The following is a 72,089-nucleotide window of genomic DNA, read 5'->3' on the forward strand; positions in this document are numbered from 1 at the left end:
GTAGGTGGTACGGTCTACCCAGAGTAGAGAGTTAATGCTTCTAAAAGACTGTGTCTCGGTCATCCGTTTCCATCATGCAGTGCGAGAATCAAGTGGAGGCGATCGAGTCTTGTGGGGAAAAGTGCACAAACCTCTGCAGAGTGTACAATCTAATCATGGTTAGCCGTGTCCCCGGTTATGGACAACTTGAGTATCTAGTACTTGGATTATCATGTGAATCTCATCACCATGTTACTTTAATTAATTTTGTTGGGTTAATGATGATAATTAATTGGGATTGAGTTGGAGGTACCTTCTCAATGTTTCACAACCACCATGATAGTTAACTAAATTTTTTATTCCTTTGCAGTAGGGAAAAATTGGCTTTTCGCAAAACTGTAACCATAGAGCTTTCCACCAGCCATATATGCATGTAGTCTAGCCTTATTATGTTCATTATTTCTCTATGTGTTACATTGCCAGCATATTCCATGTGCTGACCCGTTTTCGGGTTGCAACGTTTCATGTTGCAGACTTTTTAGACGACGAGTAAGTTGCCTTAGGTCGTGGTCTTATACTCAGTGATGCCGTTGGAGTTGATGGACTCACTTATCTTCGAAGCCTTCCGCTGTTATCGTATTTAGATGGCCTTAAGCCATATTTATCATACTTATTCTCTTTTGAGATATTCGTTGTAATAAGTGTGTGATTGCTACTCTGTTATAAATCCTCCATTTGTACTGTGCGTGTCAGCATTACTGATCCAGGGATGACACTGGTGCACAGCAGCACAAACTGTTTGAGGTCTGGTCGCTACATTCTTCGCTTAGGAATTTCCTCACCCTGAAATTCCTCACTGAAGAATTCATAAAAATCGCCTATCACCCCCCTCTAGTCGATATAACGCACTTTCAGAAATGTCACTCCAAACCGTATGGAGGGCATCATGCTGGAGATAGAACTGCTCATAAGGTATTGCATTCTGGATTTTATTGGCCTACTCTCTTCAAGGATGCTCGTAAGTATGTCTCATCTTGTGATGAATGCCAAAGAATAGGTAATATCGATAAGCGTCAAGAAATGCTGATGAATTATTCACTTGCTGTTGAACCATTTGATGTTTGGGGATTTGATTACATGGGCCCTTTTCCTTCCTCTAATGGGTATACACATATTTTGGTTGCTGTTGATTATGTTACTAAATGGGTAGAAGCTATTCCAACTAGTAGTGCTGATCACAACACCTCTATTAAAATGCTTAAGGAAGTTATTTTCCCAAGGTTTGGAGTTCCTAGATATTTAATGACTGTTGGTGGTTCACACTTTATTCATGGTGCTTTTCGTAAGATGCTTGCTAAGTATGATGTTAAGCATAGAATTGCATCAGCTTATCATCCTCAGTCTAGTGGTCAAGTTGAGCTTACCAATAGAGAAATAAAATTAATTTTGCAAAAGACTGTTAATAGGTCCAGGAAGAATTGGTCTAAGAAATTAGATGATGCACTTTGGGCTTATAGAATAGCTTATAAAAATCCTATGGGTATGTCTCCTTATAAAATGGTTTATGGAAAAGCTTGTCATTTACCTCTTGAGTTAGAACATAAAGCTTATTGGGCAGTTAAAGAACTCAACTATGATTTCAAACTTGCTGGTGAAAAGAGGTTATTTGATATAAGCTCATCAGATGAATGGAGAACCCAAGCATATGAAAATGCAAAGTTATTTAAAGAAAAAGTTAAAAGATGGCATGACAAAAGAATTCAAAAACGTGAGTTTAAAGTCGGAGAATATGTTCTTTTGTTCAACTCTCGTTTCAGATTCTTTGCAGGCAAACTCCTCTCAAAATGGGAAGGCCCCTATGTCATCGAGGAGGTTTACTGGTCTGGAGCCATCAAAATAAATAATTTTGAAGGAACTAACCCGAAGGTTGTCAACTGGCAACGAATAAAGCATTATATCTCAGGTACACCTATTAATGTTGAAAGCAATATTGTCCAAACTTTGACACCGGAAGAACACATAAAAGTGTCCTTCCAGAACACTCTTGAATCGTGAAAATAAGGAGGTACATGGTATGGTAAGTAAATAGACTCCGAAAAATCTACAAAAATATTTTTTGTCAGTTTTGGAATAATTTAGAATTTTGGGAATAAAGAAACTACCAGGAAGCGTACCCTGGTGGGCACAATACACCACAACCCACCTGGGACACCTTCTGGACTCCGTTTTTCTTCTATATATTTGTTCTGCAAGATAAAAATTCTATATATACTTCCCGAACCTGTTAACCACCGTATCGCAAAGAAAATCCTCTGTTCTCTTTTTCTTGCTGTTTCTAGGCAGATTTGTCAAGCTAGGCATCATGTCTTCCTGCTCCTCCAACAACATGGAAGAAGATGCTTGGCTGATGGAGATCGGGACAAAGAGGGAGGAGCAAGATCGCTTCATCACCACCATCACCTTCTTCACCATCAAAGGAGAACTGAGTATCGGGTATGGGCACTCCCCTTGGCTTCCGCCAAGCTTGGGGGAGGTGCCCCGGTATCGTATCATCCCACTATCTTTTTGCTTTTACTTATCTTAGTTCAATCTTTTGCTCAGATGAATAAAGTTTAGTTCGATCTTTTCTTCTTTAAGGTTTTCTTAGTGATCTACCATTGTTATCATGTGCAAGTTATATAATAAAGTTAGTTCGAGTTTTTACTTTCTTTACTTCCATGTTGCAGACAAAGAAAAGAAAAAGAAAAGGAAAACAAATGAAAGAAAGGAAATAAATCAATAAGATCATATACTAATCCTATGGTAGGTAATAGCACCACATAAGGAAAAGTATAAGTAAGAAAATTTTATTAGAGATTGACAAACACATCATTGGTTAGTGATGCAACTCATGAAAGAATTAATAAGGGAAGGGAAGATCCACATATAAATATACTATCCTAGAAATCTTTTGTGATTGTGAGCCCTCATCAAAATATTATATGCCAAAATTGTTGACGTTGGACAAGGAAGACAATGTAATGGTTTATGTATGTTTATATTCACAAAGAAGTCATATTCTCATAGATCCTTTAACATGTGATGCCGGCCCCCTATCTTTGCTAGCCAAAAATTCCGCACTAAGTAGAGATACTACTTGTGCATCCAAAAACCCTTAAACCCAAATCTTTTTCAAGTGTCCACCATACCTACCTAGGGATTGAACAAGATCCCTCAAGTAAGTTGCCATCGGTGCAAAAAGGCAATAAAAATTGCTTCTAAATATGTGAGATCTTTTAGTGTAAGAGAAAATTGAGCGTTGCACGAACTTGGATGACAAAGAATAAAAGTGACAGACTGCATAATAAACGCTGTCATCTTAAGGGGCAATGTAACATGACGTTCTTTTGCACTAAGGGGTTGAGCATGCAAACAAATAAGCGCATGGCAACCTCTGCTTCCCTCTGGGAAGGGCCTATATTTTACTTTTATGTATTTACTTTTATGCAAAGAGTCAAAGTTTTCCTTCTATTCCTTTTATTTTTCTCTTTTGGCAAGCATCCTGTGGTGAGGAAAGATCTAGACACATATGTCCAGTTGAATATATATAGCATGAGTTATTATTGTTGACCTCACCCTTGAGTTGAGTATGTTGGGAGGTGAAACTATAAGCCCCTATCTTTCTATGTGTCCGGTTGAAACGTTTTGCTCATGTGTACTCAGTGAGTGTCAGCAATCATAGAAGACTATATGATGGTTGAGTATGTGGACTTGCCTAAAGGCTCGACACGTGACCCTTCCTAAAAAGATGATGAATATTGTAGTTGCAAAGTTGACTGAGAACATAGTTTGTTGGTTTCTAATAGAGTTTTTGCTTTATACTTCGATTGTGTGATGAACTATTACTTATTCATGGGAAATGTATGATAGAAATATTATGATAAAAGTCTTATGTTTAATTTTGTTGTTGTTATAATAATCAACATGATGCTTCTATGTCTGTATTTTGTTTTTATCGACACCTCTCTCTCAAAGCATGTGGACATGTTTTTCGATTTCGATTTTCCCTTGAGGACAAGCGAGGTCTAAGCTTGGGGGAGTTGATACGTCCATTTTAGATCATGTTTTCTTACTGTTGTTTATAATGTTTTCATCCATAATAATGCCTTTTGGAGTAATTCTAATGCCTTTTCTCTCATAATTTGCAAGGTACACACAAGAGAGAGAATTCCGGCAGCTGGAAATCTGGACCGGAAAAGGCTATGTTAGGCCACCTATTCTGCACAACTCCAAATGAGCTGAAACTTTACGAGGATTTTTTATGGAATATTTAAGAAATACTGGAGCCAATAAACACCAGAGGGGGCCACCAGGTGGGCACAACCCACTTGGGCGCGCCAGCCCCCCTGGCGTGCCCTGGCGGGTTGTGGCCTCATTGGCCCACTCCGGTGCCCATCTTTTGGTATATAAGTCATTTTGGACCTAGAAAAAATAAGGAGAAGACTTTTGGGACGGAGCCCCGCTGTCTCGAGGCAGACCTTGGGCAGGAGAACTTTTGCCCTCCGGCGGAGCGATTCTGCCGGGGGATCTTCCTTCCCAGAGGGGGAAATCATCATCATCATCATCATCATCACCAACAACTCTCCCATCTTGGGGAGGGCAATATCCGTCAACATCTTCACCAACACCATCTCATCTCAAACCCTAGTCCATCTCTTGTATTCAATCTTGTTACCGGAACTATAGATTGTTGCTAGGAGGTGACTAGTAGTGTTGATTACATCTTGTAGTTGATTACTGTATGGTTTATTTGGTGGAAGATTATATGTTCAGATCCATTATGCATATTAATACCCCTCTGATCATGAGCATGTTTGTTGTTTGTGAGTAGTTACTTTTGTTCTTGAGGTCACGGGATAAATCATGTTGCAAGTAATCATGTGAATTTGATATGTGTTCGATATTTTGATGGTATGTATGTTGTGATTCCCTTAGTGGTGTCATGTGAATGTCGACTACATGACACTTCACCATATTTGGGCCTAATGGAATGCATTGTGGAGCAGTAAATAGATGGTGGGTTGCAGGAGTGACAGAAACTTAAACCCCATTATATGCACTATTCCGTAAGGGATCGATTGGATCCCAGAGTTTAATGCTATGGTTAGGATTTACCCTTAATACTTTTCTCGTAGTTGCGGATGCTTGCGGGAGGGTTAATCATAAGTAGGTGGTTTTTTTAAGTAAGATCAGCACCTAAGCACCGGTCCACCCACATATCAAATTATCAAAGTAGCAAACACAGATCAAACCAACATGATGAGAGTGACTAGATGAAATTCCCGTGTACCCTCAAGAACGCTTTGCTTATTATAAGATACTGCTTTGGCCTGTCCTTTGCCTCAAAAGGATTGGGATACCTTGCTGCATACTTGTTACAATTATCGTTACTTGCTCGTTATAAATTATCTTGCTATCAAACTACTCGCTACTTACAGTTTCAGCATTGCAGACATTACCTTACTGAAAACTACTTGTCATTTCCTTTTGCTCCTCGTTGGGTTCGACACTCTTACTTATCGAAAAGAGCTACAATTGATCTCCTATACTTGTGGGTCATCAGGAGTTCAGGAGGAATGTGCAGTCATCTTGGAGTAGTAGTATTTATAACCGAGTACTAATACGCTCCTAAGTGGGAAACCGTTTAGGTTTTGATCGGTGTGAACAGGTTTGCAATTTGGAATATGACGGGATGCAGGCTCAAAATTTATTGACGGTTCTATAATTTCTAAGTGCGACACTATTCCCAGATGGCGTAACGTGGGCACGCTTTCTCAGCCACGTACGTGGCATTTCTGTTCTGTTGCCTAATTGCAAACAGTTAATTCTTCTGAAGCGTATGCCCTCAATCACACATTGTCAAAAAGTACTGCGGTAGACCTTCTTTAACATGTGTCAAAAAACAAAAAAAATTCAAAACAAGGACCTTGAGATTAATTCCACTGAGGGGATGTATCTTAAATGTCCATTAAGGACATTTATGACACATCCCATCAGTGGGATTAACATCAAGACAACTTCCCATCCGGTCACCCATCTCATGCCTACTCCGGCCTGAGCACAGTTAACTTGAGAGTTCTCTTAGATGAGCTATTGGTGGAATAGCTAGTCCTTGCTGATATAGGATGCCCTCTTCGCATCCTTATGGCGTACCCGGATGACCGCCCGTCGCCCAATGGCCAATAGATGTTGTGTTGACACAACATATCACATACATCTTACTAGAATCAATCATCTATGTTATTATCGGTCTTCGCACACATTTCTGATTATAGACATGTTTGCCGCGTATCACACACATCTTGATATATTGAACCGTTTCTGTTCTCTTGTCTCAACGCAAACAGTTCATCCGAGTGAACCGCATGCCGTATATTGCAGACACCTTGATCTGGCTGACTGTTTCTTTTGTGTTGCCTAATCAAAAATAGTTCATCCGAGTGAACCGTCAGCCGTATATCACACACACCTTCATCTAGCTACCCGTTTCTTTTGTATTGCCACATCGCAAACAGTTAATTGAACTGAACCGTATGCCCAGCATCGCACACGCAACTATAATCTGAACCGTGTTTGATGCATCCTCCATCGCAAATGTTTTGCGCCTTTTTTGACGGTTTTTTATACCATCGTTTGCGATTAATGCATCGCACACAGTTTCGTCGAAGGGTCTTTGATTGTAGTGTCACATTGGCAGCAACCTGCAGTAGTGCTTGTATCTTCACGACCCATCAGTCCGGCCCATATCACACAGCCCAGACATCCGAGGACCCCCTAATCCAGGACTCCCTCAGTAGCCCCTAAACCAGTCCTCAATGACGATATGTTCGTCACGCAGATTGTCTTCGGCATTGCAAGGCGGGTTCCTCCTCCCGAATACTTCAAAGCAATCTTCTAAATAAAAGAACTGTATCCGGCTCTACATGACAGTCACAACCCTCAACCACGAAGGCAAAATATTTAATCAAAATAATGTCTGTCAACTGACAACTTTTTTGGCGAAACGCCACGTCTGGCCTCTTTAACATTTTGAACCGTTTTTTTGGCCTCCCGCTTCGCGTTTCGAGGCACGGCCTCTATTGACACGCCTTGTCAAAACTGATATCGTGTCCGCTTATCACGGGATCCTCATCATACGGGTTTGGGTAATCCAACCGTGTCATTCGCACGACCCCTTGGGAATAAGCGAGATTTAAGGCTTGAGGGGGGGTGCTTGATATTCATTACCTATATAAGTGGATAAAGATCCCTCTTTTCTCCCCACGCCTTGTTCCTTCTCATGTTTCCCCATCCTCAAGCTCCAGCGCCCAAGCTTCAATCTTTCCCACCGCCACCAACCTCTCCGGCCATGTCCGGATCTGGCTCGAAGGGCAAGTGGGAGGCCTCCTCCATCATGGAGAAGGACGTAAAGGAGCTCCGGGAGGCGGGGTATCTGTCTGCGGACATCGCACACAGGCTCCCTGCCAAGGAGCAAGTTATCCCCACCCCGGAGCCCGGCGAAAGGGTTGTGTTCATCCCTCACTTCCTCCACGGGCTAGGGTTTCCCCTTCACCCCATTGTCCGAGGCCTCATGTTCTACTACGAGCTATATTTCCATGATCTAGCCCCAAATTCTTTGCTCCATATCTTAGTGTTTATCATCGTGTGCGGGGTGCTACTCCGCATCCCCCCACACTTCGGCCTATGGCTAAAAGTCTTCAATGTGAAGCCGAAGGTGGTCGACAGGTAGCATGCGGACTGCGGCGGCGCCATGGTGAGCAAGCTCCCCAACACCACTTGGCCTAAAGGGGCCTTCGTGGAGACCGTCAAGGTGTGGCAACAGGAGTGGTTCTATATCACCGAACCCCGCGGCGCCAGGTGGGCGGCCACTCCTAAGCTCAGATCCGGGCCCCTTATGTGGCTCACGTCGTGGACCAATAAGGGTCTGAACTGGGGATCGACCGCGGAAGTGCTGATGCTGCAAAAGTGCATCACAAACATGATAAGCAAAAATAGCAGTCTCACTAATGTGATTCAGGTGATGCTCTTCCGCCGGACCCCCCCTACCAACTCTGGCCCCTGCACATGTGGGAGTTCAATCCGGAAGGTCCACGGACCCTGCGGCGCTTCTTCGGCACAATGCACGAAGAGATCTGGAAGCTGCTCTTCAAGGCCTAGAAAACGTGGCCGAAGAAGACCGAAGACATCGGCCTCGACAGCGAAAATCCGGCCACCCCGGTAAGTGTGTTATTCCCGAACACACACTTGGTCCATAAATTCTTAGGCATAACGAGTTTTCCGTCCCTCTCATAGGGTTGGATAGCGAAGGCGGAGCGGATCAAGTGTCTGGCATCGCTGCCTAAAGATCCGGCCACACCCCAGCTCACAAAGATGCTGGTTCCGGCGCCCTATCAGGCACCGGAGAAGAAGGCCAAGAAGAAGAGCAAGGAGGCCAAGGGCGGCCTCCGCCGTAAGGGTATTTTGGACGCAGTGTCCGGAGAGACCGAAGCCTCCTCCTCCTCCCATGAGGGAGATGAAGACGAAGAGGAGGAGGAGGAGGTGGAAAGTGACTCTCGCCTCAAGGGGAGAAAAAAGAAAAGGGCAACCTCCATAGACCCGGAGGAGGGGGTGTCCAAGAGGGGGAAGATAACCCTCTCGGATGGTTCGGATTCTGATGCCGAAGACATCCCCAAGAGGCTCCCTAGGTCGAAGCCCCTGGCCGCATTGTAAGTACCAAAGGATACTTTACAAATATTCAGTCCTTTATGTTTTCAATATAACATATTATGTTGTGTGTATTTCAGTCCTGCCCGCGACCTCCCCCATCCATCGCTATTTGTGGGGAGTTCTCTGGCACCAGAGATGGTGGAGAGCAAGACGCCTCCGTGAGCCTCTCCGCCAACCACCGCGGATGACACCGAGGTGTTGTTCCGAAGGGCCTCTCCAGGTCATGGAGAGGTGAGGGAGGTTGCCAATACGGCACCTGAGGGTGAGGCCTCGGCTGCCGAGAACATGGGGGTGCAACCACCATGGAGATCGATAGCGGGGGCCCTGACTAGTCCGGCCCCTAGCCGAACACTATTCCGAAGACCTATATGGCTCCGGGATCGAGCGAGCAACCCCCTTCGAAGGAGGGGGGAGCGTCAACCCCGGCGACGACCTCCACTAATCCGGAGGCGCTGATCGCTTTGGTGGAGGCACTACGACGTGCTTCCATCATGGAGGAGCACTGCACCCTGATGGGTGTGGTGGTTGAGAAGGTTTAGTCCGCCAAGAGCGGGCTGAACGAAGCCTTCACCAGCCTACTAACGGGCTTCGAGATATGCGACATAATACTCTCAGACGCTTTTCATATGAAGGAAATATGCCTGTATATAGATAGTAGCCCCTGAGACTGTGTTCGATTTTGAAAAAAGCCGAACAGAGGATCACATAGTATTCGGAAGAGGTGACATACTTTTCTATTTTATAACAGGCTTCCCTGTTGGCGGCAACCGCCCAAGCCGCTGAAGTTTCCAAACTCAATCGGAAGCTGAAGTTGGCCGATGATGAGATCGACCGCATTAACAAGCGGTTCGATGAGGCGCAAGGTATGTTCAAAAGAGATTTCTTTTATATATATATATATATATATATATATATATATATATCTAATGTGATATGCAAATTCAGAGTTTTAGCTCATGCCCTGCGATGATTATGATTGTAGGTAGCACGGCCGAGGTTGAGACCCTCAAGAGCGCCCTTGCGCAAGCCAAGGAGCAGGTGAAGGCGAGCAAAGCGGTCGTTGACAAAGCGGCTGCGGATTTAAAGACCGAACAGGTCGCCCGCCGCCATCACGAGGATAGGGTGGCCGAGGTGAAGCAAGAGCTGAAGGATGCCATCGGCAAGTGCGAGGCCTTGGAGGAGAAGAGTATGACCCAAGCGGCCGATCTCGCCAAGGCCCTCAATGAGGCCAAGGAGGCACGGACTGCGTCCCGGAGTGCTCGTGAAGAGATCTGGCAGGCCGAACAGATAGCGGTCTCTTGCAGAGTATATTTGGGGGTCAAAGATATGCCTTGCTTACTCGACTCTGGAGTTCTCCAGACGCCTTTGCGGATCTTCCGAGGAGTGCCGCCGACGCCTGATACGTCTCCAACGTATCTATAATTTTTGATTGTTCCATGCTATTATATTATCTGTTTTGGATGGTTAATGGGCTTTAATGTACCTTTTTATATTATTTTTGGGAGTAACCTATTAACCGAAGGCCGAGTGCAAATTGCTATTTTTTTGCCTATTTCAGTGTTTCACGGAAAAGGAATATCAAACGGAATCCAAACGGAATGAAACCTTCGCGAGGATCATTTTTGTAACAAACGCAATCCAGGAGACTTAGAGTGGACGTCAAGGAAGCAACGAGGCGTCCACGAGATAGGGAGGCGCGCCCAGGGGGTAGGCACGCCCCCCACCCTCGTGGCTCCACCGACCTACTTCTTTCGCCTATATATACTCTTATACCCTGAAAACATCCAGGAGCACCACGAAACACTTTTTCCAATGCCGCAACCTTCTGTACTCGTGAGATCCCATCTTGGGGCCTTTTCCGGCGCTCCGTCGGAGGGGGAATCGATCACGGAGGGCTTCTACATCGACACCATAGCCTCTCCGATGATGTGTGAGTAGTTTACCACAGACCTTCGGGTCCATAGTTATTAGCTAGATGGCTTCTTCTCTCTCTTTGGATCTCAATACAAAGTTCTCCTCGATCTTCTTGGAGATCTATTCGATGTAATACTTTTTGCGGTGTGTTTGTCGAGATCCGATGAATTGTGGGTTTATGATCAAGATTATCTATGAACAATATTTGATTCTTTTCTGAATTCTTATATGCATGATTTGATATCTTTGCAAGTCTCTTCGAATTATCGGTTTAGTTTGGCCTACTAGATTGATCTTTCTTGCAATGGGAGAAGTGCTTAGCTTCGGGTTCAATCTTGCGGTGTCCTTTCCCAGTGACAGCAGGGGCAGCAAGGCACGTATTGCATTGTTTCCATCGAGGATAAAAAGATGGGGTTTATATCATATTGCTTGAGTTTATCCCTCTACATCATGTCATCTTGCCTAATGCGTTACTCTGTTCTTATGAACTTAATACTCTAGATGCATGGTGGATAGCGGTCGATGTGTGGAGTAATAGTAGTAGATGCATAATCGTTTCGGTCTACTTGTCACGCACGTGATGCCTATGTTCATGATCATGCCTAGATATTCTCATAACTATGCGCTTTTCTATCAATTGCTCGACAGTAATTTGTTCACCCAAGGTAGAATTTGCTATCTTGAGAGAAGCCACTAGTGAAACCTATGGCCCCCGGGTCTATTTTCCATCATATTAAGCTTCCGCCAACGTGCTATTTCTGTCACCGTTTAGTTTGCAATCTTTACTTTTCAATCTATACAACAAAAATACCAAAAATATTTATCTTATTATCTTTATCAGATCTCACTTTTGCAAGTGGCCGTGAAGGGATTGACAACCCCTTTATCGCGTTGGTTGCAAGGTTCTTAATTGTTTGTGCAGGTACGAGGGATTTGCGTGTAGTCTCCTACTAGATTGATACCTTGGTTCTCAAAAACTGAGGGAAATACTTACGCTACTTTGTTGCATCACCCTTTCCTCTTCAAGGGAAAACCAATGCATGCTCAAGAGGTAGCAAGAAGGACTTCTGGCGCCGTTGCCGGGGAGATTTGCACCAAGTCAAGTCGAGATTTGATCTCCTGTCAACAAGCCATTTCTGGCGCCGTTGCCGGGGAGATCTATGCACAAGTCAAGACATACCAAGTACCCATCACAAACTCTTATCCCTCGCATTACATTATTTGCCATTTGCCTCTCGTTTTCCTCTCCCCCACTTCACCTTTGCCATTTTATTCGCCCTCTTCCGTTTGCTTCTTTTTGTTTGCTTCTTGTGTGTCTGTGTGTTAGATCGTTTATTTTGCCACTATGGCCACTCCTTCTATCATTGTCAGTACTCCCGATCATGAAGTTCTTAATTTTAAACAAAGGGAGGGAGAAAATTTAAAAGATCCTTGGTATAGAATTTGCAATGCTCAGAATAGATCCACTAGGAAGCAATCCACTTCCGTTCTTCTTCGCAATTTTATGTAGGCATCACTCCTGGGAATAGATATATTCTTGATACCATTACCGGAGGGAATTTCTTGGGTAGCCATACTTTTTATTCTTATAATGCTATGATAGATTTGTTTGGCCCACCGCCTCTTTTTGTTAATGGAGCTATTTTAACTTTGGAACACATGATGCAGAGGCTTGAAATTATTGAAAATAAAGTTGCCACTGTAGAGTTGATTGAGAATTTGGATAAAAAGATCCACAACCAAATTACCCAATATGGATCTAAAGTAGGAGTTACTCTAAATTTTTTTAAAGAAAAAGAACCCATAGTTAATGAAAAGATAGATCAAGATTCCATTAGAATTGATAAACTTGAGGATATTATTACCAACTTAGGGTCTGCCTTTTTTGCCATGAGAAATACTTCCAATTCTCCTACTACCAAAGTTGCCAAATTTATGTACGTTCCTAAAAATAAGGGTGAATCTTCTAGTAAGGAAACTGCGGATCTCAAATCAATAAGTGTTCACCCCAACTTTTTTACTATCATTAAGGAACCTCTTGCTACAAATGAATTTCTTGATTTCTTGCCTAGGAGTGTGATCATTAATAAAAAGAAGGAAACTCCTGAGGGTTATAAGTGTTCAATTGAAGAATTGCCTACCAAAGATGACAATACCTAGGTCTATTCTTGTTTTTATGCCTAGCTAGGGGCGTTAAACGATAGCGCTTGTTGGGAGGCAACCCAATTTTATTTTTGTTCCTTGATTTTTGTTCCTGTTTAGTAATAAATAATTCATCTAGCCTCTGCTTAGATGTGATTTTATGTTTTAATTAGTGTTTGTACCAAGTAAAACCTATAGGATCTTCTTGGGTGATAATTATTTGATCTTGCTGAAAAAGTCAGAAACTTTCTGCTCACGAAAACAATTGTTAAAAATCACCAGAAGGTGATAAAATACTGATTCCAATTGCAGTAGATCAATAATCAAATTATCTAGGACTTCCTATTTTGGTAGATTTTTATGAGTTACAGAAGTTTGCGTTTGATACAGATTACTACAGACTGTTCTGTTTTTGACAGATTCTGTTTTTCGTGTGTTGTTTGCTTATTTTGATGAATCTATGGCTAGTATCGGGGGGGGGTTTGAACCATATAGAAGTTGGAATACAGTAGGTTTAACAACAATATAAATAAATAATGAGTTCATTACAGTACCTTAAAGTGGTGGTTTGTTTTATTTTACTAAAGGAGCTCATGAGATTTTCTGTTGAGTTTTGTGTTGTGAAGTTTTCAAGTTTTTGGGTAAAGATTTGATGGATTTTGGAACAAGGAGTGGAAAGAGCCTAAGCTTGGGGATTCCCAAGGCACCCCAAGGTAAAATTCAAGGACAACCAAAAGCCTAAGCTTGGGGATGCCCCGGAAGGCATCCCCTCTTTCGTCTTCGTCTATCGGTAACTCTACTTGAGGCTATATTTTTATTCACCACATGATATGTGTTTTGCTTGGAGCGTCTTGTATGATTTGAGCCTTTATTTTTTAGTTTACCACATTCATACTTGCTGTACACACCTTTTGGAGAGACACACATGAATCGGAATTTATTAGAATACTCTATGTGCTTCACTTATATCTTTTGAGCTATATAATTTTGCTCTAGTGCTTCGCTTATATCTTTTTAGAGCATGGTGGTGGTTTTATTTTGTAGAAATTATTGATCTCTCATGCTTCACTTATATTATTTTGAGAGTCTTATATAACAGCATGGTAATTTGCTTTGGCTATAAAATTAGTCCTAACATGATGAGCATCCAAGATGGGTATAATAAAAACTATCATATAGAGTGCATTGAATACTATGAGAAGTTTGATTCTTTATGATTGTTTTGAGATATGAAGATGGTGATATTAGAGTCATGCTAGTGAGTAGTTGTGGATTTGAGAAATACTTGTGCTAAAGTTTGTGATTCCCGTAGCATGCACATATGGTGAACCGTTATGTGATGAAGTCGGAGCATGATTTATTTATTGATTGTCTTCCTTATGAGTGGCTGTCGGGGACGAGCGATGGTCTTTTCCTACCAATCTATCCCCCTAGGAGCATGCGCATAGTACTTCGTTTCGATAACTAATAGATTTTTGCAATAAGTATGTGAGTTCTTTATGACTAATGTTGAGTCCATGGATTATACGCACTCTCACCCTTCCACCATTGCTAGCCTCTCTAATATTGCGCACCTTTCGCCGGTATCATACACCCACCATATACCTTCCTCAAAACAGCCACCATACCTACCTATTATGGCATTTCGATAGCTATTCCGAGATATATTGCCATGTAACTTACCACCGTTCCGTATATTATGACACACTTCATCATTGTCATATTGCTTTGCATGATCATGTAGTTGACATCGTATTTGTGGCAAAGCCACCTTTATAATTCTTTCATACATGTCACTCTTGATTCATTGCATATCCCGGTACACCACCGGAGGCATTCCCATAGAGTCATATTTTGTTCTAAGTATTGAGTTGTAAGTAAAAAGAAGTGTGATGATTTTCATTATTAGAGCATTGTCCCAGTGAGGAAAGGATGACGGAGACTATGATTCCCCCACAAGTCGGGATGAGACTCTGGACTAAAACTAATAGTAAAAAAATAAAAAAAGAGGCCAAAGAAGTCCAAAAGAAAAAAAGAGAAAAGAAAAAATTGAGAGAAAAAGAGAGAAGGGACAATGTTACTATCCTTTTTCCACACTTGTGCTTCAAAGTAGCACCGTGATCTTCATGATAGAGAGTCTCTTATTTTGTCACTTTCATATACTAGTGGGAATTTTACATTATAGAACATGGATTGTATATTCCAATGATGGGCTTCCTCAAAATGCCCTAGGTCTTCGTGAGCAAGCGAGTTGGATGCACACCCACTTAGTTTCTTTTGTTGAGCTTTCATACACTTATAGCTCTAGTGCATCCGTTGCATGGCAATCCCTACTCACTCACATTGATATCTATTGATGGGCATCTCCATAGTCCGTTGATATGCCTAGTTGATGTGAGACTATCTTCTCCATTTTGTCTTGTCCACAACCACCTTCTATTCCACATATAGTGCTATGTCCATGGCTCATGCTCATGTATTGCGTGAAGATTGAAAAAGTTTGAGAACATCAAACGTATGAAACAATTGCTTGGCTTGTCATCGAGGTTGTGCATGATTTAAATATTTTGTGTGATGAAGATAGAGCAAAGCCAGACTATATGATTTTGTAGGGATAGCTTTCTATGGCCATGTTATTTTGAGAAGACATGATTGCTTTGTTAGTATGCTTGAAGTATTATTATTTTTATATCAATATTAAACTTTTATCTTGAATCTTTCAGATCTGAACATTCATGCCACAATAAAGGAAATTACATTGAAAATTATGCTAGGTAGCATTCCACATCAAAAATTCTGTTTTTATCATTTACATACTCGAGGACGAGCATGAATTAATCTTGGGGATGCTTGATACGTCTCCAACGTATCTATATTTTTTGATTGTTCCATGCTATTATATTATCTGTTTTGGATGTTTAATGGGCTTTAATATACATTTTTATATTATTTTTGGGACTAACCTATTAACCGAAGGCCAGTGCAAATTGCTGTCTTTTTGCCTATTTCAGTGTTTCGCAGAAAAGGAATATCAAACGGAATCCAAATGGAATGAAACCTTCGCGAGGATCGTTTTTGGAACGAACGCAATCCTGGAGACTTGGAGTGGACGTCAAGGAAGCAACAAGGCGTCCACGAGATAGGGAGGCACGCCCAGGGGGTAGGCGTGCCCCCACCCTCGTGGGCCCCTCGTGGCTCCACTGACCTACTTCTTTTGCCTATATATACTCTTATACCCTGAAAACATCCAGGAGCACCACGAAACACTTTTTCCAATGCCGCAACCTTCTGTACCCATGAGATCCCATCTTAGGGCCTTTTCCGGTGCTCCGCCGGAGGGGGAATCGATCATGGAGGGCTTCTACATCAACACCATAGCCTCTCCGATGATGTGTGGGTAGTTTAACAGACCTTCGGGTCCGTAGTTATTAGCTAGATGGCTTCTTCTCTCTCTTTGGATCTCAATACAAAGTTCTCCTCGATCTTCTTGGAGATCTATTCAATGTAATACTTTTTGCGGTGTGTTTGTCGAGATCCAATGAATTGTGGGTTTATGATCAAGATTCTCTATGAACAATATTTGATTCTTCTCTGAATTCTTATATGCATGATTTGATATCTTTGCAAGTTTCTTCGAATTATCGGTTTAGTTTGGCCTACTAGATTGATCTTTCTTGCAATGGGAGAAGTGCTTAGCTTTGGGTCCAATCTTGCGGTGTCCTTTCCCAGTGACAACAGGGGCAGCAAGGCACGTATTGTATTGTTGGCATCGAGGATAAAAATATGGGGTTTATATCTTATTGCTTGAGTTTATCCCTCTACATCATGTCATCTTGCCTAATGCGTTACTCTATTCTTATGAACTTAATACTCTAGATGCATGCTGGATAGCGGTCGATGTGTGGAGTAATAGTAGTAGATGCAGAATCGTTTTGGTCTACTTGTCATGCACGTGATGCCTATGTTCATGATCATGCCTAGATATTCTCATAACTATGCGCTTTTCTATCAGTTGCTCGACAGTAATTTGTTCACCCACGTAGAATTTGCTATCTTGAGAGAAGCCACTAGTGAAACTTATGGCCCCCCGGTCTATTTTCTATCATATTAATCTTCCGCCAACGTGCTATTTCTGTCACCGTTTATTTTGCAATCTTTACTTTTCAATCTATACAACAAAAATACCAAAAATATGTATCTTATTATCTTTATCAGATCTCGCTTTTGCAAGTGGCCGTGAAGGGATCGACAACCCCTTTATCGCGTTGGTTGCAAGGTTCTTAATTGTTTGTGCAGGTACGAGGGATTTGCGTGTAGTCTCCTACTGGATTGATACCATGGTTCTCAAAAACTGAGGGAAATACTTACGCTACTTTGCTGCATCACCTTTTCCTCTTCAAGGGAAAACCAACGCATGCTCAAGAGGTAGCAACGCCGCGCAGTTCTTCCGAGCCCAGGAGGGGAACACGACAGAGAAGCTATTCTGGTCACAGTTCCTAGCGCCAGAGCGTCCGGCGCTGTTGAACAACCAGATGATGCAAATGTCGGAGATGCATAGTATGTTTGGTCTGGCCATGAAGGACATCATAGTCCGTATTTGGCCAGTCGAACCCATTCCTAGCAGCTACTTCGGCCTGGTGAGGCGACTCGCCAATGCACTGCCCCGAGTTGAAGCTATGAAGCACTCGGCGTGCATAGAGGGTGCACGGATGGCCTTTGCCCATGTCAAGATGCACTAGGCGAAGATGAAGGCCACCGTCGTGGCAACCGAAGGCCCACCCCAAGGCAAGGACCATCGCAAGCCAGAGCGGTACTGTGATGATGTCCTGGCGGGGTGCCCGAATAGTAGAGGGCCAATGCTCCAAGGATATCATGTTTGAATGAATGTATGATGGTTATCCGGACTTTGTTTTTATGAACTAGGGCTTGTAATATATTCATGCCTTTATCTGAAATTCTATTCCTCCTGTGCGACAGTTTTAATTCTGAAAGTTTTCTAGTCGTTGGCTTTAGCCCCACGTAGATGCTACGGTGGTGTTCGGCATAGCGCGCGACCACACTTGACCCAACGTCTTGGTCCGTAAAGGAGGTGTCTGTGCACCGAACCAGGCAATCAGACTATCACTACAAAAAACAGACACATCCGTGACATTATGGGCCAAACGAAAAAAAATCTGTCATGCTTATGACACTTCTATGACGATAATTGTGACAAAACCCAGTATCATCATAGATGTGGTGGGCTCCTACTTCTATGACAAAAAATCATGACAGAAAATGGGCTTTTCATCCTGGGCGGGCTGGAGACGCAGCTGCATGACATTCTTTGGGCCGTCCATGACGGAAAAAACCATGGTAGAAGCAAGGGCGAGGAAAATATCGGGGAGTTCCCGGTTACGGTTGGTGGGCGGGGCCGAGCGATGCACGGAGGTTTGCGCATTTCTCTCATACACGTATGCGTGTGTGTGCGAGGCGTTGCGCTCTAACTGAACCCGAGCGAGGCATTGGGCTCTAACTAAACCCGAGCGATTGCACTAGTTACGTTACTGAACCCCGATCGATCCCTTGTTGTTAACCGAACCTGAGTGATTCCTTCGCTACTGCTGCTAACTGAAGCCGATCAATGCTGCCTCTTGATGAACAGTGAGTGTTGTTGGGGGGGGGGTTGGATGAATAGTTCTCGGTGGGGGGTGGTGGATGAACAGGACCCCGTGGTAGTAGAGGCCGTTGCCGCTGGATGAACAGGACCCCAATCGATCGAGCCGGTTGGGGGTGGATGAACAGGACCCCGTGGAGGGCTGGATGAATAGGACGACCCCGTGGAGGGCTGGTTAAGCAGTAGCCAGTGGAGGGCTGGATGAACAGTAACCCATGGAGGGGTGGTTGAACAGGACCCCGTGGAGAGGGCTGGTTGAACAGTAGCCGGTGGAGGAGCGGTGGAGGCTAGATGAACAGGAGCCCGTGGATGAACAGTGGCTTGTGGAGGCAGGAGGGGAGACGCCGTGGATGAACAGTCGTAGGTGGAGGCTGGAGGAGGTCGATAGTGGATGAACAGTAGCCCGTGGAGGCTGGAGGAGGTCGACGGTGGAGATGAACAGTAGCCCGTGGAGTCCCATTTTGTGGTACGCCACACCCCTCTTGATGAACAGGACCCCCGTTTCAACCGTAGCGCTCCAACACAAATTCGTTTCCTCCGTTTTGCGGTACTCCACACCCCTCCCGACCAACATGACCCTGTTTCGTCCGTAGGAGGTCCAAGAGAAGTCCGTTTCCTCCATTTTGCGGTATGCCAGACCCCTCCCGATGAACAGGATCCCGTTTCGATCGTGGCCGGTCGAACACAAGGCCGTTTCCTCCGTTCTGCGGTACGCCAGGCCTCGTTTTGATCGGCTATTCCGTCCAAGCCGGTTGGCTTCCGATGAACACGACGCAGTTTCTCTGTTCCGACCCAGCCTTGTACACGAGCCCTGGCCGTACGTATGCGCGAGTAGGCGTTCGAGACCCCGCCCGTATGTACGTACGTGGCCGTATTTACTTTCTTGCACCCTGGCTGTGCGTACATGTACATGCTACGTCCGCGCCTCTACTACGACACATGCCCTTCCTTACACGACCACGGTTCATCGCTGCAGCCTGCAGACAGACCGATCGACCAGTATGTACGTACACATTTGCGACCAGAATGACAACGCTACGTACGCTTCGACCAGGTGGGTCCTGACTGTCACACACTTCCTTGCATGTGAAGATGTAGCTGGTGGGTCCGAGGAGTCAAGGGGGAAACATTTTTTTCCGTGAAATATGGTGGCCCGTCCGGTGGGTCCCTGGTATCAGGTGGAGGAATCATTATTTTGCGCGTAATATGGAGGCACTTCCTTGCTGCGGCCGTGGACCCAGCTGTCAGCCTCTCCACGTACAGTGCTCTTTCGATGGAAGTCATTCCTTGACCATGTTGACCACGCCGCGCCGAGAGCACCAGGGCAGTGGACGACAGCGAGTCCAAGGAAGGGGACGACACGGAGCCGGGGAAGACGCGGCAGTGGAAGCCCACGCGGAGAGGAGTACGAGGGTTCACTGGTTCGGCTGCGGTGTGAGGCTGCCATCACCGCAGAATAACATGGGGTGTGGGTGAGTTGAGGGATGGCCTGGCCAGCAGTGGGAGTAGTAGGGGCGGTGAGGCCTCCGCGGCATCACAGCCGGCCACAGGAGGCAGGAGCACACGACACGACCGGCACTGGTTTGGGCGGGTGGAGCAAGAAGACCAGAGGTTGAAGAAGCACTACGATCGTTGGATGGACATCGTACAGTCACTGGAGCTAGAATCGTTCATATTGACTAAGTTGACAAAGCCCTCCTTCCCCGTCAACTTAGTAGGCCCACAAGTCAGCTCCCACTATGGTGGGTCCCAGCTAGCAGGGGGTATTCATTTTTTTGTGCGTAATAAGGAGGCACTTCCTTGCGTGCGAAGATATAGCTGGTGGGTCCAACCTGTCAGCGGGGGGAACATTTTTTTCGTGAAATACAGAGGCCCTTCCGATGGGCCCTAGCTGTCAGGTGGAGGAATCATTATTTTGTGCGTAATAAGGAGGCATTTCCTTGCGTGCGGTCATGGACCCAGCTGTCAGCCTCTCCATGTACAGTCCACTTCCGATGGATGTCGTTCGTTGACCATGTTGACCACATCGTGCCGAGAGCACCAGGGTTGTGGACGATGGCGAGGCCTAGGAAGGGAACGACACGGATCCAGGGAAGACTCGGTAGTTGTTTCCCACGCGGAGGGGAGTACGAGGGTTTACTGGTTCGTCTGCTGTCGCCAGAGAATAACAGCAGGTGTGGGTGAGTGGGAGTACAGTGGGGCGGTGAGGCCTACGCGGCAGCACAGCCGACCGCGGGAGGAGGGAGCAGGCAGTCCTGTCGGCGCTTGTTTGAGCGGCTGGAGAAGGAAGAGGAGAGACTGAAGAAGCACGACGGCTGTTGGATGGACATCCAACACTCACTGCTCTCGTGTGTTGACTAAGTTGACACGATTTTGGGTCCCTGCTGTCAGCCGCTCATTGTGTAATTCTCTTGTTTATTGACTACATTGACAATGGCGTGAGCCGCAGATGTCCAACCATTAGGAGGAACCATTTTTTTGGGCTTGTAATAACGAGGCACTTGCTTGCGTACTGCCATGACGCTGGTGGGTCCCTACTGTCATCCTCTCCACATATAGTAATCTCCTTGTTCCTCTCGGTTGTTGACGACGTTGACACTGCAAGAGGGCGGCGCACCGCGCACGGTGAGCGAACCAAGGCAGAGGACGACGGCGTGGCCTCAGACGAAACGAACAGGAGCCGTGGAAGATGCGCCGGTCTAATTGCATGCGGAGGGGAGTACGAGGGTTGACTGGTTCGGGTGCAGGTGCGTGTTGGGGCTGACGTCGCCGGAGAATAACAAGACGTGTGGGGAATAGAGGGAGGGACTGGCCAACGCTGGAGGCGCAACCAGCTATCGGAGGCGCAGCCAGCTATCGGAGGCGGGAGCAGGCGGGGTGGTTTGGTTTGGGCGGCTGGAGGAAGAAGACAAGAGATAGAAGATACACGACAGATGTTGGATGTCAATCCAATGGCTGTAGGCAGAATCGTTTGTTGACTAGCTAGTAAGTCGACACCACCTTGGATAGGATATTTCCTCGTGGGTCCCAAATGGCAGAATCCAAATCTGTCACGGTCATGCAACCTTTCCTATGAAAATTTACAGCCCATTTGGTGTGCTAGTTCAAAATAAGTTTGTGGGTGCTGATGGGGGCTAATCACTCGGCTTCTGTAATGCATAGTGAGCTCAAGCAGCCGACGAGAGTGATGTTATTTACCTTGGTTGGGATTTGTTACAATATTTTACTCCAAATTAAACGAATGGCAAGCCATTTGCCTTGTTTCAAAGAAAATATGACAGTCACAGCTGAGTTGAAAAGGGCAAGAACATCTAACTCCAGCTTACAAACTGTACAAAAGCACGAGGGTTAATTGTTCATCAGGTTTAGACAAAACCCATGTTGAAAAGGGCAACAACATCTAACTCCAGCACTATTTTCGGCAGTCACAGTCAAATGGACCGGTCAGGTCCATAGAATGAACATCCTGGGTCATAAATTTACAGGATTATGACCACAGTATGTTGTAAATAGAAGCCCAACACGTCCAAATAAAGTCGCCTAACCTTTGAAGTGAAGGGGCATCTTGGATGACGAGCTGCCTTCCGTCAAAAGAAATTCCAATTCTTACAAGGTTAGGAGACTTTATTTGGAGAAAACCGATTCTAACTGTGAAAACAAGCACCAAGCACTCTAGGGGCAGGGCAACTGGACTGGATGATGCTGTGCAATGAGGCCTCCGATATACGAACCCACATAAGTGAATGTTTCTTGAGAAATGTGAGTCGAAGGTTTAGTACCAGCTTGTCTGGTAGGTAGGACAGGGCAAAGGTGGCGGTGTGGAGAGAGGAGGAAAACCGCGAGATGGACATCGGTGCTGAGGGCACAAGTACATGGCGTTCGGTATCTGGTAGGTGATTTCCAGGCGATAGTAGAACTCAAGCAACTGTAGTTCTGTGAATTCAGGGGATTTCAGCCAGGCGTCCACCGTGCAGGGCATGGTATGCTTGCTCAGGTAGCATGATGGGATGTAGAGGCTTTGAACGGATCCCTGGTGGGAGGAGATGATGGCTTTGGGGATTTCAAAATCATTGAAGAGAGATAGCTGACGACAATCGAGATTAAGGGGCATGGTGCGCCATAGAGGGCGCAACCGAATTGAGAGGACTTGGGTGCGACAACAATCCTTGGTGGGGAGAAGCGAGATGATCTCCCCAAGGACGGCGTCCGGGAGATCGCTGATGTGGTCCACCCGAGATACTACGGGTTCCTGGGATCCGGTGGGGGCGGGGTCACCACTTCTCCCTGCGCTGCCGGGTGTGGGATCTACAACAGGCGTCGCCGCTGGCGGGAGCCTCATCTTCTTGGCGCTGGGGTCAGCCAACTCCATTTTCCTCGAGGGCGTCGCATCGCGCTCACGGATTGGAGCAGAGTAATGAATGACGAGCCTAGTTGTAGTGCGAGTGAAGAAGAAGGGGAGCTGGGGGTTTTCTATAGTAGTGAGGAAGAAGGGGAGCTGGGGTTCTCTGTAGGAGTGAGGTGAGGAATTTGGGGGTACGAGTGGAGCGAGCTAACATGAGGTGGGTGGGAGTGAGGAGGAAGAAAAGTACCCAGGTTTTTTTGGGGGGCAGTGTGCTGGGTGTGGGTAGCGCCTCTCATTAATTAAATATATGGGCTTTTGAATTGATTTTATTATTTACTAGGGTGGATGGGCTGTTTTGTCTTGGGCCCAGAGAAACAATTACTACTGGTACAGTGGAGACACTCTACAGCTACCCAGAAAAACAATTACTACTAGTACAGTGGATACACTATCGCTTATGGCTCCTCCTAGGTCATCGAAACGTCTCTCTCTACTGAATGCCGTTTTACTTTTGTTCACCAACATGCGGGCCATGCAGCGCGCGGGCCCAAACGCCATCCACCAAATTAGAAGGCAGTATGCAAGCGGAGAGTCACCCCGGTCGTAGCACAGCAGTAACGAGCCGTCGTATCACAAAACCCCACCTCCCCGCAGTCTAAGTTTGACGGACGAGTCAACCATCATTTCACTCTGCTGAATCCCCTTCTCCCTCACCGTCTTCAAGAAAGCCAACACTCGCATCTGCCACTGTTCTTATCTCCCAACGAAGGGAAGGTAAGCGGACCCGTGATGTTGGCATATTTTCATTCAGAGAAAAAAAGAACTTTTGCAAAGCAGTAACCGATCCTCACTCTCTTTTTTGTTTCATTGTCATTGCAATTCTGTTTTCCTTTCAGTGGTCTCCTAGTATTCATCAGTTTCATGATGGACCAAGGAAAACCAGGCAAAGATCTACCGATATTGGATTAGACACGGGAGGCTGATCCCCACGAGACAGAGAGCTCCAAGAACATGGAGGCAGCCACCGAGCCGACCCTAGATACGCTCACGGCCACTACTGAGATGGTCACTACCTCGTTTGTGGTTATAGCCCTCGTGGCCCTATAGGAGCAGTTTTCCCCCTTCAAGGATGTGTCCCCCCCGCTGAGCTACCCAAGGTGATTTTCTTCTTTGCCGATCTCGATTGTGGTTTTTCATCTAAGTATGTAGTGATGAATAATGCAAAATTCTATTAGCTTCGATGCCATGCTATAAATAGTGGTTTAAATAACTTGTGTTTCTTATACTAGAAAGTAATTCAGAATTTGTTTCTGTTTCAATTAGAGCCCTGATGCAGACAAGGATTGTGTGGTCGTACATGTCACTCGCTATGAGGCAGATGACCTGAATATACGCACTGGGAAAACAGACTTCTTAGGCTGTTGGATCCGGGAAGCCGTTTGCGCTTATACCGATGTCGAGTTGTATTCCAGCCTCACTGTTGTCAGGCGTGTTGTCCAGGGTGTACTAAAGCACAAGAAGTTCAAAGCTACTCCTTCGTTTGTGAGGCATACTGTTCTTGTCAAGCTTACGCAGGAAGATGACGTCACATGCCTCCACAAACAAGTTTATGAGTGGCAAGTCCACAAGGTTATCTTCATGAAGGTTCACAGGATTGAGCTGCTGCCGGACGTCCTCGATGATGTTCGTGGCAAGGTCCGTCTTGTGTCCAACCCAAATTAGATCGAGGCATGAAATAGTTGCCCCAGCTAGTGTTTAATAGTAGTTTGGATTGTGTCTAATTATCCGAACCTTGCCTATTATCGAGCCCTCTGGGGCTAGTACTCTGTTTGAATCCGTCTATGGGAACTGCTGCTACTTTTGTGTGCCCGTGAATCATGTGAGAACCATCGTAATTGTTGCCGAAACAGATGTGTCTTCACTAGTTTTTTCATGAATATGGCATGGTAAGAATAAGTTGTCACGGTTTATCATATGAGCTGTGTGTGTTTGATGAAATAGAGTACTCGTTCGAGAACTGTGCGCTGACGTATACATAAGTACTTGTAAACACTGTTGGTGCTACCCCACTTGTAAGCAGTTGTGCAAAACACGACACATTGGCTCAGCTCGCTTCAACACTAGGCTGTCGACCAGCTAACAATCAATAATCTGCTATCTCACATATAAGCAACTATGTATCTTGTCACGGTGGTTCATGCAGTTAACTGAGGCCACAATGTAAATTCCAAACATTCACACGCTAGTCCAGCGTTCATGTGGAACACTCACATTAAACTCGGCTTCATAAAAAACTTGAAAAGCATAAGTTAAGGAATTTTATACATCTCAATGATTCATAGAACATAACAAACATATACTAGTTCACAGCAAAAGACAAAGTTGTGAGAAGGTTTACAAATGAGGAAAAATCAAGCAAGGCTTCTCTAAGCAAAGGGCCTCCCGGCAGGCTTAAATTTCCTGGAGTTCACTCTGGTTTTTTCTTGTTGCCACCATCCAGGGCTAGGTTCTCTCATTCCAGAATAACCAATTATAATTGTGTTGTTAGCTGGAAATGCTGAACTGAACCATGTACTGTACTGACCAGCTGAAATTCTTGTGCATTCCACTAAATTTAAGCACCACTATTTGCAGAAATAAGCAGACCACAATGCCTCTTGTCCGCACACCTGTCCCAAAAACCTCCATGCAGTCGTGCCAGCTACTCCTCGATCCATGGATGAACTGGTAGAAAGTGCATTCCAGACTAGGATGCAGTTGTTTTCGCTCGCCCCTGCACTGCAATCAGGAAGTAAAACACATCTTCTTTTAGATTGCGTTGGTCATTCTGCCTAGTTACTACCAATCTAGGAATACCTGGAACACTGGTGGTTAGAGGATGACAGCTAGGAATAGCCATCTCATTTTGTGCAGTTGTACTAAAACTGAGGTGTGTACTTTTGATTGCACAGATAGAAACGATATGGAGACAAACATCCATGTTTGCGCAAATACGAAATACAGTTATTTAAACAGTGACAGATATTTGCAGTGGCGTATGATTAACAACAGCATCTATTGTGTTATAATTTGCACTAGATTGACAGTATGAAAGTGCCCTCAAGTAAGTAGCATCACATCACATCAACACTGCCACTAGATTAACATGCATAACAATAGCATTAGTATTACTGTCATGAGAGTAGCACATGGTCAGTAAATGTGCAATCAAATTTGTGCAGTTCCACTGGGATGAAGCAATGTTAGCGGTGTGAGATTTAACTGTAACTGCAAAAACACAATTCATGGGAAATAAAGAAAGACGGAAGCACTTCATAAAATGGTGGTGGCATTGCTTCAACTTATCGACGGCACTAGACCATTACTTATAGTGACATTAGGTAGCATTGCTTAATGCTTCATGTCATTTTACATTAACGGTAGCGATATGGGCGTAGGGACGGCAGGGGCATAAAGTGGTGAGGCAGATGTGGTCGGCGAGAGCGGCAAACACTCAGGCAGCATGTCTGCATTTGTCCCATTTTTTATCTACTCGGCAACATTTTCCTATGTGAGCAGAGGTAATCTAGACCTGCTCATTCTCATTTGCATTGTCCCCCAACACCCCTCAGTTTCTTTCCTTTTTCGACCAAGAGACAGGTCCACTTCCCCCCACCCTTTTCCATCCACCATGCTTTCTTCGCCTTTTCAAGCAAGAGACTAGTTGGGTAGCCAGTATCTACTACTTTCCCCCATTTCCTCTTAGAACCAATGCAAGTCCTAGATTCATGCTACAGCCTTCCCACTTTCTTCCCTGTTTGAACCAACTCTTAGATTCGACTGTATGAACTAGCTTTACCTCTAATAATAGTAAAAGTCTAGGTGGCTTTGGAACAGCCGACAGAAGTAGAAAAAGATCCACACACAGCCACGTGGGGAGCTAGGGCAGTAGAGCAAGGCAGGTTTCGAAGGAATATATACCTGAGGGTCGTCGGCATGTGGCAAAGATGGCGTCAGGAGGCCGCATCTTGGCCACAATGCCGCAAGGAGGAAGAAGGGGTCGGAGGCCCTCCCGAGCTGGCGCTCTCTTGGAGAGAACGGCACGGCCGCCGATTGGGATGCGCGGGCAGCCATTGGTCTGCTCCCTCGCCGCCGAGGACAACGTGAATGATGCACCTACACCCCTGCCCCGGTCAAGGTGGCCCGTCCGGATTTGTGACCAGCCGTGAGCAGAGAGAGAGTGTGGCCACCTATGTCTTGCTTAGATCTGAAGAGCATGAGAGAGTGAAAGAGAGGAACCCTAGTAAAGCAAGCGCTAAGGCTCCTGCTTATATATATAGTGGAGTGATTTTGTTGTACCAGCTTCAAAAAAATGTGCTCCTACGTGTACCGATGAGTGGGTGTGAGAGAACTAGTGCGTGCGTGCACCGCTTCTCTTCGTGAGAGTACAATATACTATGCCCAAAGAATGTTCACCACAAGAGTAATAGTATAAGTGTGTGACGTGTGAGCTAAAATAAAAGGTGCGCGACGTCTTTTGTTTTTTAGAAGTTCTGAGGGTAGGGTGTGAAGAGCACATATGCGTGTGACGTCTACCTGCAGATAGACGGTGGGTGCGAGAGGACTCGAGAGAGTCATGACTCGTGAGGGTGCGTGTGTGCATGAGAGAGAGGGGCACGTATCAATGCAATGCATGTGCTCGTAAATCATTATCCGACAAACATTCGCCACAAGCCATTTCCTGACAAACGCCACAAGAACCGTTAGATCGGCATCCAATAGTGTCAGTTTTGCCATGTGATTTAACAGAACAGCCACTCCTCCTTCACACAAATCTTCGCCATGAGTGTTAGCAACTGCCGTATGCTCCTCCCTCCATTCCAAAATGCAGTGCATATAGCTTTATTGAAAATTCGAACCTCGCAAACTTTTACCGAGTTTTCGTGTACCAAAATGCACATATAGAATACCCAGTATATATCATTTCATTCATCTTCGAGAGGTAACTATAAAGATAGGGGAGGAGTCTACAAAGAAAGACCGTCGTATCACCTGCAGCAATTTCAACCATCCTTTGGTGTGGAGGAATATCATAGGAACTCTATATGATATGATTTTTCTAGGATTTTTCCTTTAGAGCCAATTGGTTCATAGGAATAGATTCATATACTCCACATTTCAAAGGAAATAAACATGATATCATTTTTATAGCTTTAGAGCCACTTGGTTCATATGAATGGATTCCTATACTCCCATAATTTCAAAAGAAAATAAACATTAGCGTATATTCAATAGAAAAGTTCCTATGATGTGAACCAAATGACATCTCTTTTCTAATCCCTCCACATAGGAATTGAGATACATGTCATCTCTAGATTCAATAGAAAAGTTCCCATGATGTGAACCAAATGACATCTCTTTTCCAATCCCTACTCATAGGAATTGAGATACATGTCATCTCTTTCCCTATAACTTCCATGTATACATCTTCTATTCCTAAATAGCTAGTACAACCCACTAGTAGCTTTTTTCCTAGACATGCAACTATGGCACAAGAACAGGTCATGCATGCAAGTCATAAATCACATTGCTTTTGTACTCTCACTACAAAAAAATACACTTCCGTGATGATACGTGTTTGTCACAGTAGGTCATGTTTTCTGTCATGCATGTACATCCATGACAATTTTATGACAGAATCAAGATAGTCATACCTGTGCTGTCGTAGAAGTGTTCCATGACATTACCAAACTTATCATCATGGAAGTGTCCACTTCCATGACGATAAATCGCGCGTCACAGAAGTGCTTTCATCAAGGGTGACCGAAACGGGGCATCCACCGTAACGGAACACCGTTAAGCTATCGGGTCCGGTTTTGGATCCGATAACCCGTTAACAGCCCCGACCAATGGGGATTTTCCACGTGTAAAATCATCATTGGCTGGAGGAAACACGTGTCGGTTCACCGTCGGGACAGATGTCATCCACTCATTGGACCCAAAGCGCCTATGATACGTCGACATGTGGCACGGCCCAACAGAGGCCCATTCCTGTGAAAAGGCCGGCCCGTTTGACTTGGTCAAAAGGTGGCGGGCCGGCCCACGGCAAGCCTGTTAACGGCCTGGTCGCATATAGCCCATTTACAGCCCGCTAACCTAGGGCCCGTTTACGGCCTATCCGAATTAGGCCCAGTAGCGTCATCTGGGCCGTCCAATATAATTCCAGCCCGTTTTAACTTCCGGCCCATGTATGGCCCATGACGTCTTTTGGCCCATATGAGGCTCTTAGTAACCCTCGGCCCATTAACGGCCCGTGGTAAAACTGGCCCGTAATGAACAGTGTATCATTTTATACCCATTAACGACCCATTATTCCGTTGGGCCGTTTCCAGCATGTTATCTTTCGGCCTTTTCAGGGTCCATTTATTCTTGGGCTCATTTCCAGCATTCGTTTACTTTTGGCCTGTTACTGTCATTTTCTGCTTGTGGGCCAAATACAGCCCGTGGTTTCAGTCGGCCCGTTTGTGGCCCGTTAATACGTTGGGCCGTTTTCATAGCGTCATCAAATACGGCCTATTAACGATGGCCCGTTATGGTCGGCCCATGAATGGACGATTTGAACTCTAGCCCATTTACGGCCATAATGTGGTCTGTTATTGGCCCATGTTTGGCCAACCGATCATACGGCCCGTAGAAGGCCCATTGATGATACAGCCCGTAGAAGACCCATTATGTCTACGCCCCATAGAAGGCCCATTGTTTCTACGGCCCTTAGAAGGCCCATTATCTCTACGACCCGTAGGAGGCCCATTTTAACTACAGTAAATATGTAGCCCATTGTTAATGTGGCCTACTTTTAAAAAATAGGTTATTCCGGCCACTAGCAAACCGCGAAAAAAGAACTGGACTAACTACAAGAAAACAAATAAACAAGACAATGGAAATAAATAAGCAAGCAACTTACACTAGGCTATCACGGCTATTACACATATTACATCCACTGGGCATCAAAGTTCGCCACAAGTGCAAATATAGGGAACAAAGCAACATATAAACGCCGCAGCAAAACAAGTCCAGAACTAAACCACTTCAGAAGAGCTCAAGAAACAATATCCTGGGTACCCATAATGCTGGCAAGATTCTTAGCAAGCTTATTAACTTTCTCTTGTTTGGCGCTTAAATCCTCCAGCACTTGCTGTTGCACCAGAAAGTATGCATCTGGATTCTGCAGGGACTTCCTCAGTCCTTCGGCTTCCTGTGGCATAACATCTGATCCATGTCTTTCAACTTGAAGTTGAGACTCAAGAAGCCGAACTGATTCAGGCAGCGATTTTGAAGAGCTGGTGCCAGCAGTAGTAGCCATTAACTCGAACACTACATCAAGACAGGACTTTGGGGTTGTCTCAGTGTCTTCAATATAGTTTTTATCAGCTTTCTTGGAGAACAACAGGGATGTCTCACTCTCTTGAACCTGATCTGCATTACTTCCTTTACCATTGCATAATGGGGTACTCGTCTCCAATATTTTATCCGCGTTCTAAAGGAGAAACAAACAAACAGATCACAGGTTTACAATGTAGTATATGAAACTCATTTTGGTAAACCAGTTCAGTAGTAAGGTGGACAGGATAACATCATGAAACAAACATATATCTATGTAGTATGGTCACTGTATGGTCTATATCATTCTAGTTTATGTTGCCAAATCAAGATAGATACAGTTCGAATCATATCTATTTAAGACAGAGCAGCATAGACAGAATATAAGTGTGGGAAACTACACAGCAATAACAACACTTGTAATGTGCATGGCATGAGAACATAACTGTTTATTCAATTGAAACTAAAATCAACATAGAGAAAGTTACAACAGCAAACACGTTAAAGAAACAGGTTTAAAACATACCTGTTGCGCCATTGGAGTTTCAATTGCATCCTTCAAATTTGAAATTAGTTGGTATGAGTAAATACAGTGATGCAAGAGCAAAGTAGTATGAACCATAGCTACGGAACCTGACCTGAGAACAATTCTTCTTCTGCTTTAAGCGTTGACTTGGGGTTCGGAGTGGTGGTCGTCGTGCTTTGGGCACTGCAGTTGCCTTACTAACTACTCGTGTTTGGGTGCTCTGTGGTGGAGACGATGCTGTGTCAATGGGAACTGGGTTACTATCTGCTGGGGTTGGGGTTAGAAGGGGTGTAGCTGGTTCTCTGTCCAACTGGGTAGGGGTACAATCTGCGTGAGTCTGGGTTATGTGTGGTGGGGCTGGTTCTTGGTCAAGTACAACCGTGGTTCTATCTCCATCGACAGATACCATGATCTTTTCTGAAGACCGTGTTTTTTCTCCCACAGATACTGCCATCACCCCCTCCAATTGAAATGGCTGATAAACAAGAAAAGTAATTGAATGTACAGACACTGTAAGATAGACAGGTGCAATGGATAGTAGGGAAGAAAACAGGGCATGAAATAATTCACATTTATGTTGTCTAACCAAACAGAATAGCTGGACATAATTTCAAATATATGATGGCTAATTAAATAGGATAGCATGACACAATTTCACATGTATGATGGCTAACTAAACATGATAGAATGACATACTTCAAAATATGATGACTATGTAAACAGGATGACATGATATAACTATACGATGTGTCTATTAAAGTGGTTGGCATGACATAAATCACAAACATGCCGTTGATGGAAACATGATGGCATGATGTAATTCATGGATAGAATGACATAATTCAAAATATGATGACTATGTGAACAGGATGGGATGATATAACTATATTATGTCTTTAGAGAATGGGTTGGCATGCCATAATTCAGATACATGTTGTCTATGTAAACATCATGGCATGATATAATTCAAATATATGATTTATATACTAAGGAAGTGAGCAGAGGGCAATCGCATATATGATGTGTCAACTAAGGAGATGACATTCAATATCGTGTATATGATGTAAAAACTAAGCATTGCAATACAACATATGCATGATATGAGTAATATAACCCTGCCAAGTTTGAGCATACACCTCAGGGGGATAATAGGACTAGTCATCTGCCTCTGAATCCTCCTCTAAAGAGCTATCTGTAACCAGCAACATATTTGCTTCACTAGGTAGCATTGTCTGCTCTGAAGACCTTGTTTTCACTCCAGATTTCTCCATCACCAATTCAAATGGCTGATGCACAGGAAGAGCAATTGAATATACAAACATTGTCGACAAAAGCAATGAGAAATACAAAAAAGGAAGGCATGATATAATTCACATATATGACGCTTGGCTAAACAGCATGGCATTGCATAGTTCACATATATAATGCCTTGCAACAAGATAGCATTGGATAATTCACATATATAATGTCTTGCAAAAAGATGGCATTGCATAATTCACATATATGGTAATTAGACACTAAACAAGTGGCATTCACACAAATCATGTCTAAACTAAGCAAATGACATAGCAATGCAAGATACCATACTCACGATATGAGCAACATAACCCTGCCAACTTAGAGCATGCACCTCGGGGGGGGGGGAATAGGACTGGTCATCTGTCTCCAAATCCTCCTCTGAGGAGCTATCTATAACCAGCAAGACATGCGCTTCGTCACATAGCATTGTCTGCTCTGAAGACCTTGTTTCCACTCCAGATTTTTCCATGACCGTGCCGAATGGCTGATGCATAGGAAGAGTAATTGAATGTACTAAAATTGTTGACAAATTTAACACGTAATAAAAAATGATGTCATGATATAATTAACATATAAGATGACTGGCTAACCAGGGTGGCATTGCAAAATTCACATATATGATGCCTGGCTAAACAAGATGGCATTGCATGATTCACATATATGATAAAGAAACTAAACAGATGGCATTGACACAAAGCATGTCTAAACTAAGCAGATGACATCTTTGATGTATACAGTAAGCAATGCAAGGCACCATATGCATGATATTACCAACATCAGCATGCCAAGTTAGAGCGAAGACCTCATGGGGTAAATAGGAGTGGTCTTCTGCTTCTGAATCCCCCTCAGAACAGTTATCTTCCTCTTGATTATGATCCGAAATGGGTGGAGGGGGGGCTGCCTTTGCGCCCACCATGGAGCGACGTCTGCATGAAATTTTATTGCCACGCAAGGCTTGTCTCTTTTGCTCTACATGTTCAGTTCCATTGTGTACAATAACTGACATGCATAGGAATAAAACATAGTGAGATTATGTAAGGAGTGCATGCACAAATCCAGAGTGAAGGTAGCAAACTGTGGATAGACCCAAAACCAATGATAGCAGGCAGATAATAGCTTTAGTTAAAAAATACAGATAATGGCTCCTTTAATGTTTGTTTGCACCCAACATGAAACTCATAGTAGACACTCGAGATTAACCAGATAGTATTAATTGCTGCCCCAATATGTACCCCACAACGATTTAAAAACTCAAGTTTCAGCATAAGTTTGGACCTGAGTCGGAGTCTAATAGGTGAACACGACGATAAAGTAGCATGTCGTCATATTAAGCGATGCATAACGTAAGCAGACACGGAAGAGTGCAACCTCTCTTGCGGACCCGTGTAGTCCTCAAGGTCATCTGCTTAGTTGATGATGGTAATGCATTTGTCGTGGCTGCCGACGGTGGGGAAGAAGATCTGAGGCGGCGAAAGACAGTCTGGAGAGCGATCCCTACTGTGGCGAACCCTTCCGTCGTTGGAGCAGCTGAGCTGGGGTGGAACACAGCACCGCAGGAGCAGGACAAACCACAAAAGGTTTTCTTTGACACATATCTGTAACAGAAGTAATTGTGTAAGGGCTTGTTTGAATTTGAGGATTCTAACAATGCAGGGATAGGAAATTTACAGGAATAGGATATGAATGCACGTGCAATACAAAGAATTTAAAAGAACAGGATTTCTGCGAATCTGGGTGTTTGGTTCACAAGAATTGGAAGATCACAGGATGCAAAGAAGCATGGTGAGATTAAGTCAAACCACATGAAGTGTACAACCTCTTTGGCGAAGCCATTTCGATCTCAGCGTGATTGGGTTGGACGGTGAGGATGCTCGGGCTGACTTGGCTGTCAGAGGAGGGGAAGAAGATCTTAGGCTGCTGGAGATGGAGCCCGAGGTACTGCTCCGCTGTGATGGAGGGTTTCGTTGTTGGAGCAGCTCCGGTGAGTTGTACGACGCCGAGGCTGAAGCAGGACAAGAGAGACAACGTTAACCTGAGTAGAATCCTAATAGCATCTCCAATAGATGACATAAAATACATAACCAGAAAGTGCTACATGTATACATCTGCAGCTCATCTCTGAACTTAACTGTCGAAACTGAATTTAATTGTCGAAATTGAACTTAACTGTCAAACCTGAATTTTGCTATCGAAACTGAATTTTACTGTCGAAACTGAATGCACTAGAGGTGAGGCTACAAGTCAGCCGACTGACTTTTTCATCTCTGCTCAGTCGATTTTGCAGCCGTTGGATACGAAATCAAGGGCCTGCAGTTCATCTTCAACCTCCACCCCCCCTGAGATGCCAGCCACCACCGGCCAAACAGCCACCCGCAGCCGGCGGTGCGCTGCCCCGCCCGCCCCGAAAACACTCCACACCGCCGGTCTGCCGCCACCCCGGCCATCCCTGTAGGCCCCCCGTGCCGAGCTTTTTATCCGGCGATCCCCACGCCACTGCCCCACCACCGCCGGCGACCACTGCCCCCACCCTGAACCCAGAGATAGATAGTGGGGTACCTCTCCGGCGAGCCCCCTCCCCGCTGCGGCTGGTTCTTCCTTAACTCCGGCGAGCCCCCCACCCCCTGAAAATCGACTGGCCCAAAAGTCTATTCAGTCGACTGAAGTGTAGCTAAATCGGAGCAGCATCGCAAGCAAGAGCAAGAGAGAGAGTAGCAGCGCGAGCAAGAGCAAGAGCAGACCAGGCAGGGGACCGAGAGCAAGAGCAGAGCAGCAGCGCGAGCGAGAGCTAAAGCAGCAACAGCTCCTACTGATGTGGACGTCGCCACCGAGGGAGCGACGCCATGGAGGAAGTGGCCGGCGACGCTGCCGTGGATGGAGCCGCGCCGTGTCGGCTCGGGACCGAGCACCGGTAGCATCGTGAGATCGAATCAAGAAGAAAATGCGGCGATTAGTCTACAACCTCTTTGGTGGCGCCGATTAGACCGCAGCTTCGTCCGAGGAAACGGTGATGATGATGCTCTTCCGGTGGTGCAGGTGAAGACGGCGGTGTGGGAATGGAGGTGGCGCGAAAGATGAGGGGAACGACGGGGCAGCTCCTTGGAGGTGGAGGACGGGGTGGCTGAACCGGCGGGACGACCAGATCGACGACGCATCCTCATCCGGTACAGTGGATGAGGGATGTCGACGTGTTGCTATGGACGACGTCGTCGGGGAAGAGGCTCCGGCTGGGTGGCGGACGGAGGAGGGTGTGGGGCTTCGCGGGTTTTACCGGCCTCGGTGTACGAATGGGTGGGCGGATGGGATGGGAGTGGGGAACCATGGCTTAGGGACGTGCTTGTCCGAAATGTGGGGTAAGTTACGAAAGTACCCCCACCGATTTGAGGCGGTTCTTTCGGTTCAGGGGTATCACGGGCATTTCGCGTGTTGGGATTTCACAGGAGGTGGGAGTTTTCGCGCGCGTTGTAATTTTGGAATAGCAAGGCACGGCTTGAGATGGAGGGAGTTGTCGGAGCACAACGAGACAAAGATATATCTTAAATATTTCAGGCTAACAAGGCATGGGTTGAAATTTCCGGACAAGCCTAAAGTGTATAATGCATGCAACCTAGTACTCAAATGAACGTTTTAGTGCATTCCAAACGTATATACTACCACTTCAATATGAACTAAATTTGAATTCGTTTCTCTATTTGAATAAGATCTACAATAATGATTGTTGTGAAGTCAAAGCATTTGAATTCGTTTCTTTGTTTTAATAAGATCTACAATCGTCATTATTGTCAAGTTAAACCATCGTTTGTGTATTATCTTCACAGCACACCACATGATTAGTCTCGAGTTACATATGAACTATGTGTACTATATGAACTCAAACTCGATTATTTGAATCCACTTTATGTTGATTTCAAATCATAGTACATTTCAAGCTCTAGCTAGATCTTCACAAACTAAACCATGTCTCATATGTATAATGTGTTTATCAAATTATGTATGGTGCCCCGCCCCCTACGCCTACAAGTATTTAGATGTGAGTTGCAAACACCAGACATTACCACAAATTCAAATAAAATGTGAGAATGTTCGATATATAGTATTGTTTAGATTGTTTGATATTTAGGTGTAAGCTACAAACGCCACACATTATCACAAATTCAAATAAAATGTGAGATTGTTTGATGTATAGTATGGTTTAGATTGTTCGACATTTAGCTGTGAGATGCAAACGCCATGCATTATCACATTATGGTATAACATGTGCAAAACCACAACACGCGTATCACCGCTATATTAATGCATGCATATGTTTAAAACACTATGATATCCTATTCAAATATATGAATCCACTTTCATATCAAATTATGATCTTTGTTAGTCTCTTACACCCACACAATCCTCTAACCTTTGTAGCTACCACTAACTTTCTCTCGTGCATGCACACGCCCTCCTCGCCCTCCCCCTCCCTCAGCATTCTATCCATCGCAAACATTCATTTTTTTTCTTTAGGTCGTTCTCCCACAGTCTCCACAACTCCTTTCCGACACACACCGATCGATAAACCTGTCCAGCGATGTCTGCCTACAACATACACACGCACCTTCAATCTCCTCCTTTATGTGTCCTTGCCTCGTGTCTCTCATACGGTCCCACACACGTGTAAACTCTCGCCCCTCTTTTTATCGATCTCACAACCGCACACTCCTCCCCCTATCTAGCTAGTAGCTGGGCCTCTCCCACCACCTCCTAGCTCCATTCTCTCTGTCTATCCGTCTCGCCGGGCCTTATTTGCCTCTAACAAATGGACGTACACTGACCGATCTCCCGCTATACATATAGCTAGCTAGGTCCTTATAACTCAATTTTCCCCACGCGTCGATCGATCTACCTCATTAGTTATGTCTCTCCCTTCCTCTGACAAACAACAATTGATCTACCGATCTAGTTAGGTTTGCTTACCAAACACATGGTTCCCCTTCATCATCCATGGATGTGTCCCGACAGATCTATCACGCACAGGCACACACAGAAACATATCCCCACTCTTCTTGATAATATTGCAGTTCCACCCTCAGTTTGTCTAGTAGGCCTCTCCCACCATCTTCAAGAAGCAACTCCATCACCCATCCAGCACTCTACCCCTCTCCCTCCCTCTCTCTGTCCCATCCTATTTCCCATCCTTCAGTTATGTATGGATGTCGACCGATCTCCCTCAAGACATAGTTGGGTCTCTCCTTCTCAACACATATACGAGTCATTCTACCTCTATAGTTAGGCCTCTGCCTACCCCTCCCCCCACCCCCTCCCCCACACACACACCGATACATTGAGCGCTCTAGTCATGTCTCCCTACCACACACAAACTTGACCTATGACCTCTGACGTTCCGGTAGCTAGGTCAGTCACCCTATATCTTTGACTTGCACACACACACACACACAATTTTGATGGCTCTCTTCATCGATCTCGCACCCACCCACTTGATCCTCTCTTCGACTCTATCGATATCTATGACCCCTCCCTCTCTTCTCGTGGAGGCCCGACCCTCTATATATGATATGGATAGGCCTCCATTTCACACACATTGCATGCAAAATTTTGTTTGAGATGTCATCGACACATACTCCCACAAATACATTCACGAAATCAACCTCCCCCCAAAACAAAAAACACTCACGAAGGCACAAGCCATTTGTCTAGGTTTGTATCTCTCACACACACCCACGTAGGTGGGGGACGTGCACGAAGAGAAGAGGTGCACGCACGGCGCACGTACTCCCGTCTCTTTCCCAACCACACCTGCGCGGGTGAGGGAGTCCTGGACTAAGGGGTCCTCGGGCGTCCGGCCTGTTATCCATGGGCCGGACTGATGGGCTGTGAAGACATGATGGCCGAAGACTATACTCGTGTCCGGATAGGACTCTCCTTGGCATGGGAAGCAAGCTTGGCGATGAACTATGAAGATTCCTTCTTATGTAACCGACTCTATGTAACCCTAGATCCCTCCCGTGTCTATATAAACCGGAGGGTGTAGTCCGGAAAGGATATACTCATTACCACAGTCATAACAGGCCAGGCTTCTAGGGTTTAGCCATTACGATCTCGTGGTAGATCAACTCTTGTAATACTCATATTCATCAAGATCAATCAAGCAGGAAGTAGGGTATTACCTCCATAGAGAGGGCCCGAACCTGGGTAAACATCGTGTCCCCTGTCTCCTGTAACCATCGACCTTAGACGCACAGTTCGGGACCCCCTAGCCGAGATTCGCCGGTTTTGACACCGACATTGGTGCTTTCATTGAGAGTTCCACTGTGACGTCGACGAAAGGTTCGATGGCTCACCTTGTCCTTAAAGACAACATCACCTCCGGGGGAGTCCTGGCCCCAGGCCAAACCCTCCGGTTGGGCGGCTTCACCATGATCGCCCGTTCAGCCGTTGAGCCGACGATGACCTCTCGGGCCATCGAAAACCCCCTTCGCATCAACTCCGAACACTCCAAGCAGATGGATCCGGCAGAGTTTTCGTCCTTGAACGAGCTCCTAGATCGCATCGCCGCTTTGGGAATCGCAATAGATTACGATCGGATTGGGCCTAAAACTGATCAAGGAGAAATCAAAACTCCACCGGTCACCCACCAGATGGCGGTAGTCGAGGAGCAGGACGGCGAGTCTTCTTCTATATTGAAGATGGACTATGTCTGGATCGCCGATCAGGAGGAACCGGATACCCACCAGCGAAAGGATGCGACCTGCCCTCCGAACATAGAATCGGACGGCAGTCCTAAACAACCAGAAGATACTCCGGAGTCCGGACTGTTAATTCCACCCACCCACCCGGACATAGACGCTCTCATGAGCATAAAACAGCAGTCTCAGGAAACGGTCCACCACTTCTGGGCCAGATTCCTCCTTGTCAAAGACAAGGTAAAAGATTGTCGCGACGAGGACGCGATATCAGCGTTCTGCAACAATTGCATGGACGAAGGAATCCTCAATGCCATCAATCGCCGCCGCATACTGAAGTTCGCTGACTTAGCAACTATCATACAAAAGTACAACGCGATGGAAAGCGCCTGGAAAACTCAGGCAGCTTGCTGGGAACCGTCGGTCCCAACTCAACTCCTCCTACAGGCGAAGAGGGCGCACCCCCGTGGCACGCCCAGTCCAACAGTCAAGAAACATAAACCCATTACGCGGCACGACACCATTCTGGAGGGATGGCTCGATGGCCAGACACCAGATACCGTGGCAACCCTCAGCCTTAGAGCATGTTGGATACTCCGGCAGGTAGCCAAGAGCGGCGAGGACATCCTTATCAAGGACACCCCAGAACAGCACCCTCCAGAAAACGATGACACAAGAGTATTGACGGTCTTCGAGACATTCGCTTCAAACAACAAGTGCAAAAGGGCACTTCGCGACCTCGCCGAAGTCTGCCAAATCGCTGCATACTCCCATAATTTCAAAGGAAAATAAACATTAGCGTATATTCAATAGAAAGGTTCCTATGATGTGAACCAAATTACATCTCTTTTCTACTCCCTCCTCATAGGAATTGAGATACATGTCATCTCTAGATTCAATAGAGAAGTTCCTATGATGTGAACCAAATGACATCTCTTTTCCAATCCCTACTCATGGGAATTGAGATACATGTCATCTCTTTCCCTACAACTTCCATGTATACATCTTCTATTCCTACATAGCTAGTACAACCCACTAGTAGCTTTTTTCCTAGACATGCAACTATGGCACAAGAACACGTCATGCATGCAAGTTATAAATCACATTGTTTTTTCTACTCTATGCATGCAAGCACCACATCATCAATTCATGCATGTTATTCATAAGTTATTTCTTGCATTGACAACGTATGTGCTGGTCACGTGCACACATATGTAGTTCACATTCACTTTTTTTGTTAGAAATGCCATTCTTTTAACTGCAATTCATTTTTTATCTTTGTACTCCCTCTGTCTAGGTGTGTAAGTCATCTTCCGAAAACCAAATAATCCCAAAATACTTTGGCACGGTACATTAACTCCCTCCTCGTTTCTTGTTTTGTGACATATCAACCAATAAGAGATGTGGGCCGTGCATGCTTTCCCAAAACACAAGCACTTCTCCTTTGTTCTAGAATCTTCCGTATCAAAAATGCCCAAACTTTTTTTAAAATGAATTGCCATAATTTGTTTTTTTACTTTATGCTTTACAATGCACAATCCCATGAATCTTAACCTTTTTATAAAACTAATTTATTTTGAATGAGATTAACTATAAGAACTAAAGGAACATCTACATCATGCATATATGACTCAAAGCTTTACATGCATATATGATTCATAATTTGGTTTCCAAATCTCATGCGTTCAATGCATGTACCCTACTAGTTTTGAGTAGAGTAGCAAATTTCACGCGGCCGCGGGTATATCAAAATGCAGGGCCCATGCATCATTGCCTTTCGGTCGAACCTACATCCACAATTTTTGTACGTATATCTCCACTGGTCCCCAAACCCAAAACGCTTCCTCATTCCTGTAGAACCAAGCGGCCCACACATATTAAGGCGTCGAATCGAACTAATCCCTCTCCCGTTTACTATGACATGGCCCTGCACGCCGTAGTACTCGTACAAACCCTACCGTCGCACGCATCATCGGTTTTCTTCAAGAGGACGAGGGAGAAGTGGATGTGTAGTGGAGGCGCTTTCAAAAAAAAGGATTTGTAGTGGAGGCCCCTACCCTAGGGTGCCCTAGGTAGCTGCTGTACACATCATTGGTTTTCTCTTTTCGTTATGCTCTTGCGCCCTAGAGTGAAATGATGGTTGCTTCGTCCGTCCAGCTTAATGCGGGAAAGGTGGGGCTTTGTGATTTGACCCCTCATCGCTCATTTACTACTACTGCGGCGCTACGACCGGGGTGCCTCCAAGTCCAACCGCTGTTCCGAACTATAATTTGGTGCATCGCACGTGGAACAAGACGGTGGATGATCCACATGTAGGCCAAAGGGGTCCTGTTAAGTGTGTCACCATTTCGTGTGCGGACTGACCCTGCTTGAGTTGCTACGCCAACACGACAGGAGCAGCCTACCACTTGGTTTTCCTCCTCGGTGAATCCCGACTATATTGATCTAAAAAGATACATACTGTACTACCCTCTCCGTCTCGGTTTATAGGGCGCGCACGTAGTTCTCGGTCATCCATTTGACTAACTAAATATGAGTTACTATGTCACAAAAAGTATATCATTCGATTCTTAAGCGGATGTAGTTTCTAAACATATACCGTTCATCACATATATAGCTAGTTAAATTCTCAACCAAGAACGACGTGCATGCCCTGTAAACCGATACAGAGGAAGTAGTAAAAATGAGGTGATTTTACCGAGAGATGGGCGGGAGCATGGCCTGTCATGCGGTCCCACATGTCATGATGTACCAAGGCGATGCACGTGTCCCTCTTGAGGCAGAACAATGGCAGAAGCAATACTATGTGGTTTTCTTGAAGGAGATGATGGCGCAACAAAGTGTGAAATAATGGTTGCTTCGTCCATCCGGGAAGGTGCGGCATTGTGATTTAACGTCTCATTGCTCATTACTACTACTGGGGCGGTACGACTGGGGTGCGTCCCCCCTGCTGTTCTGCACTGTTAGTTGGTGCATGACATGTCGACCCGGTTGCTATATGTCCCACATGTCGGTGATAGGAAGTACATAATTCATGAAAGCGAGCGTCGACGGAGGAGTACAAGACATGGCTTGGTTTTTGCTGCTTCGCGCGATCCATCGATACAAACCTGGACTAAAAAAATGCAAGGGCGGGTCTTTTCCCGCGTGGCAGGCAGGGGAGTTTGGCATAGTCTGTTCGAGGCAACGAGGTAGGGAGGGAAACAAGCAAATAAAGGTTGAGCGACTTAGTTTTGGGAAAATATGATTTTACGGAGTACGTACCCACTATGGAGGTAGTATACTACTAACCACTCCCTCCTTTCCGGTTTATAGGGCTCCTCTAAAAAAATTCATTTTCCGTTTTATAAGTCTCAATTCTACTCGTAGTAGTAGTACCATCACATGTTGGATTTTGAGGTGCGTTAAATCACCCGATGCAAGCATTGTCAAGAGAAAATTCACCAATGCATGTAGAAGTTCATGGAAATTTAGTGGTCATGCATGCATTCGTTCTAATTAATGCCTCCGTAAACATAACTTCTTAGAGAAAAATGAGCGTACATTAGAGCAAGTATAATAAGGTTATATAAGCAGGCTGTAAGGATTCAAATATTGTTTTTCTGCTGACGTGGAGGGAAGAGAAGAGGAGAGAGAAGATGAGCCGGCTACAGAATAAGAGCTAGCTGCAGCACGTGCTCATAGGCACTATGTGAGAGTGAGAGGTGGGCCATGTATTAATGAAGTAGCACGTCTTTGTATCTTACTATTATACTTGAAGGCTACAAGGTTGGCTATAGATGATATGACAATATCATATAGCCATCAGCTGGCTGTACTATTAACCATGCTCTTACTTATGCAAACTACGAAATTAATTGCACCACTCACCGTCTACCTTGGTTGGAGAGATTTTGAAATTGAGCCATAAACTGGAAAGGAGGGAGTACTAGTAACATAGCCTAGGGTAGCTTGCTGCACCACAGACTCCAAGGAAATTGCTGTAGTAGTACTACTCCTATATACTACTCCAAGGAAATTGAGCCATAAACTGGAAAGGAGGGAGTGCTACTAAAGACATATATTCCAAACAATATGATAATCTCTCTAACCAAGGTAGGGACGAGGAGTAAACGGAGGGTGTAGTAAAATTTTCTCGTCGTTCTGCGAGCCACTGCGCGCGTGGGCGAGGGAGCGGGCGTAAGGCGTACTAGTAAGCAAGCTTCACCTCATCCCGCGAGCCACCGCACCCGTGGGCGGGGGAGACGGCGTACTAAGCAAGCTTCTCCTCGTTCCGCGAGTTGACGGGACACATCAAAAGTACTCCAGTGTATAGAGCCTTGCTTCTAAGGTAGGCCCCACATGGTTTGCCTCTTTTTTAACATAACGCGTCAAGTCACAATTTGTTTGTTCACTCATGGTAGACGATCCTCCATCAAGTGGACAACTAGTACACGTGTCAAATTACCACGTGGGCTGCCTTTTCGTACAGAAATGAGCTCCCCCGTGTACCCGCACGGGTGTGGTTGGGAAAGAGACGGGAGTACGTGCGCCGTGCGTGCACCTCTTCTCTTTGTGCATGTCCCCCACCTACGTGGGTGTGTGTGAGAGAGATACAAACGTAGACATAATGCACCGTCCAGCCCCATGCCTCCGCCCAGTCCGACCACCAGTCACCACCACGCCCCACTCCTCCTCACCATATCTCTCATCTTTCTCGAGACTAGCAATGTGCCCGTGCGTTGCAACGGATCCAAAGTAGAATAGTACTTGTTCACAAACTTGAAAGAAAACACTCTTGTTTTGATATACATATATACCACTAAAAATATATTACGTTTCACTCAAAATATATTTCTCAGGTTGTTTTGATGAGGCGAGGGAGGGATGTGGTTGCTTTCAAGATAATAAGGGATTTTCTTCAAATTGGAGCAGAGAAGTGGGCTATTATTGCAAAAATGCCACAACTTACCTCGCAGCCATTAGATGTAGATCTAATGGTCAGAAATGACGGATGGATGACACACCATCATCACCAACTGAGTCATTTATAGGAGTAGAGATATCATTTTTTCGATGAAATTCTCGAGATACCATTTTTCCGATAAAATTCTCGAGATATCATTAGTTTTTACACATGGGATTACTCCTGCATGGGTCAATCACAACATGTGTTTTGTAAAAAAATGCATCTTGATGTTCCCTGCAATGCAAGGGCATCTTGCTAGTCCATGAAAACAACACATGGCAAAATTTCATGGCGAACGAGGGATTTGAATCTGCTGGGAGGGGCTGTTTGGATTTTGCCCGGGGTAGCCAAAATATTGGCGACCCTTTTGTCCACCGGTGCCTTTGCCACTGATGAACGAGGAATGGCTCGGGTGCTCATGCATCCTCCAGCGCACACGTTGGAGACGAGCTCGCACGAGCTGTGCTTTTTTGTCCCACCACGCCGCCCGAGCCGGCCGCAGACCGGCGACGACCCGCATATTACGCCATCCAACCGTAGCCACACACATTCTGACCGCAACTCAACCAAACGGACGAAATTCATGCAAACACGGCGATATTTCTCATAAACAATGACGGAATTCATATAAAATACTGGATTTTCATACAAACATGACGGATTTTATTACATTCAAATCAACTAAGCGGTGCTAGTTCTGGACAGCACAGGTATATAATACCTGGCCTAAATGGTCGCCTGCCGATCCATTTGTGTTCCTCATGTCCGACAGCACGATCATCAAACTGCCGGGAGCCCCGGAGGTATATGCTTCAGCGCGAAGGACGGCTCGCTTCCCCGCTGCCCAACTGATATGGTTGGCTGATGTCCAAGATGATGGTGGAAGGGGGCTTCTCCGCTTCCGTGGAGCCCATGCGGGGTCGACGAAGGTCCTCGCAACAAAAGGATCCGGCAAGACACCTGCTGTGTACGCCGGCGTCGCCTCCGCGGTGGCCTTCATGGGACCGTAGCGGCGGCGGCCTCCCATGTTCTACTTCTCCTCGATGATGGCGGCGGACGCGGAGGCGCTGGCCACCGACTTGTCGCTCTCCGCGCACCTGACTTCAATCTTTGCTTGCATGGCGCGGCCGCCGGCATGGGAGTCTCGGCCATAGAAACGGGAGACGCGGTCGCAGACACGGGAGGCGTGGTACGAGGTGGCGGCATGGACGGCAGCGACGACGCCCGTGCGCCGCTCCTCGTCGAGCTGGCCTGGAGCGGCGAGTTGCTGAACCGTGCGCCGGCTTGAGGCGGCAACTGGCTCCGTCGGGCGAGGGGAGGGAGGTGGATCAGCGAGCTGCATAGCTCGTATCCGGCGGGCTCGGCGGGCTACCCAGCCGGCTTGGATGCGGGATAAGTACTCTTCGTAAGCCATTGTAAGAGTGGACAAAATGGTGAAGGAGGAGATAGGGGAGCGGCGGAGGGATGCGATTCTTAGCAGGCGTTTGGCCTCGTTTAAATAGGAGATTAAATAGACGGCGGACGGGAGGAGCTCGGCCGGCGTTGCGTTTAATGCCGGCCCGGTCATGAAAGGTGTGTCCAGAGTGGGTTTCTCGGCTTCCACATGGGTTTCATGGAGGCGTTTGAATGCGGCAAGGAGGCGTGTTCAGCCGGGCGTGCATCAAGTGTGGCCCTCGACTCTGACGTACGACACCGCGCCATTCTTCCACTGACGTGTGGGCTCTTTGGGTACATGGCCTGCATGTCAGTAACCCAACGCAGGCAGCGCACGGCAGAGGAACTTTTGGTGGGCCAGGGCGGTCAGAAGTGGGCATTTCATGAACCGATGATTGTTCATTGAGTGTGACGTCATCTATTTCATCTAGATAAGCCTACTATATAATGTAAGAGAATTTCAAAATTTTCATATATACGTTGATAGCCCGTTCGATACATTGTGATTCATAAAGACTGCCGCAAACATCAATGTTCTGCTTATCACAAACAAGATTGATTAAACCTTGCAAAAAAGATAAGATTGATTAATACCCGTAACAATCCATGTCCTTAACAAAGGGTGCATGCACGTATAGGTTGAGCGTGTGTCTTGCGTCGTGTGCGGTGTGCATGCAGGCGTGCGTGCATGTGTACGTTTCAGTGTTGCATGCATGTGTGCGTACGTGCGTGTGTTCGTGAGTGCATGTGTACGTGTCAGTGTTGCAAGCCTACATGCGTGCGTGTGTTCGTTATGTGTATGTGTCAGTGTTGCATGCCTGCTTGCGTGTGTGTGTTCGTGAGAGTGTTGCGTGTGTGCATGTGTACGTGCGGGGTGAGGCTACATGTAAGTCGACTGACTTTTTCATCTCTGGTTAGTAGATTTTCTAGCCGTTGGATACGAAATCAAGGGCCTGCAGTTTATCTTCAACCTCCACCCCCTGAGCCGCCAGCCACCGCCGGCCGCCGCCGCCCGCGGCCGGCCCGCGGCCGGCCCGTGCGGCCCCGCCGCCCTGCCCGCCCCAAAACCACTCCCCACCGCCGGTCCGCCGCCGCCCCGGCCATCCCTCTAGGCCCTCCTTTTTCTCCATTGATCCCCATGCCACCGCCCAATCACCGCGCCCTCACCGCCGGCGACTGCCAACCAGAGGTCTCACGACTTCGAATCCCCACCGACCACTAATTTATTACCATTTATGTCCTTCATATACGCGCTGACGGGTGGGCCCTATGGTAATGTGCGCTGCTGAATGTGGACCGTTTGACTGGTCAATTGATCGCATCATCAACAAATTACGGAGCTGTTTGGTGAGCTAGTGACCATATGTGTCATCAACAAAATACGGAGCACGCATCAAATACAATGTCTGTCAGTGTCATCAACAAAATACAGAGATGTATCGTGAGCTAGATAACGTATGATCACCACGAGAATATATACGGTGACTCTAATGAGCATATTCTGAAGTCCACCGACCATATAGTGCTTTTGCTTCAAATACAGTGACCGTCACACGTGAATGTGTCATGGGCATGCATACTTTTAGAGGGCCGAGAGATAATTTGTGTGCATACATGAAAGTGGTGTAGAAAGAGGGGGTGTCTGGTGGAGACATGGAGAGATATGCCCTTCGTTTCTCTTTCCCGTGACTAATATTTTAGGAGAAAATATAAACATTCACAATGCAGAACAAATATTTTTGGATGCACCATGCAATTAATTTTCATGTATAACATTGTACTATTGTATAGCTTATTTTCTTAGTGGCCGATTGCGTGTGTGGTGTGGTGGTAACATCATTTCTAGCTGGGGTGGGCACATCATTTCTAGCTGTGGTGGGTCAACATGACGACTCATGGGTTGGTTCCATCCTGCGCCACATAGGTTGGACCGAGACGCATTATACGAAGACCCATGTGGAGGACTCGGCATACAACACGAAGCTACCGGAGTCGTGGAGCACTCTATCCCCACAGGTGATAAGACGACTCTATATGATTTGTAACCCTAGGCCCTAAGTATGTTATAGAAGCCTGGGGGCTAGTTCGTCGATAGTATACACACACGCACAATGGCTGGTATTCACGTGTACTTTGTACACACCCCTATCACCGATATACAGTACCAGGAGTAGGCTTTTTCCTCAACTGCAAGGGTCTGAACTTGGGTAAAACCTTTCCTCGTATTACCATCCAGCCCAACAGTCAGGGATATCCTATCGAATGATCTGATGGAATCATATCTGCCAACTACTAAGAGAGAGTGTGTCTGGGGGGGATGTGTGCGAGAGAGGTCTAAAGATAATGTGCGTGCGGGAGACACGTAGGCACATATATCTGCGTATAGAGGGCTAGTAGAGACCGTGCGTGTGTATATATGCATGTGAGAGAAATAGTGTTTTCCAACTGAGATTAGTGAAAAGAGTGGCACATAGTAGTCAGAAAGAGAGAGAGAGAGAGAGAGAGAGAGAGAGATACAGAGAGAGTGTGCGCGAGACACCCCGACACCCCGGGAGAGATTGTGAGCATGTGTGAAAGAGAAATGCCGATGTATATAAAGTGTGTGCACTTATGCGTTAGATAGACATATATATAGCACGTTTGTGAGAACGGGCCGAGGCATAGTGCATCTACGTGTAAAAGGCGGTTCTACGCATTTAATTAAAATATAAATGGCATTATTATTTTTGGATGAGATCATGAATTTTCCAATTTGCGCATGAACGAAAATTGGTCTATCAGACACCCATACTCTATTGAATTCTAACATGTGCATGTGTTTATTTCATATTATCGATCCATAGAGTGAGAGCGGTTTGAAATACAGGCAATGCATTGCTTTTGCAATTCATATATAAAACGTTAATTAGTGCACTCCATGTTGTTAGTGTGAAGGACTTTATACATTTGTCACTTACATGGATACATTCCAAATTGCTAGCTACGAAATAGAATACATGTTGAATTCAACATAAAAGGGGTTTTGAAGATTTGAATTCATAGGAAGTGCATTCATCCATTTGAACCCAAGATAATGGCATTTGTAAATCAGATCTAAAAGGGGGAATCAATCTTTGTTGTGCGTTTGAACATGCTATATATTCATACGCATGTCTAACTATTTTTTTGCAACCAGGGAGATTATATCTGGAACCATGCATGAACTGAGGTAAGTTGCATATTTTTTAATATATAGTCATGTACAATGTATATTCAAATGTACCCCATCCATTCGAAAATAATCGTAGTTTTAGGATTTTCAAGAGTAAAGATTTGTGAAGTTTGACAAATCCTGAAAGTTCAATTCAAGAGAACCGAAAACGTTAATGCTTCTGCTCCCAGATATTGAACGAAGCACCAAATAAGCCTCTTGGTCACCCGAAACCGCACGAGACTAATGTTTGGTGGTAGGAAATTACTGTCCTGACTCTGGAACGTGTAGCCTATCGGCCCGATGTACAAAGGTCTAAACCAGGGTAGGTTTGTAACTTCACCAAGCCGCCAGTCTCAACCGCCTCCGAGAAGCATTCATACGCCGTGGCCGCCTAAACACCCATGTGCTCGGCCGAAATCTATCCCACCCACCATTTGGGACACCTGAGATTACTATCCTACCCCCAACCCGCAATATGTCCGGAATTTTAGATGGGGGCAAAGTTTGTAACTTTCCCCAAATTTCAAACCGAAACATTGTTCACCCTTAGTCCATCCTCCATCTGTTTCCCCATTCATACTCCGTGGGTGCCAAAACGCCCTCTCCACCAACCGCGAAACCCCAGCCTCCTCCGTCCTCCACCCCATCGCGCCCAATCCACCGCCGCCCTCCTCCATCACGCCGGAGCCGGTACCCCGACGTCGTCGTCCAACGGAACTGCAACCGCAACGCCCTCAAGGACTTAGCAGCTGAAGCTGAGGTAGAGCTGCCTCCATGACGCCCACGCCGACGTGCGCCGTACTAGAACCACTTCGACCATGCCGTCCTGCGGCTCACCGCTGCCGCTCCACTGTCGCAACCGTTCACCGCACCGGAGCTGTTCCCGCTACGCCGTCGTTCGCCACCTTGGATCTGGTTCCCCGTCGTCGACAGACGGCCACGGCACCACACTCAACAACTTGGCAATGGGTTCGTCCGAGGCTCCACCGTCCTCCACAACTTCTCGTTTCTAGCGAACCACAAGAAGATCATTGGAAAAACAGAAGGAGGACACAACACTGCCAGCAGAAAGAGGTGCTCCTCTAAGCTTATTCGTGCAAATCTTACGTCTCTACTCACACCGTATTCATCCCACGAAAGAAACTCGTTGACCGCTTCGTACTGCATCTTCTTCGTGATACTAAATGCACAAGGTTTCCTCCCATTTATTATTTCACCTTTGCTAGAGGTCAGTAGCCCGCCTGGATTTCAATTCAGGGTCAGCCGAATCGCAATTAAAAGAAGCAGCACCCGCTTAGGCGCGCGGAGCACCTAGTCCGCCTGTCCGCCAGGGAAGCGGTGCATCGGTGTCTATCATAGGGGTGTGGGGCGCAGGAGCTGCTTGCGCCCGATCTGGAGGTTGGCGGGGCTTGAAGGGATGGTCGGGGCGATGCAAAGCACGGCGGTGCGGTGAGGTCGAGGGGAGGGCGGAGGCAGGAGACTCGGCCGGTGATCGCTGGCCGAGGAAGATCGTAACACTGACTGGCTGGAGGTAGATGAAGGCGATCTGCCCGTTCTTTGTACATCGGACGATGCAGAAAAAATGGACTAACCTATTTGTTTTCAGTTGACTGTTATTTTCATAGGACCACACCTTGTGGTGTGGTGGAGGAGCATCTGCATTTCCCAGCCATCCCTGTGCTCATATTTCAAAATCCTAGAATCTAGTACTAATTTCTTGTGCCATGCATGTTGTAGAGCTATCATATGTCTCCCGTCATTTATTTCTCATCGACATGCTATCTGCTACCTTTACACTGTACTACTTGTGCACACACTTCACACATACTCACACTATTGTTTTTTTATGCATGGGTATTTCAGACTCTGATGCAGTATTGATGAATACAAAAAAGAAAAGACAGAAGTCGCTCCAGTGTAATTCGAAGATAAGCACTAAGCGTCTCAGCGTTCTAAAGGGTGCAGTGCCAGTAGATGGAGACAGTAAACGTAGCTCTGCTGTTGATGATCTCAATTGCCACACACAACCATCCTAGGTGCTTGCTTTAACTTCGCGCTGTCAAATGTGGTTGCATGTTGCATATGGTGTCTAGCTTGTATTGCTTCCAATTTGGTTAAATTGCATCAGCTTACTTTACACATTATACCTTTGATAATGACATGCCTTCCTCTTTTTGATACATACTACATATGTCTATTAACCATGTTCGTACATCAAACTAATGCTCTTTTGTATCCCTCATCAATCACTTATGATGAGACAATCACCCGAGTGGGTTACTGTGAGACGCGCTACTCGTTTAAAGAGTGCAGTGTCATCCTCCCCACATGATTCTCCAGAAACAACAAGGCTAAATGAAGATAGTCAACGTAGCTCTCTAGTTGATGACCTCAATTCCCCCACACCACCATCGCAGGTGCTTGCTCTTACTTGGCAGTGTGATATGTGGTTGCATGTTGCATATGGTGTCTACCTTGTAATGCTTCTAATTAGGGTAAATTGCATCTGCTTAGTAAACACATTATACCTGTGAATATGGCATGCGTTCCTGTTTTTGGTACATATTACGTCTTTCTATTAACCATGTTCTTACATCAAACTACTTTTCTAGTTGTGTTCGTCAGTATCATGCATCAACGAATTTGGAAGTGCGAATTTCATTCCTTTCTCTTGTGTGTTTACTTGACAAGGCAAAATCTAAAAGGACGAAGGCACGGAATGATGGTGGTCCTCTGGAGCAACCGAAACAGATGATCTCTGCAGATTCTCCTGCTACTCCTACTACAGTGCAAGTTCCAAATCTCATCTTCCCTACTCCACAACCCCAGGTGCTTGCTCTAACATGGCAGTGTGATATCTGGTTGCATGCTGCATATGGTTCCTAGCTTGTATTGCTCCTAATTTGTTAAATTGCATCTCCTTAGCTTACACATTATACATGTGAATATGACACGCCTTCCTGTTTTTGGTACATACTACATCTGCCTATCACACCATGTTCTTACATCAAACTATTGTTCTTGTGTATACTGCATCTATCGCTTATGATGAGACAGTCATGCCCGTGGGTTAGTATGAGACGCGCTACTCTCATAAAGACTGCAATTTCATCCTCTCCACATGATTCTTAAGAAACAACAAGCCTAATTGAAGATATTGAACGTAGCTCTGTACTTGAAGACCGCACTTCCCCTACACCACCATCGCAGGTGCTTGCTCTAACTTCGCAGTGTGATATGTGGTTGCATGTTGCATACGGTATCTAGCTTGTAATGCTTCTAATTAGGGTAAATTGCATCTGCTTAGTTTACACATTATACCTGTGAATATGACATGCCTTCCTATTTTTGGTACACACTACATCTATGTGTTAACCATGTTCTTACATGAAACTACCTCTCTTCTGTATCCTGCATCAATCACTTACGATGAGACACCTTTATTCATTGCATATTGCATATTATTTCTAGCCTGTTGTGATGTATTGCTTCTAATTTGGTCAAATACATTTGTTAGGCCACCCTTTTAATTTGGCAGAGTGATATTGGTTTCATCTTTCATGTGGTTTCTAGCTTGCATTGCTTCTAACTAGTTCAAACACCTTGTGCTTAGTTTACACTTTATACATCATACATGTCAATATGTCATGCCGTCCTATTTTTCATACATATTCCATCCTCCCATCATGCGACTGTCTTACATGAAAGTAGTGCTCGTCAGTATCATGCATCAATGAGTTCTGAAGAGCAAATTTTATTCCTTTTTCTTGTGGGTTTGACTTGACAAGGATAAATCAAAAAAGAGGAAGGAAAAGAGTAAGAAAGGCGATGATGGTGGCCCTCAGCAGCAACGTAAACAGAGCATCTGTACAGATTCTCCTTGTACTACTAGTGCATTACAAGTTCCAAGTCTCCACTCCCCTACTCCACCATCCAAGGTGCTTGCTCTAACTTGGCAGTGTGATATCTGGTTGCATGTTGCATATGGTGTATAGCTTGTATTGCTCCTAATTAGTGTAAACTGCATCTGCTTAGCTTACACATGATACGTGTGAATATGACACGCTTTCTTGTTTTTGGTACATACTATATCTATCTATCACACCATGTTCTTACATGAAACTACTCTTCTTGTGTATCCTGCGTCAGTCACATATGATGGGACACCTTTAAGTTGGCAGTGTGATATTGGCTTGCGTCTTGAATATGATTTCTAGCATGTAGTGCTTCTAGTTTGATGAACGCCACCTATGATGAGACAGTTTTAACTTGGCAGAGTGATATTGCTTGCACCTTCCATATGGTGTCTAGCTTGCAGTGCTTCTAATTTGTTGAAGTGCCTTCTGCTTAGTTACCACATCATAGGTGTGAATATGTCAAGCCGTCTAGTTTTTCGTACATATTCCATCCTCGTATCATGACTTTGCCTTTCATCAGAGTAGTGTTCGTCAGTATCATGCATGAATGAGTTCTGAAGAGCGAATTTTATTCCTTTTTCTTGTCAGTTTGACCTCAAAATGCAAAATCAATAAAGCGGAAGGAAATTGGTAAGGCATTGGATGATGGTGGTCCTTCCGAGCAACTGAAACGGAGGGTCTCTACAGATTCTACTCCGCCATCCTCCCAACAAGATTCGCAAGACAACGCAAGGCTAGACAGTCAACGTAGCTGTGTAGATGATGAGCACATCTCCCCTACTCCACCATCACAGGTGCTTGCTCTAACTTGGCACTATTATATGTGGTTGCATGTTGCGTATGATGTCTAGCTTGTATTGCTTCTAACTTTGTTGAATTGCATCTGCTTACTTTACACATAATGCCTGTGAATATGACACATGTTCCTGTTTCTAGAACATATGTGTAGATGATGAGCACATCTCCCCTACTCCACCATCATAGGTGCTTGCTCTAACTTGGAACTGTTATATGTGGTTGCGTGTTCCATATGATGTCTAGTTTGTATTGCTTCTGATTTTGTTGAATTGCATCTACGTAGCTTACAACTTATACCTGCAACGATCACTTACCCATAAGACACATTTAACTTGGGAGTGTGATGTAGGTTGTATCTTGCATTGTCTTCTAGCTTGTACTGCTTCTAATTTCATTAAATGGCACATACGACGAGACACTTTTTACCTTATAGAGTGATATTGATTGCATGTTCATATGGTGTCTAGCTTTCATTTCTTCTAATTTTGTTGAAATGCCTTCTACTTACCATTTTTCATACATATTCCATCCTCCTATCGTACGTATGAATATGCAACGCTGTCTTCTTTTTGTATATATTCCATCCTCCTATCCTGCGCTTGCCTTACATCAAAGTAGTGTTCGTCTGTATCATGCATCAACCAGTTATGCAGAGCTAATTTTATTCATCTTCTTTTGGTTTTGACTTCATAAGGCAATATCAGAAAATAGGAAGGAAAAGACTAAGTTAGGGGATGTTGGTGGTCCTCCTGACCGACGCAAACAGAGACTCTCTAGATTTGCCACTGCTACTGCTAATGAAGTTGAAGTCCCAAGTCTACATGATGAGTTCATCTCCTGTACTCCACCATCGTAGGTGCTTGCTCTAAGTTGACAGTGTGATAATTGGTTTCATGTTGCATATGTTGTCTAGCTTGTATTTCTTCTATTTTAATTAAATTGCACCTGCTGAGTTTATACGTTATACATGTGCATATGACATGCCTTTCTGTGTCTAGAATACACTGCATCTATCTATCATACCATGTTCTTACATCAAAGTACTTCTGTTGTGTATCCCGCATCAGTCACTCATGATTGGACACTTTTAACATGGCAGTTTGATAGTGGTTGCATCTTGCATTGATTTCTATGTTGTACTGCTTCTAATTTTTCAAAATGCCACTTATGACAAGACACTTTTAACTAGGCAGAGTGATATTGGTTGCATCTTTCATATGGTGTCTAGCTTGCATTACTTCTATTTTTTTGAAAATCCTTCTGCTTAGTTTACACATCGTAGTTGTGAATATGTCATGCCGTCCTGTTTTTCTTACATATTCCATCCGCATACGGTTGTCTTACATCAAAGTATTGCTTGTCTGTATCATGCATCAATGAGTTCTGAAGAGCGATTCTATTCTTTTGTGTTGTGGGTATGCCTTGACATGGCAAAGTCAGAAAAGAGCAAGGAAAAGAATATAGTAGGGAATGGTGTTACTCGTCGGGTGAAACGGAAAAGGATCTGCCCTCAAGATTCCGCTGGTACTTATAGTGCAGTAGAAGGTCCAAGTCCACCGGCTAAATCTACAAACACAGTATCACCTGCTCCACCAGCTGCAGCATCCGCTTCAACCGTACCAGCATCTCAACGAGTTACTCGTTTGTTTGCTCTGGAGCTGGCCAGTTCCCAAGCTGCATTCACACCTAACACTACTTCCGAAGCACTGCTGACACAACAGGACTTGGCAAGATCAGATGAACCTCATGAGCATCAACACCAAGACGGTACCTGACCGAGTCAAGTTGCAGTTGCATGCTCCTTTATATGTACTCTCACAGTTTGATGTGCACTAACACTTTCCATATTCGTTGTTGAACTAGCACCACAGAGCAAGCGGAAACAGACATCAGGTATAATGCTTGACAGATTAACAAAATCTAAGGGAGGAAGAATGGAGATCCATTTTGAGGCAGGTTTAAAAAGGCCACATGATGCTACAGAGTCAGCCAAGTTAGTATCAGAGGCAGCCATTGCCGTTAGGTGTCATGCATGTATCCTCCCAACGTGGATCTCGTACAGGAATGAGAAAGACAATACCCAGTTTAACACCTTCCTTGACCATTTATCGGTAAGTAATGTTATTCATCAAAATTAGTAATATTGTCTTGCTCTGTGCCATACTTTCTAGCTTCCTCCTAATAAGACTCGCATTCTTTTTTCAACAGATGAGGTTCAAGTTGGATCCGAAAGATGATGCAACTAAACAAGCATGCAATCATGTTTTCAGTCTGCTCTGCGACAGTATCGGTACCACCTTAGAAAATCTCTCTTTGAAGGCAAGGCTAACAATGAAATCGCCCAAACATCTCTAGTGGAATATAGTATAGATGAAGACTGGACAGCCCTTGTTAAACACTGGTCTGATCCAAAGTATCAGGTAGGGTATATGTATTTGATCAGACCACATATTGAACTTGTATTTATGTATGTGCCTTACAAGTGTATCTTCTTCTAGGCTAACTGTTTGAAGAACAAGACCAACCGTTCTAAAGTGAAATTCCAACAGACAACAAGATTTCGTAGCTATATTGCACACTGCGAGGCTCTTGTAAATAGCTGCTACTTCCTTCTTTTTCTGTGCCATATTATCGTATCTACATTGACTTGTTCCAAATACAGAGGAAAACCCGTGCGGACCAAAAAGAACCTGAGCCGAATGCAGTGCAAATCTTCAAGGATTGCCACACCAGCAAGATGAAGGGCATGAGCACACAAGTTCAGGCCGCTGTTGTAAGTCCTTACTCCTCCTGCCTTTGAACTGATTGGTATTGTGATGTGTTCATTTAACTGCTTGGTTTGCACCCAATGTCAGTTACTCTGTTCACTTTTATACACAACTGTCTTAACGTATCATTTCACCTTACATGGTTTAAAAGAGATGAAGGATATTCTTTTGGTCTTGATCTGTAATCTAATTGTGATGTTCACGTGCGCACACAATGATAGAATAGCTTGTTTGTTTTATATCTGTTTGCCCATGATATGAATGATGTCATACTATGTTCATCCTACTTTAAACCATGTCTCTTTATCCTTAGATGTCAACGAATGTGAGGAAATAGACAATACAGTAGGCATGCTACATGGACATATGTTCCGAAAGTGATTTTATTATGTAGTTGGCACTACAATACATGCTAATGTATTACAGTAGTTCACCAAAATAAGTTATGTATAAACTGAAACCTACTTTGTTTGTTTTTGTCTCATTAGTAACTTATCTGGTACACTAATCTACAAGTTCAAACTTTTAGCAAGCTATGGGACAAATGATTGAACAGCCACAACCACCTGAAGGTGACGAGGCTACCACAAGCACAATGTCACCTCTTGCTGCAGTGCGTCAGTATCTCTCCACTAACAATGTAAAAAGCACCTTCCTGCTTAATTCTGGGTTGGTTGTCAAGGTAACCTCATCCAAATCGCCTACTGAACAAAATCTTCCGGCTAGACAGAGTGATGTATCTGTGCTCCAGACACAAGTCCAATCCCTAATGGACGTTGTGTCGGAAACAAAAATAGTGGTTAACAAATGTCGTGAAGATATGAATGGTTTTGAAATCAGACTATCAGACATTTGCTTCATTGTTCAAGACCAATGGCGGAAAAAAGGGGAAGATCGTGCCGCTCCATCAGATTCTACAGCCTGAAACATAAGCACTCAGGTCAAATGATCTGTGCTTCTATACATCTGATGGTGCTTTTATCTGCAAGGACTGTAAACTTTATGCCAACAGGCCTTTTGTTGTATGGTTGGAATTTATTTTGTTGCGATACAACATTTATGATGCTGCCAAAGGCTGCAGTAATTACGACGCTATTTTTGTATAGTGTAGGTTTATCTTAGTAATGTATTCAGCCGAAAGCTTCATAGGAGCCCAACATGCCAACATTCGTCGGGCCCATTCCAATTGGACTAAAAACGATTCCAGGGAGAAATTTGCATGTAGCCCACTAAAAATATCTGGGCCTAAATCAGCATAAGCTTTCATATTTTTCTGGTAGGCCTGTGCCCATAGTGGGCCTTTAACATGGCTAAATATAATTTGGGCCCTCAGTAATAATAGACCATTTACATGTGTAAATATCTCGAGCCCACAAAAGACATGGGCCTTTAATAGGCCGAAAGTAAGATTGGGCCCCGATTGTGCCGAATAACCCACTGGTCGGCCCATTTACAATGCGGATCGTCCACAGGCTGAAATTCAGACAGGCCGTAAACACGCCGACCTACTACACAGGCCTTTAACAGGCCGGAAGTTCGGTCGGGCTTGATTAGTGTCATTTTTGTATGGGCCGTTAGTGGGCCCGATGTGGCGTTGGGCCCCATATGGCCCATGGATTTCGTCCGACGTTAACAGGCCAAAAGTCACAACAGGCTGAAAGTGGCCCAAATCTGTAGTGGGCCTCTAACAGGCCGAATGTCAGACATGGCCGAATATGACCCATATCCTTCAAGGTCGTTTATGGGCCGAAAGTTCAATGGCCTGGGCCCAAATGAAGTAGGACCTTTAACAGGCCGGAAACACACCGGGCCGTAATTTGGTTCAAATTCTTAGCGGACTGTTAACGGGCCAGAAGTGACAATGGCCGCGATGATGACAAGTTTAGGACGGGCCGTTAACAGGCTGATTTGACACTAGCCATACGGGCCTTAACTGAGAATGTTGGGCCTTTAGCTAGGCCGGCCCATTATGGTCTGCAAAATCTTGTGGGCCTTTAGCTGGGCCGGCCCATTATGGCCCGCTAAATCTTGTGGGCCTTTAGTTGGGCCAGCCCATTATGGCCCGCTAAATCTTGTGGGCCTTTAGTTGGGCCAGCCCATTTTAATCTTTATGGGCCACTTTTGGGCCTGTCCACGTGTCAACGTATCATAGGCGCATCTCACCCATTGGATGAGTGACACTTGTCCCAACGGTGAGCAAACACGTGTTTCCTCCGGCCAATGAGTATTTTACACGTGGAAAATCCCCATTGGTCCGGGCTGTTAACGGGTTATCGGATCCAAAACCGGACCCGATAGCTTAACGGCGTTCCGTTACGGTGGATGCCACACGTCGGTCACCCTTGACGAAAGCAATTCTATGACGCGTGATTTATCGTCATGGAAGTGGACACTTCCGTGATGATAATTTTGGTAATGTCATGGAACACTTCTACGACAGCACAGGTATGACTATCTTGATTCTGTCATAAATTTGTCATGGATGTACATGCATGGCAGAAAACGTGACCTACTGTGACAAACACGTATCATCACGGAAGTGTAATTTTTTTGTAGTGTGATTTCTTGTTTTTCTACCTGACGTCCAAACATGAAGTTATCGGTGTAGAGGTACGTGTCATAAGAGCTTCGGGACATGTGTTCACATCCGCCCACAAGAAATACAAACTCTTTCATGTTAGAAACAATGGTTTCTAAGTTCTCCAGTGAACTTTCAGGATGATCAAATATTGTAGTGCTCCTAGTGGTATGAAAGAAGTTGATAGAATTGGTACCAAAGCAATTGATAGAATTCGCGAGCCACGGTGCATTGGAGCTGTTGCTAACCTCCTTTTCGCCCCTTGAGCTGCAAAGGGCCCTCTATTTGATGGTGTCCAGGACATACATAGTAACCTTTGTACATGGCCTCCGCAAGCCTCTTGAGCTCAAGCAACATTCTGGAGTTGGTGATGTATCGCCCCTCGGCCTCCTCGATGACCATGTGAAGACGATGGAGCAACTATTGTAGCCTTTCCACCTTCTACTCTAGATTTGAATGGCTCTCGTGCTTCTTTATCAAGAAGGATATGAACCGATTAACTATGTCGCCTGCAATCGCAGAGACAACCATCTCCATCTTCAATGTTTCTTCGCGTTTCTTTTGTGTGTACGTGGGGAGAAAGAGAGAGAGAGCGAGAGAGATTAAAATTAAATCTTCCAATTCCGAGCGTCATGCTATTGCTCTTGGAGAGAAGGGTTGGTTTAGAGAGAAAGACTAAAATCTTGCAATTCCGTGTGAACAACATGGCACGCTATTGCTGCCGGTGAAAGTGATTGGTTCAAAGTTGGGAAAAATCTTGCGTGAACAACACGTCATGACTGAAAATCTTGCAATTCCACTTGAACAACAACCACGTATTGCTGCTAACCTCCAGGTGAAAGGGACTGGTTGAAAGTTTAAACTAACCTCTACCACAGAAACCATGGTGATTTTTTGGGCGGCGCAAGAAATTAACATACGAGCCCTTTCTTTTCCGCATAAGAAATACACAGATATGTACCATGCATATCGATCAATATCTTTGAAATTCCTACCATTTCTTGTTTTATTAAAAGTAGTAAGTACACTACAAAAAATTAATTTTAGAGCTGGGGCTCCTTTGGGTCGGTTTTTTGGAGAAAAAAATCAAAATCAAAATCAAATCACAAGCTTCAAAATATTCAGAATAAATTATCCGCATGAACGTATGAATGAATTCTACACGTGTATATAATTCCTTTATGAGATATTGTAACATTGGATCTACAGAAGAAGCAAATTCATTGATTTTTAGCACTTCCACTATTCTTTCCCTAATCTATATCTATATCTATACCTACTAGTAAAAGGGCTATTGCTTCTTACCACCGTTATTTTCGTCTGTTTGGTCTGTCATAGGTTTTTCGTCCGTCCGTGTAAAAAAGAACGATTTGTTTGGTATTTGGCACTTTGTCTGGCGCTGGGTGTCGCCCGTATGGGCCTCAGCCCGAACAGCCCACCCAAGAAAACTATATTTTTGTCCATCCCTCAGGGGTAATAAAGCAACCAAAAATAAACACCAGTGGGAGTCCTCGAACTCAAAACATCAAAGTGCGCTCTAACTCCATTAACCAACTAGGCCACTTTAAACTTGTGACTACTAAAGGTTGTGTTTTATTTATATATTAAAGGAAGAGGCCACACAACCGTACTGCGTCATAACTTTGTGTTTTTCTATCAATTGCTCGACAGTAATTTGTTCACCCATCGTATTATTTTCTATCTTGAGAGAAGCCTCTAGTGAAACCGATGGCCCCGGGTCTATTTTCCATCATATAAGTTTCCGATCTACAATTTTAGTTTTTGATTTATTTCCTTTGCAATCTTTTACTTTCCATTCCATAAACCAAAAATACCAAAAATATTACTTTAATGTTTATCCATATCTAGCATATCTCACTTTGCAAATAACCATGCAGGGATTGACAACCCCTTTATCGCGTTGGGTGCAAGTTGATGTTTGTTTGTGCAGGTATTCGGTGACTTGTGCATTGTCTCCTACTGGATTGATACCTTGGTTCCGAAAAGCTGAGGGAAATACTTACTCTACTTTGTTGCATCACCCTTTCCTCTTCAAGGGAAAAACCAGTGCAAGCTCAAGAAGTAGAAGGAAGAATTTCTGGCGCCGTTGCCGGGGAGATTTACGCCAAGTCAAGTCAAGATTTGATCTCCCGTCAACTTCTCAATTTATGGCGCAGTTGCCGGGGAGATGTATGCCAAGACAAGACATACCAAGTACCCATCATAAACTCTCATCTCTCGCATTACATTATTTGCCATTCGCCTCTCGTTTTTCTCTCCCCCACTTCTAAAACGATTTTCGAAAAGATTTGCCTTTTCTTCGCCCCTCTTCTGTTCGTCTTCTTCGCTTGCTCCTTGGGTGCTCGTGTGTTGGATTGCTTGCTTTGTCACGATGACTCAAGAGAATACCAAATTGTGTGACTTTTCCAACACCAATAATAATGATTTTATTAGTACTCCGATTGCTCCTGCTACTAATGCGATATCTTGTTAAATTAATACCGCTTTGCTGAATCTTGTTATGAAAGAGCAATTTTCCGGCCTTCCCAATGATGATGCCGCATCCCATCTAAACAATTTAATTTATTTGTGTGATATGCAAAAGAAAAAAGATGTGGATAATGATATTGTTAAATTGAAGTTATTTCCATTCTCACTTTGAGATCATGCTAAAACTTGGTTTTTATGTTTGCCTAAAAATAGTATCGATTCATGGAATAAGTGTAAAGATGTTTTTATTTCCAAGTATTTTCCTCCCGCTAAGATCATCTCCCTTAGGAACAATATTATGAACTTTAAGCAACTTGATCATGAACATTTTGCACAATCTTGGGAGAGGATGAAATTGATGATACAAAATTGCCCTACTCATGGTTTGAATTTGTGGATGATTATACAATTTTTTTATGCCGGATTGAATTTTGCTTCTAAAAATATTTTAGATTCGAGCGCGGGAGGTACTTTTATGGAAATTACTTTAGGAGAAGCTACTAAACTTCTAGATAATATTATGGTTAATTTTTCTCAATGGCATACCGAAAGATCTTCCACTAGTAAAAAAGTGCATGCGATTTAAGAGATTAATGTTTTGAGTGGAAAGATGGATGGGCTTATGAAATTATTTGCCATCAAGCGTGCTCCTATTTATCCTAATGATATGCCTTTCTCTACTTTGATTGAGAGCAATAATGAATCTATGGACGTGAATTTTGTTGGTAGGAACAATTTTGGTAATAACCGTATAGAGGTAATTTTAATCCTAGGCCGTTTCCTAGTAATTCCTACAACAATTCTTTTGGAAATTATAACAAGATTCCCTCTGAATTTGAGAATAGTATTAAATAATTTATGAGTTCGCAAAAGAATTTTATTGCTTTCATTAAAGAAAAATTGCTTAAGAATGATGATTCGGCTAGGAACGTGGATAGAATTTCTCTTGATGTTGATTCTTTGAAACTTAGATCTATTCCACCCAAGCATGATATCAGTGAGTCTCTCAAAGCTATGAGAATTTCCATTGGTGAGTGCAAGGAGAGAACCGCTAAGATGCGTGAGATTGGTTTATAAAAGCGTGTTCTTCTAGTTTCCATGGAAATAATGATGACAATCTTAAAGTGATTTATGTGACTCCTACTGAATCTTTGTTTTCCAATATAAATCTTGATAAAGATGGGACTGGAGATGAGTCAACTTTAGTTAAAAGGCATCCCAATGATTCAGAGTTTTTAGATCTAGATGCTAAAATTGATAGAAGTGGGATTGGAGAGGTCAAAACTTTAGGTAGTAATGAACCCACTCGTTTGGATTTCAAGGACTTTAATTATTATAATTGTTCTTTGATAGATTCTATTTCCTTGTTGCAATCCATGTCGAATTCTCCTCATGCTTATAATCAAAACAAAGCTTTTACTAAACATATCGTTGATGCTATGATGCAATCTTTTGAAGAAAAGCTTGAATTGGAAGTTTCTATCCCTAGAAAACTTTATGATGAGTGGGAACCTACTATTAAGATTAAGATTAAAGATTATGAGTGCCATGCTTTCTGTGATTTGGGTGCTAGTGTTTCCACGATTCCAAAAACTTTATGTGATGTGTTAGGTTTCCACGAATTTGATGATTGTTCTTTAAATTTGCATCTTGCGGATTCCACTATTAAGAAACCTATGGGAAGGATTAGTGATGTTCTTATTGTTGCCAATAGAAATTAAGTGCCCGTAGATTTCATTGTTCTTGATATATATTGCAATCCTACATGTCCTATTATTCTTGGTAGACCTTTCCTTAGAACGATTGGTGCAATTGTTGATATGAAAAAGGAAACATTAGATTTCAATTTCTGTTAAGGAAAGACATGGAACACTTTCCAAGAAAGAAAATTAAATTTCCTTATGAATCTATTATGAGAGTCACTTATGGATTGCATACCAAAGATGATAATATCTAGATCTATTCTTGTTTTGTGCCTAGCTAAGGGCGTTAAACAATAGCGCTTGTTGGGAGTAGGGATGTAAACGGATCGGATCGGATCGGATAAGTCTTTTACCGTATCCTCTACCATATTTTTTTGTCGGATTCGGAACGGAGCGGATATTGACCGGATGCGGATTTGAATGCGGATTATATCAGGCTACGGATTCAGAGTGGATTCGGAGCGGACCCGGACCGGAAACGGACAAAAAATATCGGGTGATACATGCAAAGACACATGAACTTGTATCTACTATATGTAAACTATATAAAAACACGTTTTTAACCCACCACATTACACTAGAGAGTGGCCAAGCTTTTAAAGTCATAACACTCATACCACACGAATATGACAACAATAAACTGTACTACTAATATGATGATAGCATTACACACATCCAAGACAAAGGTCTTACTTAACAAATACTTAATTCAAAGTTCTATTGAAGTTTTTATTTATTATAAAAGGCAAGTAGAAGCCCGTAACACAACCTTGACTTCTCTTCAACATGGTGTTTCTTCCAATCCACTTGCAACATCCTATGAGAATGATTAAAGATATTTAGATGCTACACTTGACAATCAAAGAAATATTTGATAATTAGTTGTCATGAACTAAGTAGTTCGAACACACACACACACACACATGCGCGCACACACAAATTTGTATGTGCAAAGACGATAGAAGCTAGGTAATAAGTATATACTAATATACATTAGCGAATTACTAGTATAACTGCATACCTAGATTACTTGCTCCTGATGTAGTTGGTCAGCAACTTTCTCAATATCCATTCCTTGATTGTCCTATGTAGCAGCAGCATTCAAATTTACAGAAAAATTGTTGTCACTTCATAGAAATAAAATAGCAGTAATGATCAAGAGGTAATCAGACATACTTGCTATTTCTCTATGCATATTAATATGGTTCAAGAAGACTGATGTCCCATTCTTGCTATTTCTCTTTGCTTTATATGTGCAGTACTTGCATTTGGCCCATGCTTCCTTAATTTTCTGTCCATTTATCACCACCACCTTGAATGTTTTATCAAAATGGTCCCAACATTCAGATATGGTCTTCTTCTGTTTCTTCCCTGCAGGCTCATCTACTATTGCATCCAGATTCTCACCCTCTAGATCAATCACTTCATTTGCAACTTCATTTTCACTGCCCAAATTCAGTGGCTCTTCATTTTGACTTCCAACAGGGGGTGATACAAACATACTTTGGACCGCATTTGCACTTGTTCCTGCAGATGTAGATCTTTCTCCTGATATCTTTCTCAAACGATCTGCAGAAAGATAAACAATATATAAGTAACCAAGCACTTCTTACCTATCAACAACATCAATAGCTTACGAGCTGCAGCAAGCAAGGCATTATGTACATAGATTCAGTGTTCTCTAGTCTATTAAATATTTAAGATGAAGCCTACTTGACTACTACAACTTAGTCTTCCCAATCTTATTTCACTGCCACACAGGTTTAAATATTAATAGCTAAGTTAGCTAGTATAGTACAAGATACAGATTGGTGATTGCTAAGTGTCAGTTAGCAGCTACTGTCAATGTCTTTCAGAAAAATTCAGTTTCGTCCGTCATAGCTCTATGTAGCTGTTAAATTTCAGTTTCGTCAGTATGGATTTTCTCCAGTTAGTGAAATAAGTTAAGCTGCAACCAGAAGTCCAGAACCAGTGATGATCACTCTAGTCCCTATCGACTAACATTTAGCATTTATACGTGCTTGCAAGTGGGATAGCCCCGGCTGGCGCATATGCACGCAGACGGTCGTCCTGATGCGAATCGCGTTGGCGCACTAAACTTGCCCATCGCCGTGTACGACGTCGATCACGGCTGAAAGCAGCGCTGCCCCCGCACGGCCGCACCTACTGCCACGACTACTCGAAGCCCAGCGCGAGGAGATGTACAGCAAGCTGCGTACCATCATCCATCGATGCCCTACACTTACATCAATGACTACATCCAGTAAATCATGGAACATTCAAGCAAAGTGCTCACCTCCGTCAGCTGGACCATCGCCTGCATCTTTACCCATAGCGTCGAACAGACGACTTGCCGGAGAGATGCGGCCGGCCCCTTGCGCTGGCGGCACTGAAGAGGACGACATGCGACAACCACGGTTGACGACTGTGATTGTGATCGTATACTATGATACTATTAGGGTTAGGGTTGTATTGTATTTATATGTGGCGATTGTGATTACTAATTAATTTGTGGATGACTAAGTGCATATTTGGGCCTGCTAATTGGGCTAAATTTATCGGATAATCCTATTTGATACCCTCGGATAATCTGTAAAAAACAGCGGATAATCCACATCCGCCGGATATTACCGATACCATATCCGCTACCAAATTCGTCGGATATCCGGTTTACCATAATCCGTATCCGCATCCGTATCCGTTGGATTCGTGCAAGTGCATACCATATCCTTAAAAACGGATGCGGATGCGGATTCGGAACGGAAATTATCCGTACCATTTACATCCCTAGTTGGGAGGCAACCCAATTTTATTTTTGCTTTTGCTTTTTAGGTTCTGCTTTGCAATAAATTTTTCATCTAGCCTCTGGTTAGATGTGGTTTTATGTTTTAATTAGTGTTTGTGTCAAGTAAGACCTCTGGGATAGTTCACGGTGATAGTTGATTTGATCTTGCTGAAAAACAGAAACTTTTGCGCCCAGGAAAACAATTCTTATTTTAACAGGAGCATGATAAAATATTGATTCTTTTTGAAGAAGATTAATAAACAAATTGCTTAGGTCATCCTAATTTTTTAGAATTTTTGTAGTTACAGAAGTATTCGAAAGATCCAGATTGCTACAGACTGTTCTGTTTTTGACAGATTCTGTTTTCTATGTGTTGTTTGCTTATTTTGATGAATCTATGGCTGGTATCGGGGGGTACGAACCATGGAAAAGTTGGAATACAATAGATATTACACCAACATAAATAAATAATGAGTTCACAACAGTACCAAAAGTGGTGATTTATTATCTTATACTAACGGAGCTTACAAAATTTTCTGTTGAGTTTTGTGTTGTGAAGTTTTCAAGTTTTGGGTAAGGATTTGATGGACTATGGAATAAGGTGTGGTAAGAGCCTAAGCTTGGGGATGCCCAAGGCATCCCAAGGTAATATTTGAGGATACCAAAAGCCTAAACTTGGGGATGCCCCGAAAGGCATCCCCTCCTTCGTCTTAGTCTATCGGTAACTTTACTTGAGGCTACATTTTTATTCACCACATGATATGTGTTTTGATTGGTGTGTCTTATATGATTTGAGTCTTTGCTTTTTAGTTTGCCACAATCATCCTTGCTGTACACACCTTTTGGGAGAGACACGCATGGATCGTGATTTATTAGAATACTCTATGTGCTTCACTTATATCTTTTGAGCTAGGCAATTTTGCTCTAGTGCTTCACTTATATATTTTTAGAGCACGACGATGGTTTTATTTTATAGAAACTGATGAACTCCCATACTTCACTGATATTATTTCGAGAGTCTCTAAACAGCATGGTAATTTTCTTTGGTTATAAATTTAGTCCTAATATGATAGGCATCCAAGAGGCAGGGGCGGCGCCAGCGTGGGGTCATGTGGGGGCGGCCGCCACGGGTAAATTTTGGGAGCCTAGGTACCCCTACTGCTTTTGGCCGGCGGCAACCATGGGAGGCGAGCAGATTCGGCAGGAAGTTTCAGATGAGGTCGAGCATGACGGGAGAAGAGGAAAGGAACGATTCGCTAGGAGATAGGCCAGGTAACGATCCGCTAGGAGTCGGAGATGGGCCAGTTAACTAAGGCCCAATGAAAGATCAGATATGAGTCCAGTATTTTTTTTACGCAGCGACCATGACGTCCCAATTCCATCGATAGTGGAACTACCCCTAAAAAACATCGATCGTGGAACTAATCAGCAATTCAGCATCACGCGATCAGGCCTTGTACTGCCGCCTTGACGCGGCGCCCTCCACTATCGTCTCGCTATGGCGATATCCAGGTCCGTCCAACCGATCGCGCTGGATGGAGAAGAAGAAGGAATTGCACACTTTCTCGATGCCGAAGCGGCGGCGAAACCTCCAACACCACGCGCCCTGCTCAAATCAATGAGCGAGCAGCCAACAGAGGCAGCAAGGAGCAGGTTCATTTGTTCTCTGTTAATTTTTTCCTCTTCTATTGTCCCAATTCTTGTAAGGTGAATATTGAAAATTAATTACAATTTTGATGTTATACCGAAACCACTTTCTAGATAAAGCAACGATCAACATACAAAACAATCCATACAACTCGATATCACAATTTAATGTTATAGGGACCTAAGAAGATGAAGCAGATTGATTATGTTTTCAGAGCTATTCCGGTGAATCATCTGGTATCGAGATTGATTGTGTTGATCGTCTTGCCTAATCGCATGATAGTACTTGGCCAGTTAATTTTGTTGATTTTCTGATTTGCTTATACCATACATAGCTTTGATTTTTTTCCTTTAAAAGTTTTCCCCGGGTAACATCAAATCCTCGATCCGCCACTGCCAAGAGGGATATAATAAAAACTTTCATATAAAGTGCATTGAATAGTATGAGAAGTTTGATTCCTCGTGATTGTTTTGAGATATGAAGATGATGATATTAGAGTCATGCTAGTAAGTAGTTGTGAATTTGCAAAATACTTGTGTTAAGGTTTGTGAGTCCCGTAGCACGCACGTATGGTGAACCGTTATGTAACAAAGTTGGAGCATGATATATTTTTTGATTGTCTTCCTTACAAGTGGCGATCGGGGACAAGCGATGGTCTTTTCCTACCAATGTATCCCCCTAGGAGTATGCACATAGTACTTTGTTTTGATGACTAATAGATTTTTGCAGTAAGTATGTGAGTTCTTTATGACTAAAGTTGAGTCCATGGATTATACACACTCTCACCTTTCCGCCATTGCTAGCCTCTCTTGTACCGCACAACTTTCGCCGGTGCCATAAACCCACCATATACCTTCCTCAAAATAGCCACCATACTACCTATTATGGCATTTCCATTGCCATTCCAAGATATATTGCCATGCAACTTTCCACCGTTCCGTTTATTATGACACACACCATCATTGTCATATGGCTTTGCTTGATCATGTAGTTGACATCGTATTTGTGGCAAAGCCACCGTTCATCATTTTATACATGTCGCTCTTGATTCATCGCACAGCCCGGTACACCGCCGGAGGCATTCATATAGAGCCATATCTTGTTCTAGTATCGAGTTGTAATTTTTGAGTTTTAAGTAAATAGAAGTATGATGATCTTCCTTCTTAGAGCATTGTCCCATGTGAGGAAAGAAAAAAAAGAAAACAGAAAAAGAGAAAGAAATAAAAAAAGAAAGAAAGAAAAATGAGAGAAAAAGAGAGAAGGGGCAATGTTACTATCCTTTTCCATACTTGTGCTTCAAAGTAGCACCTTGATCTTCATGATAGAGAGTCTCCTATGTTGTCACTTTCATATACTAGTGGGAATTTTTCATTATAGAACTTGGCTTGTGTATTCCAACGATGGGCTTCCTCAAAATTCCCTAGGTCTTCATTAGCAAGCAAGTTGGATGCAAACCCACTTAGTTTTCTTTTTGAGCTTTCATAAAATTATAGCTCTTGTGCATCCGTTGCATGGCAATCCCTACTCACTCACAGTGATATCTATTGATGGGCATCTGCATAGCCCATTGATATGCCTAGTTGATGTGAGACTATCTTCCTCTTTTTGTCTTCTCCACAACCACCTTCTATTCCACCTATAGTGCTATGTCCATGGCTCACGCTCATGTATTGCGTGAAAGTTGAAAAGGTTTGAGAACATCAAAATTATGAAACAATTGCTTGGCTTGTCATCGGGGTTGTGCATGATTTGAATATTTTGTGTGATGAAGATGGAGCATAGCCAGACTTTATGATTTTGTAGGGATAAGCTGTCTTTGGCCATGTTATTTTGAGAAGAAATAATTACCTTGTTAGTATGCTTGAAGTATTATTGTTTTATGCCAATATTAAAGTTTTGTTTTGAATCATACAGATCTAAACATTCATGCCACAATAGAGAAAATTACATGGATAAATATGATAGGTAGTATTCCACATCAAAAATTCTGTTTTTATCATTTACCTACTCGAGGACGAGCCGGAATTAAGCTTGGGGATGCTTGATACGTCTCCAACGTATATATAATTTGTGATTGTTCCATGCTATTATATTATCTGTTTTGGATGTTTTATATGCATTATTATGCTATTTTATATTATTTTTGGGACTAACCTATTAACCGAGAGCCTAGTGCCAATTTCTTTTTTTCCTTGTTTTAGAGTTCTGCAGAAAAGAGATACCAAACGGAGTCCAAATGGAATGAAATTTTCGCGATGATTTTTCTTGGACCAGAAGACATGTAGAGGACTTGGAGTACATGTCAGGGAAGCCACGAGGCAGCCTCAAAGACGGAGGGCGCACCCAGGGGGTAGGGCACACCCCCACCCTTGTGGGCCCCTTGTGACTCCACCGACCTATTTCTTCCGCCTATATATTCTCAAATATTCCAAAACCTACCAGGAGAGCCACGAAAACACATTTCCACCGCCGCAACCTTCTGTACCCGTGAGATACCATCTAGGGGCCTTTTCTGGCGTCCTGCCGGAGGGGGATTCGATCATGGAGGGCTTCTACATCAACATAATTGCCTCTCCGATGAAGCAGGAGTAGTTTACCATAGACCTACAGGTCCATAGCTAGTAGCTAGATGGCTTCTTCTCTCTCTTTAATTCTCAATACCATGTTCTCCTCGATGTTCTTGAAGATCTATCCGATGTAATACTCTTTTGCGGTGTGTTTGCCGAGATCTAATGAATTATGGATTTATGATCAGCTTATCTATGAATATTATTTGAATCTTCTCTGAATTCTTATATGCATGATTTTATATCCTTGCAAGTCTCTTCGAACTACCAATTTGGTTTGGCCAACTAGATTGGTTTTTCTTGCAATGGGAGAAGTGCTTAGCTTTGGGTTCAATCTTGCGGTTCTCGATCCTAGTGACAGAAGGGGAACCGACACTGAAAGGATCGATATAGTTGACTAGAGGGGGGGTGAATAGGCAACTAACAAATTTTAGCTTTTCTTTACCAATTTAAACTTTGCACCAAAGTAGGTTGTCTAGATATGCAACTAGGTGAGCAACCTATATGATGCAACAACAACAAGTACACAAGCAAGCAAGGGATATAACACAAATAAGCTTGCACAAGTAAAGGCATGAGATAACCAAGAGTGGAGCCGATGAAGACAAGGATGTGTTACCGAAGTTCCTTCCTTTGAAGGGAAGTACGTCTCCGTTGGAACGGTGTGGAGGCACAATGCTCCCCAAGAAGCCACTAGGGCCACCGTAATCTCCTCACACCCTCACACAATGCGAGATGCCGTGATTCCACTATTGGTGCCCTTGGAGGCGGCGACCGGACCTTTACAAACAAGGTTGGGGCAATCTCCACAACTTAATTAGAGGCTCCCAACGACACCACGAAGCTTCACCACAATGGAATATGGCTCCACGGTGACCTCAACCGTGTAGGGTGCTGAAACACCCAAGAGTAACAAGATCCGCAAGGGATTAGAGGGGGGGAATCAAATTTCTCTTGGTGGAAGTGTAGATCGGGGCCTTCTCAACCAATCCCTAAAGAATCGACAAGTTTGATTGGCTAGGGAGAGAGATCGGGCGAAAATGGAGCTTAGAGCAACAATGGAGGTTGGGGATGGAAGAGATGGTCAACTTGGAGAAGAAGACTCCCCTTATATAGTGCAAGAACAAATCCAACCGTTATCCACTAACTCAGCACGCGACGAGCGGTACTACCGCACGGGACCACGGTACTACCGCAGGGAACTGCAGTACTATCGCTGGCGCAGCAGGAGCTAGACCAGCCTGTGGCAAGGGCGGTAGAACCGCTGGAGCGGTACTACCGCAAGGTAGGGTTGGTCTAGAGTGAGAAGGCACGGACATATAAAAATACATTCGTAGCAACTTCCGCTGAGTTCCGATCCATGCAAAAATCCGACACGGTACTACCGCACCTGGCAAGCGGTACTACCGCGTAGAGCACGGATGTAAAAAATTACATCCGCCCCTACTTCCGCTCATGTTGCTGTGCCAGGCCAGGGCTCACGGTACTACCGCGCCCATGGGGTGGTACTACCGCGTAGGGCGTGGATGTAAAAACTTACATCCGCACCTACAGCCGCTCGAGCAGCTGAGCTTGGCCAGAGGCCACGGTACTACCGCTCCCAAGGAGCGGTACTACCGCTCCCAAGGAGCGGTACTACCATGAGTACCTGCGGTACTACCGCTCCCAAGGAGCGGTACTACCGCGCCTACGGCCGGTACTACCGCAAGGCACTGCGGTACTACCGCATGCCCCAGAACAACAACACTAGGAGTCCTTCATTTTGCAAAGACACGGAGAAATGGAGGTTTCCCCAAAGAGCCAAAGGAAAGGTGGTGCAAAAAGGAACAGACGCGCACGTGTTGATACCACCCAAACCTTTCCAACGCGGACCCCCTCTTAATAGTATGGCTTTCCTATGACTCAAATCCACCGAAAAGAAACATAGATAAACACCGACTTCAATAGTCTTCGAGGGGCACCGAATCGTCTTGTGCCTAGTCATGATATGTCTGAAAAGCTCAATGCACATGATTAGTCCGCAAATGCATTGTCATCAATCACCAAAACAACTAGGGATAAATATGCCCTTACAATCTCCCCCTTTTTGGTGGATTAATGACAATACGGGATTCGCACATAGGGATAAGAATAAAACAGGGCAAACCCCACATCTATAAAATATAGACGGGCTCCCCTAGATGTGTGCTTTCTAGAGAATGTTTTGGACTGCACGGCACACATACTAGGATCAACACTCCCCCTTTATTTTATAGACGAGGCATATCTTGCAACAATATAGCTAACATTAAGCAAGGAGACAAGATAATAACTATGAGCATAAAGTAAAGGGCACAAGATAGCATAGGCTCACGGGCTACAAAAGACAAAAGGTATGCTAGAGTGCATATGTCTTACACCATATGAAAGAGAACCTGGTCTCACAAGCAAAAAACAAACCAAAGCAAATGAGGTCCAACGAAACGAAAGCAAAGCGACAAAGCGAAACAACACGACACACGAGACGCAAATCCTACACTCTCTCCCCCTTTGGCATCGAGACACCAAAAAGGGCAAAGAGGACACCTACGACACAGGTGGTAGCTCAAGCTGAAGCGATCACTCGTCACACTCCTCGT

The sequence above is a fragment of the Aegilops tauschii genome, chromosome 3 (assembly GCF_002575655.3).
Source record: "Aegilops tauschii subsp. strangulata cultivar AL8/78 chromosome 3, Aet v6.0, whole genome shotgun sequence".
Lineage (NCBI taxonomy): Eukaryota > Viridiplantae > Streptophyta > Magnoliopsida > Poales > Poaceae > Aegilops > Aegilops tauschii.